This window comes from Siniperca chuatsi, linkage group LG5 (genome assembly GCF_020085105.1).
Source record: "Siniperca chuatsi isolate FFG_IHB_CAS linkage group LG5, ASM2008510v1, whole genome shotgun sequence".
NCBI lineage: Eukaryota > Metazoa > Chordata > Actinopteri > Centrarchiformes > Sinipercidae > Siniperca > Siniperca chuatsi.
This window is the reverse complement of record NC_058046.1, coordinates 11,312,538-11,383,648: the sequence shown is the minus strand read 5'-3', so window position 1 is coordinate 11,383,648 and position 71,111 is coordinate 11,312,538. Positions and strand designations below refer to the sequence as shown.

The 71,111-nt window shown below is 41.3% G+C and overlaps 4 protein-coding genes across 11 annotated transcripts; 2 read left to right on the top strand and 2 right to left on the bottom strand.

The window, feature by feature from the left end:
* Positions 1-10,822: 10,822 nt before the first annotated feature.
* On the top strand, positions 10,823-17,051 carry klhl22 (kelch-like family member 22). Of its 2 annotated transcripts, none has more exons than XM_044196632.1 (7): positions 10,823-11,635; positions 12,846-13,011; positions 13,098-13,409; positions 13,613-14,022; positions 14,478-14,670; positions 14,850-15,083; positions 15,497-17,051. In XM_044196632.1, exons 1-7 carry the CDS (start codon positions 11,388-11,390, stop codon positions 15,836-15,838), a joined length of 1,905 nt encoding a protein of 634 aa, XP_044052567.1. In that variant the 5' UTR covers positions 10,823-11,387; the 3' UTR covers positions 15,839-17,051. The 2 variants fall into 2 exon arrangements, with proteins under 2 accessions (XP_044052567.1, XP_044052565.1); XM_044196630.1 differs by having other exon boundaries at positions 13,098-13,421.
* A 3,624-nt stretch (positions 17,052-20,675) lies between these two features.
* Positions 20,676-23,867, bottom strand: tbx16 (T-box transcription factor 16). Its single transcript, XM_044195662.1, has 9 exons — positions 23,618-23,867; positions 23,320-23,476; positions 23,105-23,207; positions 22,563-22,727; positions 22,232-22,378; positions 22,070-22,140; positions 21,891-21,979; positions 21,587-21,800; positions 20,676-21,499 (listed from the first exon to the last, which is right to left on the bottom strand). The coding sequence occupies exons 1-9, from the start codon at positions 23,631-23,633 to the stop codon at positions 21,079-21,081; spliced, it is 1,383 nt and encodes a 460-aa protein (XP_044051597.1). The 5' UTR covers positions 23,634-23,867; the 3' UTR covers positions 20,676-21,078.
* A 4,587-nt stretch (positions 23,868-28,454) lies between these two features.
* cabin1 (calcineurin binding protein 1) lies at positions 28,455-66,691 on the bottom strand. Of its 6 annotated transcripts, none has more exons than XM_044195654.1 (39): positions 66,489-66,691; positions 65,822-65,871; positions 65,575-65,667; positions 65,352-65,465; positions 64,435-64,569; positions 64,094-64,274; positions 63,856-63,985; positions 63,594-63,743; positions 62,877-63,184; positions 62,530-62,707; positions 62,305-62,438; positions 62,002-62,219; positions 61,495-61,567; positions 60,968-61,155; positions 60,725-60,862; positions 59,837-60,025; positions 59,495-59,737; positions 59,228-59,384; positions 59,015-59,130; positions 58,606-58,767; positions 57,420-57,626; positions 57,127-57,272; positions 56,656-56,917; positions 56,201-56,371; positions 55,145-55,234; positions 54,858-55,018; positions 54,556-54,764; positions 52,287-52,352; positions 51,338-51,517; positions 50,697-51,094; positions 49,243-49,356; positions 40,037-40,200; positions 39,845-39,941; positions 39,054-39,737; positions 36,601-36,675; positions 32,545-32,803; positions 30,661-30,819; positions 30,292-30,494; positions 28,455-30,158 (listed from the first exon to the last, which is right to left on the bottom strand). In XM_044195654.1, the coding sequence occupies exons 2-39, from the start codon at positions 65,822-65,824 to the stop codon at positions 30,012-30,014; spliced, it is 6,702 nt and encodes a 2,233-aa protein (XP_044051589.1). In that variant the 5' UTR covers positions 65,825-65,871; positions 66,489-66,691; the 3' UTR covers positions 28,455-30,011. The 6 variants fall into 6 exon arrangements, with proteins under 6 accessions (XP_044051589.1, XP_044051592.1, XP_044051590.1 ...); XM_044195657.1 differs by having other exon boundaries at positions 54,670-54,764; XM_044195655.1 differs by lacking the exon at positions 66,489-66,691 and adding an exon at positions 66,110-66,251.
* neflb (neurofilament light chain b) lies at positions 65,878-70,706 on the top strand. Of its 2 annotated transcripts, none has more exons than XM_044195661.1 (5): positions 65,878-66,104; positions 67,723-69,057; positions 69,294-69,418; positions 69,536-69,957; positions 70,054-70,706. In XM_044195661.1, the coding sequence occupies exons 2-5, from the start codon at positions 67,915-67,917 to the stop codon at positions 70,248-70,250; spliced, it is 1,887 nt and encodes a 628-aa protein (XP_044051596.1). In that variant the 5' UTR covers positions 65,878-66,104; positions 67,723-67,914; the 3' UTR covers positions 70,251-70,706. The 2 variants fall into 2 exon arrangements, with proteins under 2 accessions (XP_044051596.1, XP_044051595.1); XM_044195660.1 differs by lacking the exon at positions 65,878-66,104 and adding an exon at positions 66,195-66,317.
* The last annotated feature ends 405 nt before the right edge of the window (positions 70,707-71,111 follow it).

Below are 71,111 nucleotides of genomic sequence, written 5' to 3'. Positions count from 1 at the left end.
ACTGAAACTCCCTTGAACAGGGCCCATGAAGTAGCCTCACTAATCATGGAATGAGCCCTCAAACCCTGGGGATGGCTGCAAACCCTTACGTCTATAGGCCAGAGATATAGTCGCCACATTATGGTCTTGCCTTTATGGGGAGTGGCCCAGGACACAAACAGCTGATCGTCTTTCCTGAACCTAGCTGTCCTACTCACATAGATGTGCAAAGCCCGCACTGGGCATAATGTGTTAAGCCTTTGCTCCTCCACTTAGGAGAATGGAGGTCGGTGAACCCCCAGTGCATCACTGGGGGTTCAGCCAGCCCCAGTTTCCCCATCCCGTGGATCTCCAGCTCAGAGTAGGCGTTGGTAGGAAGCTTACTCTTAAATAGACTGATCCAGTACCAGCTAATTTCCTTCATACAAGCGGGCACTGCTGGTAGGAGTTGTTTTGATGGCAGTTGGGCTGGTGGGAGCCTTTTAACTTCATACAGGTCTCTCTCCACCCCCTCAGCGTCCTGGGCTGCTGGCCATTGTATCCCCACTTGGATGCAGCCTGTTTGCAGACCTCATATAAGTTGCTGACCACTGCGAGAACAGCATCAGATGCACTGGGGGTCTGGACTTTTGAACAGGGAAAGTGGAGTAATCCTCCTTTTCTTCCATCTTGTCCATGTCAAGGAGTTCAGAGATGGCATCGCCCTCTGCATCCTCACAGCCTGGTTCCACTTTGAGGTGCTCCTCGAAAAGTGGAGGCATGTCCAGGGACTCAGCACCCATCATGTCCACCCAGCTCAATGTGGCTCGAGGCTGATGGGTGCTGGTTGTGGCCTTTGGGGTGGCTCCTGACAGGCATGGGTCCGGATTATTGGCCACCACCACTCTAAGTTTCTTTTCCAGGATCGTTTCTGGCATTGATGTGCAGCGGGAACATGACTGGGGGTCAGCCATTGACCATGCTTGAGTGTGTTTAGTGCCTAGGATCCTTGCCCGAGATCCCGCACAAGCAGGATGCTGCCTCTTTAATCTTTGGTTCCAACCCTTTGGAAGGGGTAGTGGCCAAAGACATGGCTCACCATAACACGTTAGCCGGAGGGTATAATGTTACACAGTACCAGCCACAGCGGTAACCAAATACAGGGTAGCTGGAGGAACAGCTCCGGATTATCCTGTGTAATGGCAAAGTACACTTCTTGTGAAGGACTTACTCAGCAAATCCAGACTGAAGCTGGGAATTGCGTTTGGTGACGTAGTCCTTAATGGGTCGTCTGTGAACTGTTGAGCAGATAAGCTAGTCTAGGTCGTATAGTCCGATCAGGATCGGGCACAGGAAGGCTGACATGCTGATGTGCTGCGGTAAGTGTATTGTCTTATTTCCAGTCGCTGGTGTGTGTGTGTTACTGGTAGTGTATTTTTGCTGCTCTAGCTCATCCCAATTCATTTTGTTAGATTCTTCATCACATTGGCTAATTATCTGCTATACATTTAAACGTACACTAGTTCTGCTTAAGCACTCATAGCTCACTTGTTCTTTTATTGACTTTCTCGCTAATTACACCAATCTGAGGTCACTAAAATTAATACTGAGTCAGTGAGTATATATGCAAAGACCATGTCGGACTCCATAGTTTACTCTGGGCTACTGCCAAACCTGACCAGTGATGACATGTTTAGCCGCATGTCATCATTCCACCACAGGCTGTTGAGGCGGTGTCCAGTTAATGATGTGGACTATGTAGTAGTGGACTAAAACCATGACAATCCAGAGGTGAGACCAGGAGTCGCAGTCCCACGCGCTTCTCTGTGCTTCCAGAGCAGTAACCCACTCAAAACTCCTTAGTGATTGAGTCTGCCCCCCTGACCACTTAAATTAATACAATCAAAAGTTAACAGAAGAGGAGTTATACATAAAAACTACCACTGCTGAAATAGTAAAAAAAAAAAAGGAGAATTAGTGTGGATTCAGATATTCACCTAAAGCAGTATTAGTGAATGATTTAATATCAGATTATCATATTGACTTATTTTGTCTTAATGAAACCTGGGTGCGGCATCGTGAAGAATATGTTAGCCTAAATTAATCCACTCCCCCTCGTCATATTAATACTCATATTTCTCGGGGTACTGGCTGAGGAGGTGGAGTTGGAGCCATCCTCGACTCAAGCCTATCAATCAATCCTAAACCTAAACTAAATTATAACTCATTCGAAACCTTGTTCTTAATCTTTCACACACAACCTGGAAAACACTACAGCCAATTCTATTTGTTATAGTGTATCGCCCTCCTGGTCCTTATTCTGAATTTTTATCTGAATTCTCTGATTTTTTATCAATTTTAGTCGTTAAAACAGATAAATTAATTATTGTAGGTGATTTTAATATTCATGTGGACGTCAATAATGATAGCCTTTGTACTGCGTTAATCGCTATTAGATTCTATTGACTTCTGTCAGAGTGTACATAAACAACCTACTACTCATCATTAATAGAGGAAAATAAGAACAATTCCAGGTTTCTTTTCATCACTGTAGCCAGACTGACAGAGAGTCACAGCTCCAATGAGCATGTATTCTTATAGCCCTCAGTAGTAACGACTTTATGAGCTTCTTTAATAATATCATTTTAATAATTAGAGACAAAATTCATCATGTTCTGTCCTCAACCGGCAACAATTTATCCTCAAAGACAGGAACCTTAGAAACAACTGTAAAACCTGATATATATTTTGACTGCTTTGCTCCTTTCGACCTTCTTCAGCTAACTTCAATGATTTCTTCATCTAAGCCATCAACCTGTCTCTTAGGCCCCATCCAAACTAAGTTTTACCATTAGTTAGCACTTCTATACTAGATATGATCAATTTGTCATTATTAATCAGCTATCTACCACAGTCTTTTAAAGTAGCTGTAATTAAATCTCTTCTTAAAAAGCCCACTCTTGATCCAGGGGTTTTAGCCAACTATAGACCTATATTTAATCTTCCCTTTCTCTCTTAGATCCTTGAGAAAGCAGTTGCCAGTCGGTTGTGTGACTTTCTAAATAACAATAGTTTATTTGAGGATTTTCAGTCAGGATTTAGAGTGCATCATAGCACAAAGACAGCACTGGTGAAAATTACAAATGACCTTCTAATTGCATCAGACAAAGGACTTGTCTCTGTACTTGTTAGATCTTGTTAAGCTGGGGTAAATCCTATCTATCAGATCGATTTTAGTTTGTACATGTTAATGATGAATCCTCCATGCATGCCAAAGTTAGTCACGAAGTTCCACAAGGTTCTGTGCTTGGACCAATTGTATTCACCTTTTATATGCTTCCTTTAGGCAATATTATTTGGAAAAATTGTTATGTGGATGATACCCAAATATATCTATCGATCAAGCCAGATGAAACCAATCAGTAAGAAAAACTTCAAGCATTCCTTAAGGACATAAAAACCTGTATGACCTGCAATTTTCTGATGTTAAACTCAGACAAAACTGTTATGTTATTGTACTTGGCCCAAAACACCTCAGAAACTCATTATCTAAAGATATAGTTATTCTAGATGTCATTACCCTGGCCTCCAGCACCACCTTAAGGAACCACTTATCTTTGATCAGGATTTATCCTTTAACTCCCACATAAATCAAACTTCAAGGACTGCCTTTTTTCACCTATGTAACATTGAAAAATCAGGCACATTCTGTCTCAAAATGATGCAGAAAAACGAGTCCATACATTTGCTACTTCTAGGCTGGACTATTGCAATTCCTTATTATCAGGCTGTCCGAATAAGTCCCTTAAGACTCTCCACTTGATCCAGAATGCTGCGGCACATCTACTGACAAGAACTAGGAAAAGAGATCATATTTCTTCCTTATTAGCTTCTCTGCACTGGCTCACTGTAAAATCTATAATAGAATTTATAATCCTTCTCCTCACCAACAAAGCTCTTAATGGTCAGGCACTATTGTATCTCTAGAGTCTCCAGAAGAAGAAGAATGGGAGCCAGTGCCTTCGGTTTTCAAGCATCTCTCCTGTGGAATCAGGTCCCAGTTTGGGTTTGGAAGGCAGACACCATCTCCGAGAGTAGGCTTAAGACTTTCCTCTTTGATAAAGCTTATAGTTAGAGCTTGCAAAGGTGAGCCCTGAACCATCCCTTAGTTATGCTGCTATAGGCCTAGACTTCTGGGAGACTTCCCATGATGCCTCTCTCTCCTCCTCCTCTCCCTCTCCATCTGTATGCATTCTTATCCCATTAATGCATGTTACTAACTCTACATCTACTCTCTCCCGTAGTTTTGTGCTTTTTCTCTCTCCTCTCTCCTTCTGTGACTTCTTGCAGGTATTTCTGCCTCCGGAGCTGCAGAGTCTGGATCTATGATTGCAAGCCACCTACTGCCCCCATGTTCCTGCTTGACAACCGCTACTACAAATATTAATATTAGTCATTATTATTCATGTTATTATTATTATCATTATTATTTTATTAATATTAATATTACCACTACCATTACATTAATATTATTTTAAAATTCTATGTGGAATTTGCATTTTGCTACTGTATGCTCTCTTTCCTCCTGCTCTCTCTCTCTCTCTCTCTCTCTCTCTCTCTCTCTCTCTCTCTCTCTCTCTCTCTCTCTCAACCGAACAGGCAGCGGCAGATGGCCACCCACGCTGAGTCTGGTTCTGCTCGAGTTTTTCCTTGCCACTGTCGCCAAGTGCTTGCTCTTGGTGGGAATTGTTGGGTCTTGCTGGGAAATAATATTATAAAGAGTACGGTCTAGACCTGCTCTATAGGAAAAGTGCAATGAGATAACTTCTGTTATGAATTGGTGCAATGTAAATAAAATTAAATTGTAATTAAAGTTGTAATTGTAATTATAGTTTCTTCATGGGAAGAAAGCAAGAATGATTTGAGAGGGGTTGGTCGACTGTGGTAACATGAGGGGGCATGCCACGAGCACAGTTCGACCTGTCTGTCACTGACAGATGTGATGTCATTGGAGCTTCCATAGTTGGTCACGCCGAGGCGATTCCCATAGTGAAACACCAAATGACGTTAGAAAAAGAACCATATTGATCATGTGGCTTGTTTTTTCCTTGGCCTTCTTTTCTCATTGCAAACCTAAATACATAGGCTTGTGTACAGAGAGCTACTCAATGAGCGAAGGACAATCTCCTCTGCAGTATTACTGCTCCTTACAAAAACCAAGCTGAAGTGATCCTTGACACCATCACTGCAACACAGTACTATAAATCCCCTGAGGCTTTTAAATAACCCCAGCCAAGAACAAATGCCACAATGCCTCAGGTTGATGACAAACAACCCCCATCCGTTACATAGATCACATCTGACACAGAAGCTCACCCTGATGCTCTTCTGTTTAAATGTGACTTTTGGGAGCAGCACATATTGGGGAGTGTTAAAGACAAAACACAATTCATGTACTGTAAAACTACTTTCAGCATAGGTAATGTTCCTTCAGTAGTTCATAGTTTCACTTGGACTGTCATATTTTGATCCATTTTAAGTATTTGGAAAGTAATATTAATTAGCTAAAGGCATTGCTCATAGTGACAAACGCACAGAGAATTATCACCCAACTCTGCAGTTCCCCTCTAGTCTACAGAGCTTTTTTATCATCTTTTAGCTCATTGTTTTGTATTTCCGGCCCACAGCTGAACTGTTTTGGTTGAGTCTCACTTCTCTCTTCAACGATCATGTTTGCCTGCAGCAGGCAGCCGTTTTCAGCAATAAAAAAAAGGTCTAAAAACCCACTTTACACTACATGCCCAAACTGTTGTTTGGTGTTGGGCAGTGGGTGAACATAGTGGAGCATTTAGCAGCTAAAGAGCCAGTTATTTCCCTCAGAAATTAGTGGAGACCAACAATGGAGCAAAAGTAGAGTCAATATTGGACTTACATTCAACAGGTGGTAAATACAACTCCAAATAAGTGCTAATGTTGCTCTATATCTTTGTGTAGCTTAATAGGAAACTTTCTGCTAACAAATTTGCCATATCAACTTATGTCAGGGTTTTGTTCACAGCTTGTTTCTGCTGCCCCCAAGTGGTCAAAAATCAATTAATGCAAGGTTTAAAACGTATGTAGTTTATAATTAGAGTTATAGGTATACCGGTAGTTTGACATTTTGGGCAATATGCTTAAGTTATTAATTCACTTTCTTGACGAGTTAGATGAGAAGATTGATGCCACTCTCATTTATGTCCGTTAAATACACAGCCAGGAGATGGTTAGTTAAGCTTAGCTAAAGACGAACTGGACAACGAGATATAATGTGTTAGTTAGCTAATATTGTTACTTTGGCCAGAACAAGGCCAGCTGTTTCCCTATGTTTCCAGTCTTTATGCTAAGCTAAGTTAACTGGCTGCTAGCTTCATATTTACCATACAAAAATGAGAGTGGTATCAATCTTCTCATCTAACTCTTGGCAAGAAAAAAAAAAGCGTATTTCCCTTAATGTCAATCTTTTCCTTTAAACCCAGTATTGACACCAAATGTCTCCACATTCATTCCTAATATGCTTCCAAGTCACTACCAAAAAGGAAATTTAGTCTTCTAGTTTTGGACCATAAAGTCTGTCAGGTATGAAATGAAACAAAGCTAAAAAAAAAAAAAAAGCTCAATTTTGGTACATGCTACAAGAGTTACATTATGTTTAGTGGAATAAACTGATTTGAAGGAGGGAAAAGAGAAGAGAGCAACGGAGAGAAAGAGACGAGAGAGAAATAGACTAGAGAGGAGTCTGAGATTGGAGTTTATTAAAACACAATTGTATTAGCAAACGGAAAGGTAGAATCAATCCAGTGTGCATTAGACCTGCTGACCCTCCTCCTTTGATTCATATAAATGTTATGCATGTCCTTCCTGCTCTCTAAAGCCACATAAGTATTCTACTCATCTCCAGTCACATCTGTGTGCAGCACAGACACTTCTTCTTACTGCCTCACTGTCCCTCTGTGTCAGAATATGATTCAGAATTTACACTAACGTTGTCACAGCGAATAAGACAGTACATGTCACACCCCAAAATAGCCCTCATCCCAGGTGAAAACTGAATTCAGAGGCAGCATAACGTGATAGAAGGAGGACAGCAAGTTGCTATTGATCCGTAGGAGCCTTGTTCAATATGAGTCCAGATCTACTGACACATGGCAGATATCCCAATTAAAATTTGATCCACCATCAGACCCAGTCTAGTTGGCCTTATTGCAAGTGTTGGAGAGGGTGGCAGTTACCAGGGTTACTGTACACTGTTACTGTACATGGCTATGTTTCCGAAAAACACTTACTTCAATAATACTGATCATACTTTAATAAGCATAATGTATATGAATCATTTGATGTCAGTGTAAAACCAGAAACATACACCTATTTTCATCGCCTCTGATATTCCATTAGTAGTGTGGGCAAACTGTACATGACGCAGACCAAACCTCTCCTTTGAGAGCAGCTGTCAAAGCACAGTCCAGCCAAGCTATCTGGCGCTATCAAGTCTCTGCTTGTTGTCTTGTATAATACTTTTCACAGGGAAATGCCAGTTCCTGCCACATGTGGGCCATACGAGAAAAACAAGTGATGATCCACCCTCTGTCTTTTTCTACAAGAAGCCATAAAGTTGATGTCTAGCCATTTGCAATCTTTAAATGAGCAGTGATGGACAAGCATGTGGAACGACTGGACAGTGTGATTTTACTCTGTTTACACTGTTTTCTTCTTTATATCAACACCAACTGACAATCCTTGCATCCTGTAGAGCAGCACACACTGTTGGGATGCTTAAATATTTCAGCAACATTGGTTTGTTTTCTCCAAGTCCCCGGAGAGGCAGGGAAATCTCCCAGCCTTTTCCAAGACTAATGATTCTGACCGCAGAGAGAGACAAACCCAAGGAAGAAAGAGACACTCCTTTAGCTGACTTGGAAATTGCCATTATGGTCAAACAATAAATGTCCATATTTCCCATACAATTATAATTATCCTGAATCCTGACTACAGATTAAAAATAGCATTTTCATCAAACAACCACACAGTGGTGTCCCGTTGAATTTTCTCACAAAATGATTCATAATCACAACAACATATATTGAAGCAGATCTGTCCAAATCTTGTGGCAGTGTAAATGACCAATGTGAAATGTACAAATTAATTGAAGAAAATATTCTGCATAAGGAACGACAGGTCATTAAAATGCCAGCTCTTATATGTCAAGTATATTCTAAATTCAAGTCAAGTGTGCAAGTTACCTTGAGTGACAATTTTTTGTGCCATGTTTTTCCAGTCAAATCTTCTGTGCCACACTAAAAATGGCAGGTAGTTGGCATGGAAACCATCTTAGATGGGGTGCAGGCAGAATGAATGGCACCACTGGAGCTCTGCTGTCCCAAACTAATCAGTTGTATTGTCCTCTGGTCTGCCAGTGGCAAGTGCATTTGCTTTTCTCCAGCAACCTGCTGCACTGCACTATTCCTTGTTAGAGCCCATTGTTCCCATAGTACACATACCTCTCCTTGCTACTCACCCACTCTCCTCATCGTAGGATGGCCAGTAATGCTAAGATGGTGTTCTTCAGTAATTATTTGAATGAAGGTTAAACGTCTTAACAGTTGCAGGATTTGTGTAACAGGGATGCTCATAAAAGCTCAAGGTCATAGACAGTCATGTCTTGGTAACTGCTGTGGCCAACATCCTCCAAGTCTGTTTGTGGTATAGACTGACAGTTAATTCTGTAAATGCAGCCCACTTTGTTTTCATTTCTTTGTCATTTCTTCCTCCAGCCTGTGGCGAGACTGCTGCACAGCTTTTCCTGATGAGAAGAGACGGTCCTCTGCTAATGTACTGGAATGCTCTACTCTCAGTAATGGCAAAACCAGGCTCTCTGTGACCTCCAGGAAGGTCAAACAATAACAAAAACCATGCTTTCAGTCTTTGACATTGGCCAACATCACAACAACAAGAGCACTAACACACTTTATTACTTATCATGTACCTGTGATTATGTCACCCTAATCAGCATGTAATGTGTGAAAATCATTTAAAATTCATGTTGAACAATTAAAAAGTGAAGTGTGTAACTGTGTATGATATCCACTGCTTAGAAAATTTGACACCTTGTTAGTAAAAAAAAGCCTATTACAGTAGCATAATCATTAGAAAATCTCCAATCAACTCTCCAAAACTTAAAGATATTCAGTGGCATAAGACAAAGAAAATTAAATAGAGAATGTCTTGAATTTTCACTTAAAAAATTACTTCATCAAAATAGTTGCAAATAATTTTCTTGATTTTCTTCAATTGATTAATTGAGTAATTGTTTCAAGTCTAGTTGTCGAAGACTTGATATGGTAGCAACAAACTTTGGTGGAGTCACAGTATGTATTCAGTGTACCAGTGGTGTGTGTGTTTGCTGTTCAGGGAGCTGCAATAGGCTCCATTGCTGGCAGGAACTATGGTAGGGCATTTATTCAGCCACATGACAGATACAGCCAATGTGTCAGGTGGGAAAAGTTATGAGTTGCTATTTGAAAAGGGCATTTCTGCACCCAAGACAAAAAGCCAGGGGAGCTTTCCCACTTCAATTCCCCCTGCGCACCCCATTGCAATGTATATTGCACTGGAAAATAAATCAAGTGATGGATTATTTCAACAGTGTTTTTGCAAGTGGAAAAATCTCTACTCTTTGTGTCAGGAAATGATATATGCAAATTGAAACCTCGGCAGAAGATGAATGAGATTGTAAAACCTAAGCAATATGGAAGCCTCAATTTTATAAAAAGAGCATCATGACTGGCTGCCTTAGGAAATCTATCTGGCAGCTCATGCGGTTATCAAACAGTGGAAAATCAATCTGGAAAGCATTTGATCAGATTGAGACCAAATATTGGAGGGACAAAAATTGATAAATACAACAAACAGTTGGCAAGAATGATTGCAGACTTGGCACATCAAAGTTCTTCCTCTAATTATCATATTATTTTATTGTGTTACATAAATGTATTATTTAAAGACAAAGATATTTTGTATATTTCTTGTTTAAATAAACTTTTTCAGTGCCATTTTGTGCTTTGACATGGGTGAAATGTGCCAGTAAGTGGAGGAAGAAAGTAGTAATACCATATTGTACTCCATAACAAGTAAAAGTCCTATTTTTAAGAACAGAAGTATTAACTATCAAATGTATTTCAGCATCTGAAGTAAAAGTACTAATGTAATAAATGTTTAATTATTTATGCAATAATATGTATTATTCTAATGTATCTGGTTCAGGTGGTCTTTAGCCTAAGTACTGTTGTGTAGTTAATCTGTTTGTGTAATAACTAGCAACCGGAGCCACTGAAAAATTGCAATGAAGCAAAAAATGTACATTATTTACCCCTGAAATGCAGTGGAGTAGAGGTGTAATGTTATAGAAAAAAGCAAATAGCAAACTTTACTAAAGTACAGTACAGAGTAAATGTACGTGGGACTACTTTCAACCTAGTGCTGGTATATTTGTATGACATGTAGTGTGAGAGGAGACACAAAGAGACACGTTAGAAGTGGCCTTTGAGACATTTGAGCAGGAAACAGCATCCTCTTGTGTTTAACAGACAGAGTCACAGTTTCTAAACATTTTGTTTAATTAAAGACTTATTTTATCAATATAAATAATCAGAAATTAAACAAGGGATAAAAAGAATATAATGGCACACACTATAAACACATTATTTTAAACTGAAACTGTCATATTATTTGCCTGCAGTGTGATACACGGCTCTGATTGGCTCTTTCTTAGAAACTAGGCGGGACAATGCGACCGCAGCGACCAATAGCGTTTGAGCTCACCGCCTGACACCAAAAAGTAAACAGACTTGTTTTGATCTGTCAAAAAATCAGGCGACTGTGCTAGCTAGTCACTCCACAAAGGATTTTGTGTCATTGTGATCAAACCGCCAATGTAAAACGGTTTGTTTTTGACAGACACGAAGACATTTTTCGTACCTTCATACAGTCGTTTTGTTTCAGTTTTTAGGTGTCTAGCTTGCTATTTTTATCGTACGTTTCATCAGCTAGCAGGCTAATCAGTTGGTAGCTTGCTAGCTGATGTAATTCACCGTTTAAACTAAGTTAACATTAGCTGACGGCTTAGCAACGTAGTGGCAGCTAGCAGTAGATCGACGGTAGGGCGTATGTATGTAAGCTATTGTGTGAATCGTGTGTATAACTTGTCAAAGATCTACAACGTTACAGTGATTATGCAGTGACTTTTCAAGCAACTGTAACCACCTTTCTTTAGCCGCTAGCTGCCCAGCTTATTCCTCCTCTTCCTGTATATTTCTCTACGTGCCGACTTCAGTTTTGGCTTTATTTTATAACAAATATGTAAAGAGAATGATGTTGGTACTAGACAGATAAACGTGATGAAGCCTGAACATCAGTGCACTGCCATGGCTGAGGATGGAGAGCTGAGTCCAATGGGAGGACGCGCTGGCTCATCAGGCCGCCTGGGCCGACAGACCTACAGAAGTTCAGCCCATTTCTGCAGCCTGCTCGACGGCCTGCTGTCTCTCAGACAATGCGGCATCCTGTTTGATGTGGTGCTGCTGGTGGAGGGTCGACCCATCCAAGCCCACCGTATACTTCTGGCAGCCTCTTGCGATTATTTTAGGTAAAACTCACAGCAGGTCTCCTTGTTGCTTTACTTTCACTTTCTTTATTCACTTCCATTTTTCTTTAGTTTCTTTATTTGTGTCGCAGCATCAACAAGATGCAACGCTCACTCTTGTTTCCATCCATGCAGATACCACCTTAAAAACAAATATACAGATAGAGCAGCACTCATTGTACAGGCAGTAGTCCAATGCATACCATTGACCTTGACCAAATGGCCAGAAGCCTCCAGGCTACTAAATGTATCTCCAGTCAAGCTGTTTCACACAACTTGTTATATTTTATTCCTGTCCCCATTGACATACACAATAGCACATTTTAATCCATGTCTGTAGACAGTGTGTCACAAGACACAGCTGAGGCTTGGTGCAGAGTCCAGTTTAAACAAAGTTTCTCCTCTTGTGCACCATCCCCTGCAGCTTATCAACATTGTCATATGATCAGCAGTGGTGTGCACATTTTAGGTTTACTTTGTAGTTTGTGTTTACTTATGCTTTCTTTGTGTTTACTTGTCAGCTTCCATCATGACCTAAATTTGCTTTTGTGGACAAAATGTAGGTCACAGATACAGTCACTGATGTCCACACTCAGCCAGCAGAATATGTGACACAGAGGAGCGATACAGATATGTGTATTGAATGAGAAGTCAAACAATAAAGGAGTCAGTACATCACTTTGTAATTTATATTGGTTTGTAGCTTACCGTGCAGGGGTGGAGGAGCTTCTTTGGTGAATGCATTGTGCCGGTAAACCAGAGCCAAATTGTTGGTAGGTAGCCATGTAATCCCATTATAATGCTAAAAGTAGGTAAAGATAAGGCACTAAAATCCATTTACAGATAAGCATTTACTGTATACTGTTGGGTTGTGCTTTGTACCAACAGTTGAAGGGAAAAACAACTGCGGCTCAGTAGATTCAACAAATATTTGGTTGAAAGCATATGAAAGTTTTGTGATCGGTACAGAAAGAAAGCACTGGGAGCATTAGAATTGCTTTCCTCACTTTTTAGGTGTCTTTATTGGACAGTTCATAGTAAAAAAAATGACAGAAAACCTGCAGAGAAAGAGAAGTGGTTATCATGCAGCAAAAGTACCTGGCAGAATTCAAAGTGGGGTCATAGTGGCTATGTGGTATGCATCTTTTCATCACTCCGCCTCCTGGTTACCCCAGCATAAGCCATTTAACAATGTGTCACCGTTCTCCACTAGGGGAATGTTCGCTGGAGGCCTTCGGGAGACACAGCAAAAAGAGATCCCAATTCATGGAGTATCTTACATGGCCATGAAAAAATTACTTGACTACATCTACACTTCAGAGATTGAGTTAGACCTGGAGTGTGTGCAGGAAGTCCTGATAGCTGCCACGCTAGTACAGGTAAGCTCTTTGTTGTTCTTTTGCTAGATCCTGTTGTTCATTGTTGTATTTCTTTCGGCTAATCTGTGTCCTTTTGTGTTTTAAAGCTTGAGATTGTCATCGGGTTTTGCTGCGATTTCCTTTTCTCCTGGCTGGACGAGAGCAACATTTTAGAGGTGCATAATCTAGCCGATCTCTACGGACTGCAACAACTTAAAGCCAGGGTCCACTCCTACATCCTCAGGAACATCCAGACTTTGTCTCGAACCGACGTGTACCGACAACTCCCCGAAGATGAAGTCTTCAAAGCGCTGAGCAGTGACGAGCTTCAGGTGAACAGTGAAAACGAGGTGTACGAGGCGGCTCTTCACTACCACTATAGTCCTGTGCAGGTGGAAACTGACCAGGTGTACTTGCAGGTCAGTCACAAGGTGTGTCTGCATTTTGTACTCATTTCTCATGCCCCATCAGATACACACTTTATATTGAGCAAGAAAGGAATCACTGTTATTGATTCTATACCTGATTAGTTTTACTGTGCTTTAGTTTTACTCACACTTTGTCGAAGCGTTATTTGCCTGAATATGCAATCAACTCGTTTTTTTTTCTCTCTGACCCAAAGGACAATCTCAAGATGCTTGATGCTGTGCGTTTCTGCCTGATTGAGAAACAAGTGTTGCAGAGGCTGTACAGCAGACTGAACCAGTGTCCACTGAAGGATTCTGTGTCAGCCGCTCTGCGCTACTATGAGCAGGAGATCTGGCAGCCCGTCCTGCAGAGTCCTCTCACCCAGCCACGGTCTACCTTGCACTGTATATTGGGCTTTGGGGGGATGTTCACCTCCAGCTCCCTCACAGACAGCGAGCATTTGTTTCAGGTGTTCTGCCCGAGCTGGGGGGTGTGGAGGACTCTCACTGCAGCTCACGCCCCCCGAATGTCCAACCAGGGAGTCGCTGTGCTCAACAACTTTGTTTATCTTATTGGAGGAGATAAGAACACCAGTGGATTTCGTGCAGAGACCCGCTGCTGGAGGTGAGATCCCATATATTCTGTTTAAAAGAGTGCAGATCTGAACTGTTAAACTGTATTTAAATTGTGTTCTATTTAGGACTGCAACTTACACTTATTTTCTTTATTGATTAATCTGTTGATTATTCTTCTCAATTAGTTGTTTAATGTTTAATAGAGCTGAATAGATTAGTCAAATAATTGATTAGTTGGTCAGCAGAAAATTAATCTGCAACTATTTTGATAATAGAACGTTTGGCATTTTAGCTTGATAAATTATTTAATCAATTATCAAAATTGTTTTGGATTCATTTTTATAACTAATTGATTAATATACTAATTATTTCGGTGCCAGTTCTGTTACCTTTGGAGTGTTTCACAAATGTGATTTGATCTTCACTTTGAACACAGATTTGCTTCCTGCTGATTGAATTTAGAAAGTCATATTTTTTCTTCACTGTTTTTAATACTTTTCCCAGATACGACCCTCGTCACAACAGCTGGTGCTCCATCCAGCCTCTGCAGCAGCAGCATGCTGACCACTGTGTTTGTGTGCTGGGCGGCCATATTTATGCCATTGGAGGAAGGGACTACTGCAATGAACTGGACTCAGTGGAGCGCTATGACCCACACACCAACATGTGGGAATTTGTATCACCCCTAAAGCGGGAGGTATGAGAATAAAGAGTTGAAAGAGAAAAAAACCCAAAGAATATGCATGTAATACCTCTACTATCCATATGATGGTGCTATATACTCACCTGTGTATTGTTAATGGGGCTTTCCTGTTATATACCAGGTATTCCCCTTTCCTTGAATTACTTTTAATACTAGTCTAACCTTCCCTCCAGGTTTACGCCCATGCTGGAGCAGTGTTGGATGGGAAAATGTATATAACATGTGGGCGCAGAGGAATGGCGTACCTCAAAGAGACCTGCTGTTTTGACCCTGTGGCCAATGATTGGACAGCATGTGCTGATGGGCCTGTGGAGCGGGCGTGGCACGGCATGGCTGCTGTTAATGGACGCGTTTATGTTATCGGTGGAAGCAATGATGAGCGTGGATATCGACGTGATGTCCTGAAGGTACAATGTCACAAGTCATCATTGGTGTTTATTGTTGCACAATGAAGGCAGTGTTTACACAGTTTACACAATTTAAAATGTTGCCTGATGTACTTTTTCTGATTTTGTTCATGTATTTATTTTTACATTTTTTCATACATTATGACATATATTTGTTTTTTTGTCTCAAAGTGCCCCAACTTCTTGATCTGTCCTCACTCCTGTCTGTCTTACAAATTTAAATTAGAAAATATTCTATAGTGTATTGAGTCCAACCTTATTTTACATGCTGATGAAGGCCTTTGTGACCTAAAAAGTGATTTTGACTTATTGAATGAATTACAAGCCAGAGCAGTGCCTTTTGACAGAGGTTATTACTGTTTGGACATCACTTTTATGAAATAGAGAGTAATTAATTTCCCCCTTTTTTTCAGGTGGGATGCTTTGACCCTGAAGCCAACTCTTGGTCTTTAATGACCCCCCTCCCCGCTGGACATGGAGAACCCGGCGTAGCTGTGCTGGACAGTCGCATCTACATCCTGGGAGGACGCTCTCACGACAAAGGCAAAAGGATGAGATACGTTCACGTATACAACACTGACGCGGACGAGTGGGAGAATGAGACAGAGTTTAAGGATCGTGTCTCTGGCCTGGCGGCCTGCGTGGTGCTCATGCCCCCTGCTGTGATCGACAATGCCAGGAGCTGGGAACAGCACACCAAGGCTTCGTGGGAAGTTGTGGACATAGACAACTCAGAGGACTCTAGTGAGGACTGAAGCAGCCGTGTTGAACTGGATGTCTGAGCACTGGAGACTGTCATGCACTTTTCTTACACAGCATGTTGAATTTGAAGCACGTTGAGGATATTTTTTTGTGGCAGTGCTTATGGCAGCATCGTGTCCTTCTTGCACGTTGACCACTTTGAGTGCCTCTGAACCAAAGTGTCATTCAGGACCTTTGCACACTTTTTGTTCCTTTTCAAATATCTTCTTAGATAATTGTCCATGAATCCCTGCTTCCTCTAACTCTAATGCTACTGTCGCTGATCCTTCATTATTTCCTCTCACTGTAGCTGCCTCTGCATTGTTAATCAAAGACAGAACCTCTTTATCCTCAAGTAAAAGAAAGCAGTGAAGCCTACTGGTTATGCAATAACATGGTAATATATATATATATACAATTTTTGACGTAGGATCACCGATCCTCTAAAAAGACGTCAGAGATTTACAGGCAGCTGTTACCTTTTGTAATGCCGCACCTTTGTTTTTTTTTATAATTTAGTTCTCTACCCTAGCAGCTGCCTAGCAATTATCTTCACATCCAAACTACTGAGTAATCATAAAGTTGTTCAATTTTAACATTGTGCCTTGTTTTTGTGGTGACATCCTGAACTTGTTGTGTTGTGAAATGTATTTCTATGTTTCAGTGTATTCTGTGGATGGAGATGAGCCTTAGGTATTTTGCCTCTGATATCACAATTTGTTTTAAAAAAACACTGTTGAACTGATTTGTGTTTGTACCCGAATGTTGAGGCGCTGGTGCTCCAGGTTGTAGACCTCAGCTCACAACATGTTGCCACCATGTATGTAAATGACTTATGAACGTCAAGTCTTGATATTTGTGTGAAAACCAAACCACTGTTGTAAAAATGTTTTGTCCTTTCATTGATCTTTCATACTGCATACGTTATTCCATGACTCAATCCAAAGAGCACAATGAAGAGTGGCTTTAGAATATTCCTATCCGCTTTGCTCCTTGCTTCTGCTTGTTGCCTCAGTTCATTGTTATGCTGTTTAACATAGGCATTCAAGAAGTTTAATGACACCTGCTCCACTATGTATCCATTGGAAAACTCTTTTTCATATAATGAGAGTTATGTCCTAAGAAGAAATGCAGTGTACTAGAACACATTGTGACACAAGATATGCAAATTTAGTATCCTAATCATGAGATTCAAGTTTTGAAATTTAATAAAATAGTAATATATCACTTTTGTCTTATGTGTACGTTAGTTGGGGTCAACGGCTGTAGCTACCATTGAGGACGCCAAGGTCATGTCCTCTGTATTTGTTGTGGGAATTTGGGGGTTTTAGCAACCTAGGGGGAGTTATACTATACAACTGAAAAGTAACACATGGTGTGTAATATTTAGTCAGATTCTAGTATTTATTACTTGGTATATTTAAATTTGACTACTTTAAGTTCAACAAAATAAGGACTCTTATTTCTCCATCAGAATGTTATTCTTAGCAGTGTAGATAGGGCTTTGAGACACAATTTAGGCTCCATGTTGGGAAATAAAATGGTAATGCTTAATTTTACAGGTGTAATTCCCTAATACACCTAGCTAATAATAATAACCGTTTAGGAACGGTTAATAATAAACTGTTCCTAAACTAAAATAGAAACAAAGTTCATAGAGTTTCATTTGCTGTGTTGAGTTTATAAGCAGTTGTTGAATTCCAGAGGAATTTCCTTGAAAGAACTGCTCCATTTAAATAAAACTTGCAGGAAGTATAATTAGACAGCTAACCAAATAAATAAATAAGTACAATTTTAGAGACTGTTTTCAGCGTTGGGGTTTAGAACTTGTGTCTTCAGCCTTAAAGAAAGTTCACGTTGTGTAATTCAACACAGTTTCATAAATGTAATAGCAAATCTCCCTTGATGAATGTCTTCCTTGTTTGAACTACTGTCTGTGGTGGTCGCTGCCTCGGCCCTTTATTCCGCCCAGTCTCTACTAGTTCCTCTCCATTTGGCCCTTTACTCCATCAGCTTCATGAAGGCTGACTGCTGCTTTCCTCTCCGAGGCTGTTTCATCTACATCTGTTACCCCCCGCCAGCCCTAAGTGAGTGCCCCCCACCCCCCTTGTTTCACACTGTTGTGCCAGTTGTCTGGTGGGATCTGCTGACACCAGCACTGGACAAACCAGGATCAACAATCTGCTGCTTTTATGCGTCAGTCTTTTCATTCTAAAGCTATAGTACCACCTGGGGGATACTTAGACATATGTCATGCACTTAACCACGTCAGCGGCCTTTACAGGCATCTGAGTGCAGGTCGATCTGGTGCTCTTTGCTGGACCATTATCGCAGCAATTAAAAGGCCCAAATTACCCATTGATGTAGAGCTATGCAGATTAATCCCAGTGGAGTTGTGGATTTGTGTGTCAAGGGAATTGTACTAAATGCTCACTTTCATTCTCGTTTCTCCTGCTGTGTAGGAGAGGAGGAGGTCCTCAGCCAGCTTGTCTGGTGATAAGTCAACAGACAACAAAGAAAGTGATCTGTGGATGGAGATCTGACTCAGAAAGGCCCTTTTTCACTATAAGACAGAGAATATTCTCCTCCCGGACTTCTATGAAGCAGGCTGGCTGTGACACACAGTAACGTTGTCTTTAAATTACATCACATTTTAGGCATCTACTGAAGGCCCTAACCAACATGACATGTACAGTGAGCGCAACACGTTTGGCATCAGTATATATTATGATAACACTTTACTTGGATAGTCCGCCTACAAATAGGTTATAGAGTATTTGTAACATTTCAGCTTTTTTGCTGTTGTCTGTAGATGTTTAACAGTTTATGAATAAAGTATATGTGACAATTCATGAACATACCCTATCCAAGATGTAATGTTGTAAGTGTTACAAATACTCTATCTTGTATTATAATCTACAATCTGTAGGCGGACTATCCAACTAAAGTGTAACCGACAAAAATAGTCATGGTTTACTGAACAAATTTAGACTGATAATCAGACTAAATTCATCCATTCATTCATATTTGAACGCTGAACACATCTGAGATGATGATTGAGGGGTCTAGAACCTAGCTATGGCAAATTCCTTCTGAAAGAATAAGGTTGACAAAGGATTCACATTGTTTTTTGCATCTTTAAACCACAATTCTACCTCAGACATTTCTGCAGCTTCTACCACCAGCCTTTTTTAATTAAACATTTCACATTGCATTGAACTATTATGCAACTTCAGAAGTTCAGGGGGCACAACACACACAACAGACAAGCACTATTAGCAATATTATGACAGTATATTACAAACACAATACAGACCAAAGGAGCACAATAAATATCCATTAATACAAAGGTTGTGAATAAAACCACCGTTTTTAATATATCTGGAAAATGTAATCATATAATCATGTAAAAATATGAAATGAATATAATAAAAAAAAATTATCTGAGAAAGCGGTCTCAACTGATATCACATTTCAACCCAAAATCTGGAAATTAAGAGTAATTAATTATAAATACATGGACTTTTCTCACCTTATTTGTTGAAGTATTTAAAGGGCAAGATCCAAACTTTTTTCCAAGGTATATTTTCAGATATATCGGCCCACTAGGACAGTACATTAGGTGCAGTGACAATATCTTGTTGAAAAATTCTACCAAAAGCTTTAGCACCTACATATTCTTGTGACGTCACTGGCTTTAAGCAATGTCAGTATGTCTGTATGTCTGTAAATACAGATTATATGCATAAAGGGTGTATTATCATGTATGATCCCAAACAATATCCTGAGGCAAAAGCACTTTAATTTCTTGACCAGGATTTTATTTTCCCAATTACTTCCAATATGATTTTATCTTTACTGGGTTTAATTAAAAACATGGCTTCTGGGAGATGTAATCTCATAATATCTCAGAATTTGGACTTCATCACACTGACCTTCTCGCCCTGCCACAGTACAGATTCCTGTTAAGCTCTCTCTCTTTTCTTATCCTCATTAAATTGAGTAAATGAATTGTGTGCAACATACAGCTGGGGATGTCTGAGGGTGGACATACTGGTTCAAGAAGCCTCCAAGATAATGAATTGCACTGAATAAAATCCACACCACACCACACCAGAATTGTTCCTGAAGGATGGCCTCCCCTTCCTCCTCCTCCCTGCTCCTCCCCCCGGGACTTCACAACAGTCATTAGCAGCTCATATCCACCCAGGGTGTAGGCGATGTGTTTTTCAGTTGTGAAAAGGAGCCAACAGCCCCCCATTTTCATGCTTTTCAAGGCTCATTGAGATGGAGAACGAGGGTCGCGCAATGCTTTATGATGTCAGTGGGTAAATCTCAGCAGGTGAACAGGAGTCACAATAATACAACGTCTTTAATGCATGCTGGGCCTGCAGAAACTACAGAGTGGCCCTCATTAGATGAACAAAGAGTAAATACAAACAAACACCACCAAAGGATGTGCTGCTTATCAGCGCTGGCAGGGTACAAAGCATGCAGATGTGCACCCGCAAACAAAGACACTTAACGATACACTCATTCATTCAATGAACTTGCTGTGTCCAGAACATGGGTTGGATGAAAACAAAAATGGCGGGCAATTTGCAACTTCATGCAGTATGAGATATAAAGGCCTGGGTAGGAATCGGAGGGTTGTAATGATAACTGTTTTGTTTGAATGTAAGTATTTGTAAGGGGGTATTATTTACACCATCCATCTATGTTTAACTACATTTTGTTATAACAGTAGGATAAGCTAAAAGTTATATGTAAACTAGGTGTCTTCTTAAAGAATGTTCTACCTTTGTCTAAGTAATAGATAGGAAAGTATATATATATAAACAAGACATAAAATCTTTCTACTTTTAGGTTTTTATTTTCAGAGCACATCAATTTGAAGACAGACATACATTGCACACTTATGTTTTATTCCTTTTTTTCTTAAAAAAATAATATGTACACTTGGAGATGGGATGAAATACAAAATAAATAGACAATTCAACCATAAAACAATCAACCAGCATGGAGCAGCCACTTTAGTTTCAGTCAGCATAACTGGAGTCTGAATCCTGCCAGTCTGAACAGAAGGCAGCGGCAGGCGGCTCCTTATACTTCTTTTCATCTTTCAGTTTTTCTACTGTTGTCGCAGGCCTCTGGCCCTTAGCCGTGTCTGGGCATGCATTCTCATAGCTGTGAGCTCTGGATCAGCTGCAGCATCCGTAAAGTCATTCTCAGTCAGTTAACATTAAAGATCCCTTCACCAGCAGGAATAAGAGAACAGCGGGTACTGGCTCCACTCTGCCACGTTGCCATGGTGATAGCCGTGGTGCACAGCTTGCGTGGTGTAGTCAGCGGTCAGGTGGTGAGGAGGGGGGTATTGGGCGGGCCCGGGGCCACTCCACTGGCCCAGAGGCTGCTCTGCGCCATATGGGCTGTAGATGTGGTGGCCGATCACCCCCGGCTTGCCGGTCTGGGCCATGGTCATGTTAAGGACCCCGGTATAGTCCTGGGGGCCGCAAGTGGAAGGGCCAATCTCATGTGTACGGGGCTTTGAAGAGTCATGATCTGGGACGGTGGCGACATCAGGGACTCTGGACTCAAAGCTGCTGCGTCCTGATCCACTGTTGCTGCTGTCGATGCTGGAGGAGGGAGAGGGAGACTTTCCATACTCATGGAACCTGAAGAGTAAAAAGAAGGTGGTCAGTGTTCTGCTTATCATGACAACATTATCCTCTTATTTGTTGCATCACTTTATCAGTATTCACCTGTATGGCTGGTAGGAAGCTGGAGCAGGAACAAGCTGCTCTGTGTTGTACATGTCCCTGGGTTCTGCCCCAGCGGGGGATTCAGTCCTCACACTGGGCTCCCTCTCAGCAGCCCATGGGGAGTAACGCTCCTCTTTGACGGCATCACCCTCTTTCCTTTTGGGCAGGTCTACTTCCTCTCCGCTGTAACCCTCATATGATGACCGGCAGAAATCTGAGAAGACAGGAATCATCAGATCAAATTAGGAGTACAGGACAAGAGATTAAAAATATCAACTGGAGGAAGAGAGTCTTAAAATGGTACCTGGTGGACTGTCCGCCTCAGAGTCCCTGTTCAAGCTGTCTGACATCTTGGCTCGTTTCTCAAGGCAAGCTGGGTTCTTGTTTGCACGCCTGCAGAGGAAGATCAGGTTCATTAAAACAAATCTATATAGATTACTTTCAATACAATATGCTGCAACTAGTGAGTAGTGTGATACCCACCTTTTTTTATTAATGCCTTCATCCCGGAAACCTTTTGCAAATGGGTTGTGATCGATCTTCAGCTTTGTAATCTGTCGGTGGGGAAACCAAATCAGTTATAATCTCAATAATATGTAAAGTCCTACCAGCAGTTTGCATTGGTTAGATGTGACAGAAACTGACCTTGGTGTTCTGGTAGGCTGTTACTGCTGTGAAAGAAGTCTCGGGGAAGGTGAAGGTCTGGAAAACACTCCAGCGGACACTGAACAGGTCATCTGCCTGGACGATGTGGAAGCGTGGGTGGTAGCGATGCATGGAGTGCAAAATAATCTGCAGATAGGAAGAGTGATTAACTTTTTCTGTTTTTAAGCACTTTCACGTTGTACAAGTATCTACTTTGTCGCTGCCAAAGCATCCAGTCTGTAAGTGTTACCAGTTTGTCCCCCGAAGGACTTCAATTATCCAACATCCTTCGTAAAAAGTAGTGCACTCCATTTCGAGTGCTCTTACTTACATGGCCGTGCTGGTCGAGTGTATTGTTGGTGAGCTTGAGCTTGAGGAAGGAGATGGACTGCTTCATCCAGTGGCTCCCCGGGGCTGGAGAGTCGGGGTGGAGGTAGGTCCTGCAGGGAGGCTGGGGCTCCGCTTTTCCTGCCACCTCCCATTTCTCTTTATTCCACTGTAGGAAGGAGACAGATAGTCAGTCAATCTGTCATAGAGAAAGGTGATTTACACAAGGAGCTTAATCTTCTTCCCTTCCCCACAGTGTGAGAGGAGGACAGTGGAGTGGAGAATGACTGCTGGTCAGCACCACCCACGGAGATAGGGGGTAGTACAGTGGGCTCCCAGCAGGGGATAGAAAAACAGGAAGAGATAGCACCCCTTTGATGTACAATGTCGGGGGGGGGAGATGACTTGTCTGGAGATACTGGTAACCACTGAGGGATATATCCAGCCAAAGCCATGGCTGATAAGTCAAGGCTACTTTTTATTGTTGGAAATTTGTATCAAAATGAGGCTCATTCATAAGTGAAGGAAAAATAACTGCTGTCTTACCTTATACCTGAAACCATCCTCAGGGACCATGTCAACCAGTAAGATGTACTTGGCGCATGGAATAAGGCCGGATAGATTCACTTTACAGTGTGGAAACATCCTCCTGGAAAACATAGAAGGGAACACGTGAGTGGGCTAGAAAAACGAGCAAACACAGCAACAGAGGACACTCCTTTCCAAACATTTTGCATGAAATGTTTTTTCCGTCGTCTTACCTGCCGGGCTTAGTGATGATCATTTCTGTTCCTATTCCATGGAAGGTCTTCCAGAGTTCAGGGTCCTCCAAAGTCATCCTGATGTTGCCCTGGAGATAGGCATCAGGGCCAGCAGCCATGGAAGAGGGAGGAGGGCCGCTGAAGTTGGGCTTCAAGTCTAGAAGTAAATAAGATTCATTACAGCCATGTATCACTAAAGAAGTCATGATCAAGACAGGTATTCTTGGGTAAAGACAAAAAAACTAAAACTGGTTGGGAAAGCACAGCGTAAATCCAGTGAAAGTCAGGCAACACTCACCATGGATGGACTGCATTCTTCAGGTTCAGTAGTAGCACAGCTTGAAAAGGTTCATGCACTGAGGGTCAGTAAGCAATCCAAGTCTCAGTGATATCCAAGTGTTTCTTCAGCTCTGCTCTCGATCCTTGGTCTCCTGCCTCATGTGTAAAAAAGAAAAGAGAAAGAAATCCAGCAGCTCAGGCGGTCAGAAGGTTATTCAGTCTTGTTGCAGCAGATATTTCAAAGCTGTTGAGTCCTGTAGAAAGAGGTGACCATGACTTTTAAGGGGAGCCACAGAGTGGGTGGGGTCAAGAGAGCCATTCCCAGGCTTTGAAGTGGCACAATGATGAGTCAGTGCCCCGCTGTGATTGGAGGGTGCTGGAAATCAAAGAGACTTAACAGAGCCTTGATACCGTCCCCACAGGAAGGGGGACGGAGGAAATGCATCTTTATTAACTGCTAAGAGACTTTAAAACAAATATGGACTTCCATGCTGCAGATCGGGACTCACAGTGGCACCAGAATCTGTGTAAATATCATTCACACAGACATCACCACTCACCAAAATGGCATTTAGTGTGTTAGTGCAATGTGGTAAATACCCAATATAATACATTCAACACAACTGAATGCAGGGTACATTTAGATAATCCTGTGTGTTTTGTGTGCACACTGGGGAAGTCATTATTCTCTTTAAAATAGCAGCATTTTCAAGAGCTTTCTCAAAGCAGAACCATTATTCTAACACTAATTATTGCACTCGTCCTTTATATTGATCTGAAATGAGATAAAAAATAAAAGACAATTGAAATTTTCTGGCATCAAATATATGATCACCTTTACACTCTTCTACATGCTCAGCTTTCTCCATCAGAGAAATCACACAGTGGGTGGGAAACTTTGTGTAAACCCATAATGGTGTAATGACAACATGCACTCTTTCTGCAGGTAACTTTCACCTGGGGGCATCCTCTGAAGGCTGCAGGACTGTAGGCAGTGGTGGTGGTGGGAGGGGGGGTTGTGTATTGGGGTGTCTAGACAGGCCCATGCTCTGATAGATAATCTCATTAGGCTAGTTTCCCTTGAAGGAGCTAGTTTCTGCATGTGGAGAAAGCCCTGTGTATAGGCAGGCAATTAACAGCCAGTTAGCACCACAAGCCCAAGTCGGCCTTGAATGGGACAGGAGGGGTCTGACAATAAAGACCTGCCACAACAACCCGGCCGTCCTCTCACCATCCACATCCAGGCAAAATCCACGGGTGTCATTCATAGGCCTGTCTCCGCCTGTATCGTACCATGTTACCACAGGCAAAACAAATGCTAAACAGCGTAGGCATTAGCAAAGAGGAACAAAATTAAACCACAGTCTCCCTCTTGCTTCCACTGACATGAACATTTGAATTGAGGCGACTTTCACATCTCATTCAACCTCTTTTCTAGCATGGGCACACCACTTCCACTTACATTTCTCATTGTATTCTCATGTCTGCATACAATGTCTTCTGTAAGCTCAGCTGTCTGACACCCATGCACAATGGGTTTGCTTTTGTGTAACTGTATGGATAACAGGTTAGATACCAAACCCATGTGTAATGTATGATTAAAGATTTTTAAAAGCAACGTGTGCAGCATTGAAATGGTCCCACAGTTTTAAAGGTAGCACAGCACTCTGTAGAATCAGCAAAGTGTGCATAAAGAGATGTTTACTGCTAGAAAGTCTTCCCTGTGAAAATATTGATTAGCTTCTCTAAGGTCGATGCAGAATAAAAAGGATAATAACATTCAGCTTGTAATGGTGCACTTAAAGATGCAGAGATCTCTGCACGATCATTTACTCATGTTAAATGCCCTGATGCAGGACTCTCCCATTACGCACTGGATCCGGAGGTGACAGATGTGACTGGTAAAGGCCTCAGGACATGGCCTGGGGACAAAAGTCAGGGACAGCGAGGGATGACAGGGAGCCCTGCCTTATGCAACAGCCAGCCTGGGGGCGATTTGGACTGGATGACACATCAGGGAGGTCATCTGGAGAAGACTGATAGTCCTATCAGTGCTGACCAAAAACATTTTGTGAAAGGCCCTGAATATTCTGTATGAATGTAGCTAGAAGAGTAAATAATAAGGGATGACAGGAGTAATCTGATCATAGATATCTTCACACCTCCTGTTCAAATTAAACCCCCCATGTCTCATGCCTAATTCCACCATGGCTCTCCTCCTTGAATCTACTCCTGGATCACCTTCAGCAGTGATGTTCCACCTCCCAGGTGTCAGTCTTTAGCCATTTGCTTTAACTGCACAGATCCCCTTGCGCTCAACAGTTAACAGCTGCCAATATACAGCCAGGGCCCGGGGATCAGACGGCTCTCTTGCAGCCCAATAAAGAACCCCTAGAGTGGACTGACGAGAAATCTCACACCTTTCGCTCACATTAGCCATGCAGCATGCCCTTTTGATGCTTAATTGGCCACTTTGAGGGGTTTGTAGAGATAGCAGCCCCACGGCTGGAAACAACATGATGTCACAGGAGGCCGAACAATCTCACATGGCAGGAGAAATGCCTTCACCTGACAACAGGTCAATTATAATTAGACTTTATCTGCCTTGAGATGATGTGCTCTGATTAGAGAGGATTCATACCATCATGTCCAATTTATGGCACAGCAGAGAACTTTCATCTAAAGGTCTGCATACAAATAACGTGCACCCAAGCATATACTCTATTTTCTCAACAAGAAAACATAACTATTGTGTCAGATGTTATACCTTGCAGAGATTCTAAAAAAACCTCGTCTGTGAAAAAAAGAGAAATAAATCTGTTACAATATACTGTCTGGCATCCCTGTCCTAACTGCAGAGTGACCGTGATCTCACATGCACCGACTAGGGGCCGGGCGAGCTCACATTTGGTCCACCACATAAGAAAACAAACCTGCCTGGCATAGGGAGCAAATGACAACTTCACAGCACTTCATAAGAAACTCCTGGAAGTTGCTAATGAAGACTAATGACTTCCCTCGTGTCAGAGACTTCACACCAGAGTGTACAAGCCCTTTGACCACAAAGTCAATGTGGTCAGCGGGGTGGTCCGCCAGCCACAGGAGTCACAGCACCTCTGGAAGTATGGTGACTGGAAGAAGATACTTTTTCATGATATTTACTTTAGATTTCAAAATGATATAAAAGCTAAATAGATTACACAAATGAATCAATTTTCTGGGGGAGTTTTTCTTTATCTGACTTGAGGGACTAAGGATGGAGGGTGTCGTATGCTGTCCAGATTGTAAAGCCCTTTGAGGCAAATTTGTGATTTGCGATTTTGGGCTATATAAATAAAATTGACTTGACTATCCTGCAATAAAACATCTGTCAGCTGGTTTTGAAATTAGCCTGCAGGATTTTATAATTTGCAGTTTTAAGAGTTCTTTAATCATGACAGAAAACGTTTTTATGCGTTTTATTAGCAGCCAAAAGGGATCAAAAATTGAAAAAAAATGTGTTACTGATAAAATTGAAATCCCGTGTTTTCAGTCTCACACACACACACACACACTCTGAAAATAAACTTGACTGTCTCACCATTACTGTTTAAATGTTGAGTGGCCATGGCTGGTGACAAACATGTCTGCTGTGTGTTTTAGTGAGCAACCATCACCTTCCTCTTCACAGAATATCTGATGGACATCTTCTGACTGGTGTCAGTCCTGGAAGCCCATGGATGTCCCAGCTCGTCAACGATTCACCTGATGACTTCATAGAAATTAATATAAAACAACAAACAAAATGAATGTTGCAACTAAACCTCATCAGGCAGGTTTAAGCCTTGTCATTTTAAAAACTAAGTTGCTCAATTTAAAATTGTTTTTTGACAGGAAGTGAAGTTTATGCATCTTAACTGAATAGTCTTTATACTCTTTTGTGATGTGACAGTTGTCCCAGCCTGTTTATGTTGAACAGGAAAATTAAATGAAATAAATTTAGAGTGCATATATACTTACATACAGATACAGGAGTATTGTCACACTAAAGTAGTGAAGGGGAAATGCTCTCATCACATTATGAGTAAAAACTTAACATTTATATTCCTGGTTCATATTAAGCCTAGAATATATTCATTTAATCAAGTAGTGTGGATAAAGCCATAATTTTCCTGTTAATCTTCCTTTTTTAATTCTTATAACCACATGTGGATTAAATTATAGGTTTTAAATCATTCATAATACTTTTTAAACAATATTTAGTGTCTGCTTATGCATTCTATCCACTTTCATAAAACATTAAAAATGTAACAACTTAGCATCCTATGAATGTTTGATTAGCATTTGCCTGACATGAATCACAAAGACTCGTATTTCAATTAGGCACCTTATGCTCCACACATGCAACAAAGTATTATGAATGCTCACGACATATGAAAAACTTAAAGAATGATGCATTATTACTGTACTCACTGGAGGAAGTGATATGTTGAGTGTCAAGAATGGAAAAAATGTAATATCATAAGCAATCAGGTGTTGTCAGGCAACTGCGTAAAAGTACTTATACGTTATGTTGTAGGAGGCTTGTACTTGTGTTTTACAGATACAGATAATTGTTGAGAATGTTGATTTCATCTGTATGCATTATGCGTCTATTGTCTTATAATTAACTGTGGTTACAGCAGTCATAGATGGTGTTACCAAAGTGGGCCCTAAGGTAACTTAGTTTTTCTCAGAAAGCCCAGGAGATCAGGGATCTCTGCTGACAGTTCATACAGACTACAAACAAAACCACTTTCTTATCTGATGCAAGGGCCCCTGTGGATAACATTTTATGCAGATCTGGATGGTATTTTAAGTAGCACACAGAACACATATGTATTTCTCAAATATATTTTTGGTTTGACATCTATAATGCATTCAGTCCAAACATAGAGAACAGTTCCCCTCCAGCAGCCTGAGCCAGGGGGGCCGGGCTGAGATAAAGCCTTCCTCTCAGTCACCTCTTTAGCCGTGGTACATTCCCAGAAGCTCTGTAGAACAATAGAAAACTATCTTACACCTAAATAATAATAATGATAATGGAAAAAAAATATAAAAACAGCTGTATTTTTATCAAGGGTGATAGTTTACAATTATTAATTTGTGTCATTTTTAAAAATTCTTTTTAGACAGCTTTCAAGAAACAAATCATTAAATTAGCTTTCTTTTTATAGAAAACAATCTGTAAAAAAAACATTCTGTTGTCTTCCTCTGAGTTAAGCTAGAATTGTGACAAATTTACCAAAATGGTTTCAATGGAAAGGCATCTGTATTAGAAAGTGTTCCTCAGCATGCATTTCAATTCCACTGAAATCAGGAAAGATCTCGTAAAGCGTCTGTTAACGGTGAGTCGTTTCCTGAGTTGATTGAAATTGAAGTGACCCTCACCTTAATGTTTACACATGCACACACTTCTCCAGGTTAATACTCAACACATTAAAGCCAAACACATTGGAAAGATATTTGGATTATGACATGTACAAAAGCTAATTTATAATAACTGAAAACCCCTTTCCATATCATTCAGATCAGTGCTGGTGACAGGACGTCTTCCTGGTAAGAACTGTTCCTCTTAGCTACAAATGCAAACCAAAGAAATGAAAAATATATAGGACAAAATATTACAGTGAGTACAAAAATAGCACAGAGTTAAGTGCTAACTGAAAAACATCCCAAATGTTAAGTGTAAACATTTCCAATCTGCTACAGGTTGTGAGGCTGTGTGGCCCGCTAGCTCCACAGATGAACCTCGAATGCAGCCGATTGTCCTTATTTCACCCTTGTGTTCATTGAAATATATCATGTGCCTATGCAATGTGTCTTGCAGACGAAATTCTCATGCCAAAGTAAATGATCAAAGTGGAGGACAGCAAGTACATGCTGCTGAGCATCAGTCCAGTCTGAGGCACCTCACATTGGCGATTGGTTCTTGGACGAGGATTTAGCTGCAGCTTGGAGGTACAGTTAGCATAAAACATCCAAAAAAAGATGCATAAACACGGGACTGGCTGGCTTTAAAGGCTAAAAGTCTTTCTCGCCAGATCCAGTGTGGAGTTGGGTGCAGGAGAGCTCGATAAGCTGATGTGTGATATGCATAAATGGCACATTACAGACATGCTGTCATATACACCATCACTGCTGACAAGCAGAGCAACACAGTGCACAGTGACATGACAGCAGATGAGAGTACTGCATTTTTTTAGTTTGGGAGTGCTTTTTTGTAATGCACGTGAGGGAACAATAGCATCAACAAAGACAGCTGCAGTGACATGTACCATTTCTTTTTTTTTTTCTTTTTTTTAAAAAGACAGGGGCACAGGGTTTGGCAGAGTGAGGCCAAGCTGCCACAAATGTCTGTTCAGTCTCAGCGTGCACACAAGGCCCTCAGAGGCTCAGATGTCCATGTAATCGTCCTCCTCCTCATCGGACTCGCTCTCCAGAGACGACTCCTGGCTGGATGTCTCCTGCACCTCCAGTGCCGGCTGGCTCAGAGTGTCCTTTTTGACTGTGGCCGCAGACTGAGATGACAGTATGACGTTCTGTACAGGAGTAGACAGCAGGGGTCACTGTTGAGTGTTAGACTAGACTACAGTTTAAACAGCTGCATGTATGGTTATGTACACTTGCAGGGACACACTCACAGAACCGCATATTTAGAGGCAAGATGCATACCTTAAGTCTTTGTTTGGTTTCCTCTGAGATGCTGCCTTTGGGGGAGAGAAGTGTGGGTGTCGGAGGTGTTACTGTGATTTCTGGCGGGAACTTAGTAACGGTGGAGGGGATGAAAAGCTTTGGCATGTTGGGTGGGACACGGGAGCGGATTCGGTTGGGGTCTGGAAGCTTTGACTGCTCATTGCTGGCATACTGCTGCTGGTCTGAGAGAGAAAAATAAGAGGACATTTCTAAATTTTAGAACAATTACAAGGCATATGAAGTCAACGAAAGTTCTGTTAGGTACAGCTTATATTGGAATATCATTAATTCAATCCACGTATCCTGCTGTGACCTTTTCTGTCACACCTCTGATTCAAAAGTTCTGACCTGGGCAAGGCTGTGCGGTGCTACATGTGGCAGTTTCTTCCTGGAACCAGCCTGCTGCTGACTCTTGTCCTTGGGATACAGTGGCGAGTTTCATCTGTTGACAAAGGTGTGACTCCTGCTGTCGATACGAAAGTCCCTCTGAGGGCTCCTCCCGCTCCTCTGTGGGCAAAAACAATACACCAACAAAATACATGTTCAAACTATACTATCAGCACCGGACCAAGTATTTCCAAGTATTTGGCAGTTTTACAGATTCTTTACAAAAACACATACTTGATGGAATCGGATCCCTTGCCAACAAAGACAATCGCAGCAACTTTAACATTGCTAGTTGAGTTTGATGTTAGCTTTGTTGTTATTAGTCATGGAAAAACACTAAGAAACCTTGGAATCTACTTTACTTTGTCTGTTAGAACTGATTAACAACAAGAATTTGAGGCTTAATTCCCAGTATTGTTGACCCCCATAAAACAGTATTTACACAACATCTGACTTGTGAAGTGTTTTCGACTGAATCGAGATGTTGAGGCTATACATCCAAATGTGTTGATAGATGACACCGCTTGTGTAGATAAAAGTGGTTTTATTTGATGGAAAAGGCAGGACTACTGAAAAAAAAAAAAAAAAATAAAAAAATAAATAAAATAATCTGTTGACTTTATTGACCGGACTTTCTATGCAAGTCATTAAGTACACTGTGACATAAGACATCACCAATAACTGTGGATTGACTGTTTCTAGGACATAGAGTAAAGATTACAGTATTTTGACATAAAAATACAATAAAAACCATTCTGTACATTTCATTGTCAGACAATTAATCGCCAAGTTTACTTGCAATTTTCCATTTGATGTGGACTTTAAAGTTCCCTTCATTAGACAGCTATATGAAATGAGTACATGTGAACAAAATTTCCCCCCTGCAGAAACAAATGAAAAATAAAATGATCTAATACTCTTTCAGGCTTCTCCACTAATGTTGCCTAGGAAACCATTACATAATACACAGCGCTGCAGTGTTGCTTGATGCTAACCTGTGTGTGAGTGTGTGTGTGTGTGTGCGTGCGTGCAAATATATGTGTCTGCCTTCACTTTTGCATGTGTCTGCAACACCTTCAAAGGTCATCCAACTTTAATAACTTGAGGAAATTTGAATGGTTCCACATAAACTGCTAATATGCAGCTACTGGTTACAGACACTCCCAGTAAACAAAAAACTAATCAAATTTATTAACTAGAAAGAAGGAGTTCAAATATTAAGAAGAATACATAGCAAAATACTACATATGTAAGATTTCATTATATATTTTTCCATTTCATGCCAATTAGAATAATCAGGGGAAATGAGGCTGATGACACTGGGTGTAGGAATTGCATCTTTAGATATGAAGCATGAGATAAACATCTTTAGATATTAAACATGAAGTAAACAGCAAATGTATCTGCCAGAATATTTATTATGAGGATTAGCAATGATTATGCCAAACCCCTCTAGAAGCTCATGCAGGCAGAAAAAGAGTTACAATCTGGAGGACACTGATTTCTAAAACTCTTGTTGGGGGACTGACAAAACCCAAAAGGCAAAATATAACCAGGCCCCAGCCTGCTGTTATGTAAGAGATCTGTGGAAGTCCACAGGTGCCCCCTGCTGGTCACATGGACTAAGCACTTTAGGATCTTAAAAAAACTGAACTGACTGCAAAGCAATGGTACTAGACTACACCTGCATTATTACCAATTTCAACTAAAACAACATTTTATCTCTAAAATCTTCATAGCATCAGAAAGTGCAATAACCTGTTAAGATGTGTGCACATCACATTGTGGCAAAAACACTATACAACCATATAGAGGTGAGATGTGTAGGAGAAGAGGCCACTGTACCTGTGTGTGGTAGGAAGGCCATGGCTGCAGCAGGGTGGCTAGCTGCTCTCCTGTGCTGTGGCTGATCGTGGAAGCCCGAGGCTTGAGGTCTGGACAACTTGCTCAGGGGCTCGTACACCGATTTGGCTTGGCCGTCCGGGGCAGACAGCGGGTGGCAGGCGGTGTGGCTGAGCAGGACAGGAGTAGGCAGGGAGGCGGGGAAGAAGAGGTCTCGGTGCTCCTTGGTGTACTTGGGTGTGGTCGGGGCATCGCCTGCAGACTATTGGAGACAGAAGAAGAGCAGTGGTCGTGAGGAGGTGTGACTGACCTTGGGGATCCATCTGCAGCGATAACCTTCCTCTGCTCAGGTAGATTTCTGAGAACTGTACATCCTCTTCCCTGGAGACAGAATCTGGTGAGAGACTCAGTGCCAGAGAAACACTGTACTTTTCAAACAACACATATCAGGAATATTAGTCTTCGCTCTTTCACATAAGAAGTAATGAAATCCTTTGCAGAGTTGCGATGTTGTCCCCCAGGGGTTCAGAGGCTTACTTGTGTGCGGGTTTCTGTTGGGTGCTGGCGAGGAGCACAGCTATACACACTACATCCCTCTGAGCCACTTTCCTGTGTGTCCTTTTGAGGACCACTTAGAAACACAAGAGCTGCACAAACAACCTGTGACAACAGCCGCCCTGCTCTCACAGCCGCTGTCATGGCAACACAGAGGACCAGAGTTAAAAGAAATTAATACACCGTCTCTAGTTTTCAATTTAAAATGGATGAAAAGTTGGATGAAAACTAGCCTTTATAAGCCTGTAAATCCAGCTCTTCAATCTTATATATGAACTGTGGCAAATTTTAATAAGGTGAAGAAATAATGAATTTTTCATCCAGTGGAGGGCTAAACAGAATTGTACTGCATTATTTATGCAGATATGTTAAAAACAATTATATGACTTCATATTTGCCAGAGAGGTAAATTTGACTATTTAATGTATTACAGTTTTGTTAAGATTTCAAAAGCCTAGCGGCAACATTCAGGGCCACATTACACTACTGTCATGGTGAGCAGGCTTTGACAGATACAATATGTTAGCACAAAACAATTTGGCAATAACAGAGCTCTCATACCAGAGCTCCCAGGCTCTCTGCTGGGAGTTGAAGTCAAATTGTGCTCTGAATCAGAGCTGTGTATGATGAAGCTCCCTACGGGATTCACACAGTAGAGCATAGGCAAATCAAACAGAGTAGCCTTCCAAAAGCTTCAACAGCAACATACAGTGGCACAGCAGCTCCGAAGCCAGCTTTGATGATTCATATCTCATGAATTAAACATCGGTAACAAAGACACCAACAAGTCAGCTGGACCGTGTGGATTAGAAAAACACTGTACCTGGGAAAATTGCAGCACATAGCATGCAGCCGGTCTGTAGGCTCCTCCAGTGTTTTCTGTGTGGTAAGAGTGGGCTGCTGGCAGCCAAACTGAGGTCCCACAATGTGAATTGAAAGATGGTTCTTTGCAATTATCGAGATTGGGCTTTAAATCAGATTAGAGCAGCTGTAGATGTCGTGTACAGGTTTGGTCATCTTTCCAACACAATTAAGAGACCGGCTGACCGAACATTTTAATTAAATTGCCTGCCCAAATGGGAGTGACACGGGTGCTCCTTTGTGAAGCAAATATTCATATTCCTTGATGAGGAAAATCTCAACATTCTTCCAAGTCTGCTGATATACAGAGAGTGAGACTGCAGAGTTTTAATGAAGTACCTCCATCGAGTCTCTCAAAAAGCTACACCATCTCCCCAAGTAGAGGAGAGTTAAAACCAAAGAGATTATGAAAATATAAATATTTGAGTGACAGCAACAAAGAGCGCAGGTCATTTAGTCTCGACATGCTTTCCTTCTGAACAATACACAAAGCACAACACAGCCAATTTTCCAGTTCGGCACTATACGGACAGATCTCGCTCTGCACTTGTGGGGGCTTGAAGGAATGTGTGAATCTGTAAGAAGCAGGCAAGAATTCTTCATGTCCTCGAGCTGCCAAGGTGCCTACTCACATTTCCCACTACATACAAGTGCAACCAAATGCAAACCACGAGCTGGTGGCACAATAATTACACATAAACAGCAGTTAGATTAGACTGCAGAACAAGCTAGTATGCAGAAGCACCCTATCTTATCATCATGGGAAAACGAGAATGCAAACCACAACATGCACGCTAATTATCATAATATCGAACAGGTCAACAATCATGCCATGTATACCTGACAACTACAACAGCACTCACGTTTACCTGACAGTTGTCAGAGGATTAGATATTGTCTGGTTAAGATTTTACATATGGGATTTTAACTGTTAGTCACCAATTAAACAACAAATGGTGATAATAAAATAAAAACAAATATTCAAATTTAGACCATTTTGATTTGATGAGTTTGAAGTGGGTATGTTGCTATTATAACTTAACTGATAATTTCTTTCATTGCCTCTTATTTCTATTTAGTTGTTTCACATTTTTAGGCTGCAAAGAGTAACAGTTTAAAGTAAAAAGTAAAGCATAACTGCATGGAAGTTGAATACAGTTTAACTTAATAAAATAAGATAACAATTTTAATACCTTTGGTGCAGACATGAAATGCATCAAGATATTTTGGAGATTTATACATGTAAATTAACAAAAGCTGGAAACTGATTTTAAAACTGTCCACGCTGCTGTTTTAGTAAAATAAGATTCTAATTCCAACCAGTTTTTACACATCGGAGAAAAGTGGCTTGTCGCTCTGCACCATCATCTCTATGCTGAGTGTTTATGCGTGAAAATTAGACAAACGAATGCACAGACAAAACGAACAAAGATAACAAAAAGAATCATGCAGAAAATAAGATGATAGGATCAGTGAACTAGGAAAACAGATTTATTTTGCCCACAGCTACTTCTCATGAGCCTGAGGTTCGGGAAACATCACCGTGACAACAGGATGTGGGCAGAGAGACCCGTGTTGACTGTGTGGGCAGGAGGAGGGATGTGAGGAAGGGGGAGTCACCGACACAGGATGAGGCAGAGCAACTAATGACTCGATGAGGAATATGAGAACTGAAGACAAAGCTCAGTTAATAGTTGGTTTAGCTAGCTGAACCCATTAGATTTACTACAATTAGACATACTTATTTAATGTATTTAGACACTTCTGTCATCTTGCCTTTTAAATCATATGCACATTGTGCAAATAAGCAACATGCAAACCAAAGCTCAGTTGAAACTGATGTACTGAGTGAGGCTGAAGGGACAACAGGGAGCATTCACACCATGCTTGGGGCTATATTTAGTACTGGTAGGCTGGAGCAGGACAGATAGAAGGAACATGCAGCATCTGTAGTAAAATGTGCTAAACTGATAAGTAACCTGGTAATTCCCAGACTTATTCATCAGTTTAGCACATTTTATTACAGATGCTGCATGTTACTCCCCCACATATTACAGAACAACAAAACATCTATCCTTAAACTTGCTATCATGATCTAAATAGCAGACAAGTAAAATTAGCATTTAACCTACTTGGACTGGGTGGGGTGTACATCATCAGGACAACTCAAATAGATAATTTTAGCTTTGCTGGTAAAGCATACGTTTGCCATGCTGGAGAGACCAGACTTTAACTAATCCTTTAACTAATGGTTGCAGCTTATCAGAAATCATCTGCCTAGTTAAACGTTTACCTGCTGTAATCAAAAACATAATGTTGTGATAATATAATGACTGGATCTTTTGCCATTAGTTTAAAGACTATGTAAAACAGTGTTCATAAAATCACTAAAATACTGCTTTTATATTATAAACTTGTTTTGAGTAAAGCCTCAAATCATCAAAGCTTTACTATACAAATCCAATCCCATTACATGAGGGAAAAGTATTTGGCATCAACTTGGATAAAACAGGGATAGATAGATTGTTCATTTAGCTCTCTGTATAAATGTAAACTACAGTATGAGCTATGATGCGCAGGGGAGAGAAAGTGTAGAGGCAGCAGAAAGATGGCAGATGAGCATGCTGAGTTAAACTGTTTTACCTGTCTTTGGGCAGAAGTGGCCAACTGTATCTGGCAGAACTTTACAGCTTGGTCCAGAGCTACATCCTCATCAACCTGAGACAGGAGAACAGGCAGAACAAGGACATTAGGGCAGAGCAACATATCTTCATATGCTTGTGGTTGTATTCCACAGTGTCAAATATTTTCACACATCCTTCTATTCAGTAAAATGGATACAACACTGGATTAGTGACTATCACTGCAAATTCATCATATATTCACATATATTTCCAAGGTGACCTGTCCTGGTTGTATACCATGTTAATTACTCACTATGTCTGTCTCCACACTAATGCCAAACCAACAACAAATTCTTCTGATTCTGTATCAGAGCCAGCAGGATTTCTTCTGTGCTTCTGCCTCTGATCATAGCACCAGTAAAAAAAGGCTCACATTAAGGCCCAGTACAGCTAGTGAATGTGTGGGAGTTGGCGAGCTTAGCTACAGCCCAACATCGTACACTTAGCAGTAATCTTGTTCACACAGCTGTTATGTTCCCTCAAGCAGCCTGTTGTATGCAGCGGTTCAGGGACCCCCTGAGGGAGGGATTTTTACAGCAGCCTCATTCTAGTTTTCAAATGATGACAAATATTAAATGGACTGAGTCAAGCTTCAGTGCATCACAGAGGACAGCCCTCTGCTTTCAATTCATGTGTGGCTCACTGCAAACCTTCCTTGTCAAACCACATGCAGTTGCCAGTGGTGATTTATCAATATCACATCACGATTGCTATTAGAATGAGGCAAATTTCAACCAGACATCTCTATCACATCAATAAAACCGTTCACTTAATGCGACAGGACATACTGCATTCTGATGGCAGGAAATGCTCTGTCTGTCTAGAACCCACGATTTAGCAGCCGTGGATTTAATTTTAAATTTACCACCTTTAGAGTGAGCAGAAAGAAAGACAAATATCTGACTGAAATATGTAGAAGTAAAAACATAAACAAGAATGAAAACGATGCAAGGTACAGATATAAACTATATCTACATGCAGCTGTACAATGCAGCAGACCATAAAACCACAAAGCGTCTGCAGTTTGTGCACAAGTTGCAAGTTGGTGCACAATCAAAAGATGCTTCTGGAAAATGTCCAGGCATATTAATTGCATAACTCATTTGGTGACAGGAAACAGGTCATGGCTGGTTCTGGCTACTCTCTCTTATGGGTGTGTCTGAGAAAATATTCTCTTTGCAGTCTCTTAAAGAGCACACGAAAACATCTTAGCTGCAACCCAAGCACCTAAAAAAAACAAAACAACAAAAGCTGCTGGAGCTGGCCTATCTCCTCCGATTTCTTCGTTCTCCTCTTTAGCCACTCCAGCTACAGCTCTCTGGCATTACACAGCCAATGACATGGCAACTTCTGTAAGGCCAGCATTGATCCTCAGCTCAATATTGCTGTATAAGAGGATGTGGGCTGTTCTGCAACTACATCATCTCTGCCATAGAAAGCACTGAAGTTGGACTAACTTTCAACAACGGAGGTACATTTGCTCTAGAGAGAGAAAGAAACTTCTCTCTTCTTTGACGGTTCCTATGCAGGAGAAGGTTAACAATGATTTGAAACTTTCACATAACTAGCATAGTTATACATATGGCAGACCTTTCCCTGTTTCTAACATGAACTACAGGAAGTCATAGATTACTATAAATTAACAATTATTAACAATACATATTGCTTAATAGACAAAACTCCTAAAATACTGCAATAATCTTACAATACAGACAGACGTTTGTCTGTGTGATGGCACTATGCCAATACACATTTTTACTTTTTGGCACCAGTTCTACAGCCATTAAATACAAGTCTTTCTCCATGGTCTTTGTATGGGAGCAAAAACTGGCTAACACAGACAACAGAAAATGATTCAGCACTTCTGTTCAAAAATGTAATTCATAAATTGTCGGAATGCAGTGATGAGATGCATCAGTTTGACAAGTTCAATGGGGGGGGAGGGTTAAAAAAATGCCAATCAACAATGATCCACCGCAGCTTGCGACCTACATGTAAAAAAAATTTACAAAAAAAAAAAAAAAAAAAATCTCAATTTCTCCTCAAAATACCCATAAGGGCCACATTTAGAGTCAATTTCTGTTACTGTTTCAGAAGTGACAGCAGAAAGACCAGAGTCAAAGAGGTTGAATTTGGGTTACTGAGCACAACCACGCTTTATGAGGTAGATTTGTCACAGTGTTTGAAAACTGAAAGAGGGAAAGTCCCTATTCTACAGTGGGTGTTGTGTTACTAATTCAGTTAAAAGAGGGGTTTCCCAAGCTCAATTTATTTTAGGAGGGCTCATATCAAGTATGCATGACTTTGCAAAATAACAAAAAATTAAAGCAGCACATATCCTCACAACACTAATGTTATCTGAGTGTATGCACAGCAGTGGTATCTGGTGTGGTACATCTTGAAGAGGTTTACCTGTTTTATGAGCATATAAGTCTCTGACATGATCTTCTCAATGCGTCCCAGGTCATAGGTCATGACTTTCTGGCCTTGCTGCCACACCCTGTAGGCATCAAGCAGTAAGGTTTTTCCGGACTCCACATCCTCAAGAAGCTTCCTTTTCCTGTTTGGCCTTCGTAGTGACCCCAGATCAGTCCCACTGGCTGCCACAGTGACCTTGGGTGCTGAGGCTTGGAGCTGCTGCTGCCTGGAACTGATACTTAGTTCCTCTAGAGACAGCTCTGGTGTCCGGCTGCTGTCAGTCACTTTCTGCTGGGGCTCCACAGCACTCAGGGAGGTCTCAGCCTCCGTTTGGTTGCCCTGAGAATCTGTGGTAGTAGAGGGCCTCCTCCAGTTGCCAGTGTCCAGCTCCATGGGTTCCTCTGGCCCTGCTTTGTGCCCCTCACTCCCAGCAGTCTCCACCTTCCCAGGGTAGCTCTCCTGAACCTTACTCCCTTTATCGATGGATGGCAGTGGTGGGGTGAGTTGTGCCTGGGAGGCTTCCCTGGGCCCTGTGTCAGTGACACAGGCTCCCTCTGTGAGCCCAGGCTTCTTAGGCAGTGCATGCTTACTGTCCTCTGAACTGGGCCTGTTGGATGCATCCGTTGTGGTCATCTCCCCCATGGAGGGCGCAGGCGCTTTGTGAAGCTGTTCAGACACCTGAAAGAGAGCAGAACCTGTCAAAACATGAAGTGGGTGTATGCCAGACGTCTAAAACACTGAGGGGCTCTTAGTGTGTGCGTGTATAGTGATTTGCACTTCCTTACCCCTGTGAGACTGTTCAGATTGTCCTCCAGGACTTTTACAGTTAGGAAAAATGCTCTCTTGGCCAAAACCTGGCGATCAACATCCCGTAAATACTTCCTTCATGGAAGAGAAAGATGCAAGGGGAGAGATGTCATGGAACAAATACATCATACATAACAGAAACAGCAGTATCATACAAAGTTGGTCCTTACTTTCCCTGGTCAGGGGTTCTCTGCAGCATGAAAGAGACTTTTAGCAAAGTATCGTGATCCTTAAGCTGAGACAGCACCTCCAGCAAGAGGACAATGGATCGGTTCATATGAGATGCAAAACTTCCTGGGCGATCAATCTCATCTACTGGAATACGCCAGATGCCCTGGAGGGGGCGAGGAGAGAGAAAAAAAAAAAAAAAAAGAAGCAGGATCTGGAGTTGAGTTTGACTGTGCTACAAACAATGAACAAAAATATTATGTTTCCACCAAACTGCTAATGACACATGGCATAGACAGACTTGTTGGTGTGGCCTTGACTTTTAGTTCAGTTACAAAACATTGGGGAAGGAGGCCAAATAGTGTCTAGGAGGAGCTGCCTACATATAACTGGTTTCACATTTGACTGGACAATAAGCCAACAGGTTAATTTGTGAAATTCTGAAAGTTTAAGTTTTTATGACTGCTCTCTGCTGCTACTCCAGGTTTTCAAAGCCCTATGGAGTGTATGACACACAGAAACAATAAACAGGGAGACATGGAAAAACTGAAAGGAAAGAAAGTAGAGCAGAAAGCAAGATAAATTAGTGGGAGTTAAAAACAAGGCATTCAAAGAAGAAAGCCCTAATGAGGAGAAGGAAAGACTGCAGGAGAGATCTTGCGGACTGGCTGGCCATGTGGGAGGTGGGGAGGGACGGATGGGGGGCTTTTTTCTCTGGGCACAAATGATAGGCAGCCTCATTAGTGCTCAGCTCTGTCCAAGCAATGCAACAGACCAGCAGACTGGCTGCCAACAAACACAGTGCTTCTTTGCAGAAAGCGTGATCAGGTGTTTTTTGATGGACGAGTCCACCTTTTCAATGAGCACATGTCCTCTCAGCAGGTGAAGCGAGGCGAGGTTCTGCACTCTGAAGCTACTGATGCGATTGCAGGTGGTGGCCTAGGCTGTGTACAGACATGCACATGGCACAGAGTACAGCTTCTGGCCTCAGAAAATGTGTGCGAGACAAAACAAAGATGACCATATCAGGACGGAACAAAACAAATGAGATGGCTCTATCAGCTGCTGAAGGCACCAGGCAGCGTGGCGCTCCTCCTCACAGACAGCCTCAGATTGTCAGATGGCATTTTCAAAGCCACTGGAGAGGGACAAGGCAGGAAATAGAGGCAAAATAAACCTATCAAAACAAATCACATTCCTGAGGACAGACTTACAGCCTGTTCAGTGAAAAATTGTCAAATCTGGCCATCTAAAATGTAATAGAAACTTATCCCAGAGAACCCATGCCTCTTGTGTTTAATTCCAAGCCTTCCTTTGAAAAAATTTTCATTTTTAGTTCATGGGGGCTATTGCATTTTTATTTGAACATCTGTTAAAATAAATTTAGAAATAAATCTCTTCTGCTCAGATTGTTCATTAATTATTTTGATTATGGTGTTACAGGATCCAATTCAAACTGGTGAATTGATACTAATTTAGATCTACTGGTCAACAAAACACAGTGAGGAATAAGGGTATGGCTAGAATATTTATTATTATATGATGTAATCAGGCAGGGGCTGGAAAGGTGTTAACCTTTCAATGCATGTATTACCAAAAGTCTCCAACAGGAGTGGGACAAGTATGAAGAGGGGGTGGGCTACACTCACAAAAACATCTCTAATGGAGGAGAGTTGTTCTTCATCAGAGAACCATCCAACCACAGCAAATCTGTTTAGGGAAAGCAGAGCCATGGCTTTACACAGATTATGCTGTAGCACAACAGCTAAAGCAGATTTGTAAGACTTTAACTGCAGTGACTTTTGCCAGTTTTTTTTGGTGAGAGAAAATATGACCACTGCTTGATATCTGGAACGACAGCTTTGGCACAGATGTGGCCAATATATCACACAAAAATCAGACAGAGATTAAGATGCATAGCAGACAAGGGATAAATACATGACAAGGGAGTACTTTTCTACAAATGGAATCTGATATTTCTTCAGGGTTTGGTTGGATGAGGAGAAAAATTGGACAGTGGACACATCACGTCATAAAGTAATCCTAATTAGTCAGTTATTCATGTATTACAAACAGCAACATAAAGGAGTACTGTTGCAGCTTAACAAAAAAAAAGGACAAATAGAGTATGAAGAGCAGGGACTATGTACTGATAGTTTCCCTACTTCCTTGTATGATAGCCTAAGCAAAAACAAAATGCTGACAAGGCACGGGACGATATGAAAATTTCATGTCACGATTATCCTGGCCAAAATTATTGTGATTCACGATATTATCACAATATAATCATCAAAATATGCTTAAAACCCTTAAAATAACACTAAAACATACTGGAATCACTTCACCTTACATTTAGTTAAAAAAACAAATATTTTTATTGCATCACAGATAGGACATATTTCTAGTGAACATCCTTTTTAGTGAAAAACAAACAAACAACCCTAAATAATATATAATATAAATAATAAATAAAGGATATATAAATAATTAAAACAACACATGGAGGAAAACCCTCAACCTGTTGTCTACTTCATCTTCTCTTAACATACCATCAGTTACAAGAAAGGCACAGACCCAAAATATGACCCATGGTAAAACTTATTAACTTCAGGGAAGTTGCAAAAACTGAGTGTTAATGTGTCTTGTAGCAACCAGCACTAGTGAAGCTTACTGGTAACAACAATTTCACTATTTTACCAGCCAACTACAACTTATACGATTTTTAAAAAATCCAAAAAGGCTGATTACCTGCTAATGCTACCAGCATTTGGCAGGTGGGTGGTGTAATCTTACATGACTCTACATTCGTCTCTACATTCTCTACATCTGACATGCAGAAATCAGAACAATTAAGAACCTCAGGACGAGTACTTAAGGCATTTTCTTTTGCAGTTCTGTGCCATTGTAGAAGAGTACCACTGGATAAACACCACACTAAGTATAACACAAACTCTCATGTATGACACAGGAGCTCTACTCACACAAAAATTGACACAAGCTTGATTTTGTAAAAGTCAGAGGGAAACAGAGAACGCGACTCACCATCACCAAAGAAAGCTACTCCACGGTGCCTGTGTCAGTATTCTTTTGGATAGTTTCCTGCTGGTAGTAGCAGCACCAGCTGCCCTGGTAGCGCCTCCACCCTGAAAGAGGCTCACGCTCTGAGAGCAAGGGGTGGGCTGCATTTGGGTGCTAGGGCAGCGAGAGCTGCAGGAGAGGAGAAGAGGGAAGCACAGCTGCACACGGCAGAACAGGAACAGAAGAAGAAGAGAATGGCAGCTACCTTGGCAAGAGGAGAAACAGAGCTGGAGTCAGGGCCTATAAGCTCAGTATGCCACTGACAGACAAGCTGACTAGTTCCTCTCCTGTTTTCAAACCCTGCCATCTCAAAACAAAAACACCCACGCACTCTATCTCCGCTCTCCCCTGACCCCAGCCTGCTGGAGTTCTTTTCCCCCCTCCTCCCTTCCTTTCTCTCACACTATACACAGCATACAGCCAATCCTCGTAGGCCTTTGCCAGCCAATCGGAGGCAAGTGGAGAAACTCCCGCCCATTAGTGCACACCCACACAATACACACACAAACAGAGGAGTGAGAGAGAGAGAGAGTAATGAGGAAACAGAACGAGTGCAACAGAGAGAGGAGATGAGTAGAGCAAATAAGAGCAAGGGGGAGGGGTAGAGCGTGATCACCCTGAAGACGGAGCAACAGGAAAAGAACAAGAGAACATAAACTGACTGAAAAATGAACTCAGTGCTACCACATCAATGTAGTGGGAGGCATCAAGAGGGTGGCACACCAATAGTGAAAAAGAACCAAAAAAACTGGAGTGAAAAAAGGACAGGTTTGTGTAAGTAAAGCCCTCATTAACTACAGAAAACACAAGCTGAAGAACAGTGCTGCCTAAACAGATAAGATTGTGTTGCATACACAGAGTATTTTCTCAGCCAACAGTATAGTGACAACAGCCCTCACCTTCTTCCTTTCCTCTCTTTCAACTCTGGTTGTGTGTCTCCAGCTGGCCACCATAAACATGCTAAGCAAACACACCTTGTTTTTCCTGCTTCCTGTTGTGTGAGTGAGGGAAAAAAAAACCTGCTGAAAAAATGTCAAGCTCAACTAAACACAGAGCAGAAGAAGGCAATGGAAAATACACTGGCAGCCAGACTTAACCTTCCAACATGCAAATCAAAATATCAACTTCTACAAAATGTATTCATTGGGCCAATACTCCTCCCCTAAGAAAAGAAAGGAAAAAAAGTTCTCCTGAGTGGAGCTCCACCTACAGCACATTGCACAGCTGAACACACAAATGTTTGGTCATACATCAAACTGAGGCAAGTAATGCAAGTGTAACTGTTCCCCAGAAGACATAGGGGCCTACCTATAAGCAAAGTTACATTCAAGCAGTCAAATCAAACATGAATGCTCGTTCAGAAAAGACAGTATCAGTTCAAAATGTGTTCTCTGAAAAGACCAGGATGGATTACGTTTTTTTTTTTTTTTTTTTTTTAAATGTAGCAACAAGGACAGCCATTTTCTCTGGAGCTTCGTAGAGAGCGAATTTGTGAGTGGGTGGAAGAATATGTAAGCAAGAATATGTGTGTGGCAAGTCGGGTTGGGGGGGGGGGGAGGAGGTAACACCGTGCCTGAGTGAACACACAGGGACTCCTCACGATCACTCAACAGTAGTCCTGAGCAGCCAGAGGGCCTGTCATTACAGCAGCATTATAACCAATTTCATTAGATTCAGCCTTGATATTCTGCTACAAGGGCTAGGAATAATTGTATTACAGTATTCCATTACAATAATTTGCCAACAATGATAACACAAGGAGATGGCAATTTGCAATAGGTTGCAAGGTTTATGTTACATCACAATATCTGTGTAATTTAACAGATATACCCCTAAAATAGCCAATTCATTGCTTAAAAAGCAGATTTATTTACTGCAGCTTTATTACAAGCTGCTGAAATGAAGTAGTGAGTAGTGAGAGCCTGAGCCTTCTTAACATGTACACTGGATCATAAACATTCAGAGCTCGACATTAACGCTTGCCCACGGCAGGTAAACTCTGTGTTCGAGCAAATGGAATGCCTCATGCAGTTGTCCAATAGGGCAAGTGAAACATAAATGTGATGATCCATTTTTCGTGTTGAAAACAGTTGTTGTTGTTAGCTGTCCATGATGCCTTGGTGGCAAGCTCTGATCGCAAACACACTGCGCAATGGAGGTGACCGTCTAGTTGGACCGTTTTTTGGGGCAATTTTTGTCATTTTATATTGCTAATTTTCTGCCTCCAAAGAACGAGTGAGAGCCTCTGCTTCAGCGAGCTAACCCAGTAGCACAAAAAGGCCAGCAACGGCAGAGAGGAAAAACAGCACGTAGAGCCAGAATATTTTCATCTAACTCTGTGAATTAAGGGTTTATTTTGGCCAAACCAGAGTTTATGATTTTGGAACAGTGAAAAGACTAACAAAGATGGTTTTAAGTTTTATGTTGTTTCTGTCGAGTTTTAATAAAGTGTCTTTTGATGAGTTAACAAGGAAACTAAGCTTAGTCTTAGTTTGGTGAAAGAGAGAAACTTGAATTCAGAAGGTGTATGGTTGATTTTTCTGTTTAATAAGGAAAATGGATGCAAGAATTTAAATGCTTTAATGTACAAAAAACACATTATTTTTCTCATACTATACATTGCTGCAGTACCTCTATCCACCCTCTGTCTGAAACGCTCTGTTTTAGCTCTCTAAAAAGTCTGCTCTGATTGGTCAGCTGGCCCACTCTGTTCAGTCGCTAGGCAGTTGCTAGGCAGGCATTTACATTTACATACACAAAAAAGCTATATAACACACTAAAGGAAAGGGGAAAATCCAAAAAGCATAATACTTTAACATAAACAAAACGTAGCAAACTGCTCGCACACATCTCCCAGCTGAAACGGAGGATGCACGCACACACCGGCGCAAATATATCAGCAGTTGCCGGATGTTGAGCTGACAGTGGACAGTTGGAAAATTTTAACATATCGCCCAACCCAAACATGAAGTCACTTACCTGTCAGTGTTACATGTCTTAGCTAGTTAACATTACAGGCTGGCTAGCTAGTTACAGCAACCTCATAAATTGATACTTGTCTTTTATTAGTCATAAAGTGGTAAAAAAAATCAAAAACAAAAAACAGCCCCTCATTTCAAATCCCTGTTGATATATTTATTTATTATTTTATAATAGCCAAATGTACTTGTCCGAAATGGAAAATGTAGGCCTATCAGGCAAGTAAAACACATCAGCCACACACCCAAATGGCAAGTAGCTGAAAAAGTGTAATGTCAAGCCCATATGCCATTATTTAAAACGTGCGGTGGAAACTCTGATGACATTGCCTCCGAACCTTTGATTTCAACCACAAATGTCTAACAGCCATTAAGTAGCAAGGCAAATGTCTACAGTAAAAGGAAGAAACACCAAGTATCACAATGCAATGTATCAATAATGTATCGCCATAGACTATACCATGACATATTACCAAATTAATTATTTGTCACAAGTCCGTGACTCTGGAAATATTAACCTAATCTACATTTTAAATGAATAACAACTACATTACTATTATTAGTTTATTATTGGTTTAAAAGTGAGCTGGCCTTCCTAGAAAGCATTCATGCTGACAACCACAGCAATAAATTATGCAACACAACCTCATCTGGATCATTTCTAAACAGCATTATATAGGTTACTTTATCCAGGCCCCAGTTAATGTAACATAGCCAAAGCAAGAGAGAAAAGTAGGGCATCATGACCTACATTAGGGAACTCAGTATTCACCAACAGGCTCATTGAGGTGCGTACTCAGCTGAGAGTCAAGTCTCCTTGACATCAAGGTGCCATATGTTTGATGTGATCAACACTCTTTGTCAATTTGTGGCAGCTCTCATGCTGGCCATTCTGTCACTGCAGAGATGACTCAAACACATACAACATATTTATCAAACACGGACAGTGAGTGATTAGTCAGGCTCAAACGCAGCTGTCGGATGTCAGCTGAGATTGACTTGCCTCAAGTATACAGGTTAGAAAAGCTGGCTTGAAGGGTTCTGGTTCAAAATCCACTTCTACCTGGTAAAAACTGTGTGCTGAACAATGCCTTTCTGTCCATCTACATTTACAAAGAAACCATGAGGAAAGCTCTTATCCATTTTTGCTCTCATGAAGCTGACAAAATGAAGGGTGAAAATACAGGCTATATAATGTGTTTCAGCAACTTTTTTGTTAATATACTAACTGCCCAGATCTCACAGACTGAATGAAAACAGGCATATTTGATTCATATTTAGAAAGGTTTGCATCGTCCTATGATAGAGAGAGGGCTTCGTTTGAAGGGAACAGTAAAGCTTAAACAGTCGGTATGCCAGGGTGGCAGGTTTGCCTCCAGAAGGGGCTCTGTGAGAACCCAGTGGGAGCCAGAGCATTGCAGAGCTCTCCTCCAGCTCAGACCTGGCCCACATCGCTTATATAGTCTGTTATCAGAAGCCCTCTGGAGTCTGCATTTGACTCTACAGCCACCAAATCACCTATGTCAGAAATAATGTGCACTGCCACAATATGCCATGACAACTGACTGATTTGAGGTGCTGACACGATGTGATTCTGCTTGTATTATCTGCTCTACAACAAAATGAGAGCATTTAGGCTTTGACAAAAATCACACGAGGAACAAATGAAAAAGTAAGCCAATTTCTAACCACATTGAAGAGACATAATATCAGCTTCAAGTGAAAAGAGGTAAATAAAGTGACATGCAGAACAGATGACTCCTCCACTGGAACCCAACATAGGCGTTGTAATTCAGAGAGGCAGACAATCTTGCACTGTGTAACTCCATTTATAACAGCGCTAGTATCTCGTTATCCATATTTAGGGCAGATTTTTGTGCATTCAATTGAATTATGAGAACAATATGTGTAAAAAGGGTAAACCTAACTGTATTACACCAATCATTTGCTCACAACAAACAAGCAGAAAGCTCATTAGTCACAAACGTGAGGACACAGGTTCTTCCTCTGGGAGTCTCCATTAGCTACTACCGTGCAGTTATGTACTTCGATAAAACAAAACTTTAGAGTAAGAAGACCATGCACACATAAGTATTTCATAGTCAGGCACATTATTGCATGAACAGTGCTGTGTATGTAAAACAGGTATTTTGTATGTTTGCAGTAGGAATAAAATAATTCCAAACCCTCCACTACTTGTGAAATGCTTCTACATGTGTGCATTGATAGGCAGTCAGAGGTAATATAAATAATTGAAAAATAACTAGTAGACCTATAAGAGAATTACTTCAGTGTCAACATATTTACCCAGCAACCTTAGCTTAGCCTAGCCTAGCCTGGAGTAACTTGCAAACGTATATACTGACATGACATCAGTGCACAGCAAACAGACTGTGTTATGCAGGTCACTGGCCAATGTACCCTATAGCCACGGTACTTTCTTTTCTGTTTAACAAAAGAATACTTATGGTACCATTTCTGATAAGAATATCCCAGCCTTCTAATAGCTACTGTTCAGCCCATCAGGTAACCTTACAACAGACCTGACCCAGCATCACTCTGCCTTTTTAAGTTGATGTTCAAATATTTTCTAAAGGCAAACAAAGAAGCCCAATGTATTCTCAGACACATGGGTGCTACAGCCTGAATCAGCCAGTCTATCTTTCTGAACTCAGCTATCTGATTCTACAGACCTGAGATTAAAGTGAATAAATTATAAGTTATTTATAGCTGTAGAGTTTTTATCTGTAGTTGCCAATACCCTGAAAGGTACTGTGCTGTTATTCCAATTTTGAGGGTTGATAAAAATAATGCATTCATTTATTAGATTACAAGTAGGAATTTCCACTACACTCATTTAGATATGCCTAAATTTTCATCACCAAGCCAATTCTTTCACACAATACTGGCCTTAAAAGTCACTTTGAGAAACTCTGTTTATGTCTAAAGTCCATCAAGTGAAATGTTTTCTGTTACTTCTACCTTATGCAAAAAAAAATGTTAATGAGATTTAAAAAATGTTTTGGTGTTACTATAATGGAATGCCAATATATCCAGTGATGACAGGTGTCTCCAAATGTACTAAGCAATGTGTGGTGACATAATGACAGAGAGGAGGAAAAAATATGCAGGTATGGTGAACTCTGACTTACATTGAACAGGTTTGTCTTGTTTCTTTCACAGAAAAGTCCTTGTGCTGGCATGTGCTTCAGCTGTTGCCATGGGACACTGCTTCCTAGCAACACATCGCGGGCCCACTGTAGGTTCTGTGGCAGGGAATAAATGAAAAAAAACCCCACATACATTTGAATGTACACTTTTAAACATACACAACAGAATTCCTAATGAGAAAACCAAGGGGATACCCCTCCATCAGTATAGATTGACAGAAGTGATAAACAAACATGTATCTTAGCATGCAGTATTTAATATCTGCTAAAAAGAAAAAGGGGAAAATGATGCTCATTTGCAATCAGGAAAATGCAGACCTCTTTTCACAATGTGATGACTCACAAATCAGTGTCTACACCAGTGCTCTGTTTAAAAAGATAGCAAGCTAACGCCACCTCATGTTATCTTTCACAAACCCAGTAGCCTATAGCATGAAACTACAGACTCCCTCTTCTTCCATCTTTGGAATGAGGATAAAGCTGGCCAGTCAGTCAATGTGAGTGAAGCAGTTTTCCTGAGAACAAAAAGAGGCACAGAGGCTTTTAACACTGGATGTGTCAGGTTGTGAGGGAAGCTAAGCAACCTGTGTCAACAGCATTGACTGTCATGTAGTCACTGCCAGGGTGCATTTGCTTTCATCCAGGCTGCTGATAACTCCACTGGAGGGAAAAACCGACAGAAACCTTACCACCTGTGTAAGCCTCAATCAAAAGTCATTGTACATTTAACTGAGCCTCAAGGAAGTCAGCTTTATTGACCTTATTAATTTTAGTGGTTGTGACTGAATAATAAAATAAAGAAAAAAAATTTAAGATTTCTTCAGTCTTGTAGCAAATTAGGAAGACACTACCGCTGGGAGCCATAAAACCCATGATGCTGCGCATACAGTAATCTGACGTGAAATGAGCATATTACAAAATATAAAAGAGAAAGGGACCTTTCCATGCCCAATTCACACTTATTGAGTAGGAACAAATTCTGTATTAAAAAGGTTCGACAAACGGAGTGCTGACAGACGGATGCCACCACAGTGAAGCTCAACACAACCGCCCTGTGCCAAACTGGCTGAGAGAGCACTGCGCTACCACCCACGCACACCTCTGCCCACAGAGCCTTATAGCCAACACAGGCTGTTTCAGCAACTCGTGTATCACTGCCGAACTCACAGACCCACAAGAAAATCTGAGGGAAAAAAACAAAAACAAACAGCCATCGCAGCTCTGATATAATTGTCACCGAAATAAGCAATGCAAGAGGTCCATGTGACTTTTGAGGGAATTGTAGGAATTCTTATCAAGCTCCATCTTCTGTAAATGTCACCATTAATGGCAGGAGATACTGATTATAGGTGTAAGGCTTAGCTTTAATGGATGACTTGGCCTTTGAAAGGCAATGAGAATAGACTAGTGCCATCAGTTAACAGGGGCGGACTGACCTGATGGGTCTTGCTGTTGGTGTAGAAGAAGGCCAGGCGGTAGAGGCTCTTGTAGTGCTGAGGGAAGCGACCGAGACAGAGGAAGAGAGCACGGACGCACATTTCCACCAACATTCGTCTCTGGTCGGCACGTTCTGTAGGCAGGGCCTTGGGCACTTCGATCACCTCAGCGGGGGGCTCTGGCTTCCGCTTTCCCTCACTGGCTGGTGTTTGAGGAGTGGCCTGTTGAAAGGGGGCTGGCTTTGGAGGAGTGGCTGGGACAGGCAGAGGATGAGGACAAGGGTCCGCAGAGACCCTGGGGGCTGAAGCCTCAGGGAGTGTCACCACCACAGCTTCTACTACTTCCTGGATAACTTTTTCTTCTGTCTGGATGCCAGAATGTTCTCCATGTGATGCTACTGTAGGATTCAAATCAAAGACTTCAGAACAAAGACTTGAACTCAAAGTTTTCCATGTTAGATCAGTTTTTCTGATTGCTTAATGTGGAGCATGTACAAGACCCCACATCTGACTATAGTTTTTATGCAAATTTAAATACTTTGGTGCATATTGTCATATGAATTGATATCATTTAGCTGAAACAATGTAATGGTACAGATAAACGCAGCCAGAAAAGATCTGTAATTTCAATCTGAGAGTACCTGTGTCCTCAGATGCGGACTGCCCGTCCTTCACAGGGGTTGTACTTTCTGATGACGATGAACTGGCTTTCCCAGAAGCAGGTTTGTGGCTGCTGTCTTGTGAGCTGGTGGGATCTGTGAAGGCATCCTGGGTGGAGTTGGAGTCAGAGAGCATCACCACCTCACTGTCCTGACTGCGCTCTGCCAAAACAAAAAACATTATGGGTCATGCCACCAGTTGCATGGACCCAGATCAAGACAAATGACTTCAGCCTTTGGTGATCTCATGGATCAATACACACACATATAAATACGATTGTCCAAAAAGTGGGGTTTACATACTTGTTTTAAAAAATTGATTATACTGTAATTTCAGGTGGGGCAATCTTTCATTGGTCCATAAATTGAGATAACTGTATTATATACATTTTAACAAATTATCCAAAATATGTAATACTTTAACAGCATGCTGTGTAGGCCTTTTTCAAGCTGTTGGTTGATGACTTGTTTTTAAATGCCAAATATTCCCTCTTGTAATGTGGGGGGAAGAAGAAATAAGTACAATTATGAAACAAAAATAGGTCATGAGCCACAAATCCTTATTAGTGCATCCCTAATGACACACGTTATAAAGGAGAGATGGTTTGTTTTTGTAAGTGGTCCAAAACCAAAATGCCAGCATTCCTCTTAATTGCAATGTTGTGCAGCCTCAGCAAAAGAAAAAAGGTCCTTGGCAGGGAACTGTAAATAACAGAATCAGAAGGGCAACAAGCATTTGCTATTTCAGAGAATAATGCACACAAGGGACTTTTCAAAAGAGTCACAGTCATGAGTTAACAGCAAAGTTACTATGGTACTGTAAGATTTGTGTAAACTGACAACAGTGTATTCAGTGCTTCTTACAAGAATGCACTCCATTTTGGATTAAAAACATATCCTCTTAGAGTTTGGTGGGTTTGAAGAGCAGTACCATTCAGGGAAGCCAGCCACATTGGAGACCTGGGCAGGCAGTAATCATGGTCAAACTCTGGTGAGGCTGTTGAAGATATGGGGAGCTGGTTTTAAAATATAATCAAGAAAAGCTGTATCTCTGAATTATTATTATTATTTTAAACCTGCAATTTCCCTCTAAAATCAACCATTTACCTTTCTTGACAACTGAGGACAGATTTAATGCCACTCCCTTTGAAAATGTAGAACCTGATTCAGACACAAATATCTATGAACCTAATAAAATAAGGCCTGTGATATAATCAATGGATAAAAACCTAGAGCTGCCTCTTCAGCAGTGCAGTTAAGACACATAACTGATCTCCTATTTTACTGTCAATAGAGCAGCAACATAAAGAAAACACATGGTAAAAATCCAGAAAGACTAGATTACGATGAATGGGAGATCATAAAAGGAGCATTTTCCCAGATAATGATTAAAGGCATGTCTGAATCAGGCCCTACACTCTTGTCACTTTGATGTGCAGGACTCAAGCCAGAACAACTGGACACCTACAAGCAAACATGTGCATGGTGGGGTATTTTCTGACTTCAGTCTCAGAGTTGTGTGCCAATAACAGGCCAGCCACATTCTTTCTGACTTGGCATTTACACACTAATTGGCCATAATTGGAAATTATATCCAATTAGTGGAAAATAGCAAATACATGACTCACGCGAGATTGTCAAATATCTCCAGGGAGTTTAACTTTCTGTCAAATTAAGCCCACACCAAACTCAAATAAAATGTGACCACATGATACACCAGACAATTTAGTGAAATTGAGATAAAGGACTGACTTTGTCCATTCACCCCATTAGAACTACATGCATATAAATGGCAAAGCAGGTGGTAAAAGCAAGCAGGCAAAGAGGTAGCAGGCAGGTAGGTAGGTAGGTAGGAAGGAATCTGGAAAGGGTGACAAAACTGGCAACATGGGCAATATGGCTGCGTTATTTGCACATTCAAGCTAAACATGACACATGGGGTGGGCAAATGGATGTCACAGTTTTTGTCATATGGAACAAATGGCTGTCACGGTTTTCTCCAAACAGCATTTCAGCTTCTGTTTCACAATACCCTGCGCAGAGTTACAACTAATGAAAATACTGACTCCAATTCCTGAAATTGAAATCCAGGCTGCTTTAATTCTAAAGCATGTGTAAATATACTGCTGTTTTCTGTTTATCTTGGTGACACTTTCTCAGGCATATTTAAAGTGTCTTCTCTGAAATTCAAACAAGGGCAATTATGACTGCAACACCGCAATCACAAGGGCTTACATAAAAATGGTTAATGTGCATGAATCAAAAAGGTCAGTTATAACCTTCATTGTACATACACTGTACTAGATGTACATTACTGAAAGCAATAATGTACATCTAACACATTATTGCACGCAACTATCAAGTCTGTTTTTCAAAAACAGAAAACAAAAAAATTTCATATCCAGCCTCATGAGAAAAATATATATTATACCCTCATTATTATTATTATTATTATTATTATAACCTTTACTCAATCAGGGTTTTTTTTGTAGGAGACCCCTGAGTACAGCAGAAGAAAGGAGAACAGAGATAACACACACACACACACACACACACACACACACACACAACAGTTTATAATTGATACCCAATGGGTAAATACTGAACTTGGGAAGACTACCTTTCACACTGTAACACACAGTAAAGCAACAATCAGGATCATTGAGAATTTGCAGCTTTTGTGGTGTGGTACCAGTCCACAGCAGCTGACTGAGGCTAAAAAATACACAAGCCTGCAATATTGAACAGAGGTCTCCATGATGAGGACGTTACAACAAAGCAACAACTGTAAAATATTAGGAGATGCAAAATGATTGGTAAGAAAAGAAAATAAGACCAGCAATTAAGCAGCGAATAGAAATGGATGTTATTATTCCAGCACACACACACATACGTACACATACACACACACACACACACACACACAGGCCTTAATGCCCTCTGCAAAACTCAATCTTTAAATCTATTTTTTTCAACACTGCTGCTTTGTCAGGCATAGCAAATTAGTCAAATAATCAGTAGCCATATTGCCCATTTCACCACATCCCAATCACCCAGTGCATGGGGATCATTGTAACTGAAACCAAAGCCATTAAGCATGGTGATTAGCAATCTGAGCACTCCCCAGTGGGCTTCCTGTCCCAGTGCAGAAGGGGCAAAGAGCCCAACCCCAGAGACAGTGTCTAGGACTGGGACTGTACCATCAGCCCGCTGCTCCTCATGCCGCTGCTGCTGCCACTGTTGCCGTCGGAGTGTTTTGCGTTTGGCGTAATCGTGGTCAAACGGCGTGGCCACGTAAGGAGGGGAAGTCAGACCTGGGGTGGCAGCTGATGGAAGGGAGGAGCTGTGGGTGTTCCCTATGCAAACTGACGAGCAATTAAAGTCTTCATCCATGGAGGGGGGTTTCTCCCTGCAATGAATCAAGAACAATGTTAAGAATGAATGTTTCATAAGATTGAATAGTTTTTCGTAATTCCTGCTAGGTTATATTTGTGTAGCTTACTTTTCATGGGACCTAGGCATGCTTGGCATACTCTTCTCTTCCCCCCTGGCAAATGGCCCGGTAGCGGCCTCAACCAGCAAACTGAACAAGAGCTCATGTTCCAGATCAGGCTCATTAGCCTCTAGTAGCTTTAGGATGGTGGCACTGAGACGGAAATGCAGCTAGAGGAAACAAGTTGGAAAAAGAAGTTCAATGTCTTTAAACATAAATGCTTTCAGACAGTTATCTTACACAATTAATGTAACACAACTAGAAACTTTTTGAGCCACTAGCCACAGGTAGTTTACCTCCAGGGCCTCCATGGCCAGGTCAGGAGGATTATGATAATGGATTTTCCGGGGGTACCTGGCAGCTTCTTCATGCAAATAGTGTGCTGCCTATAAATATAAAGATGAGAGAGTCACCAAGCAAACAGAATAATCTGGCAATATAAATTAACAGGTAAAAATGGAGGGAAGGACTGCAAGGAGTAGAAGACTATGTGTGCTGACATCAGGGTTCACTGCGTTAACACTGCCCCCCTCATCCTCTGCTGACCTCCATGACACTGTGTTTCATTCAGGTTCATCTGCCTCCACCGATCTAATCAGAACAACAGAGCTATGACTAACTCCATACATTGTTCCCTCTAGGAAAAAAAGAAATCTTGCAAGGGTGGAAGGGCAGCGATCTTTGTTTCTGTAGGCGGATTATGAAACAACTCCAGGGAGAGCAAGCAAAATATCTGCAATCAACTTAGTACCAAAGGACTATTCCAATTACTTTCAACTAAGGTTTTTATTTCCCTGGTTTTTACCGTCTAACTAAATTAAAAATTTCCCAACTTACTTCACTGACTTCTATTCATTTTTAGACTTCAGAAATGTTATATTAGGGAAAACATTCTGATAATTAAAAAATATGGTGTTCTTTAATCAAGACTTCAAGACTTAATCAAGACTTCAACCTTCAGGAAACTGCATTTTGCTGCCTTGTACTTGTACATGTGTAATGACAATAAAGTTGAATCTAATCTGAAAATCACTTAACCTGTAAATCCACTTATTACATTACAATTATTTTAGCTTTTATACTTTATATCCACTTTGTACTTAATTTATCTTAGCTGTATTGCAGTGTATTATACGTTGATTTGTTTAGTACTTCTATTCCTGTGTGCATTGATGTGATAGTGAGCAGCTGTAACGAAAGACTTTCCCCTCGGGGATCAATAAAGTATTTCTGATTCTGATAAATGAACACCTCAACAACAGGGTTCATTATTAAATATAAATTACTGACCGAATTCCTTGGCTAATTAACAGGTAAAACTCGAATCTAGTCTACAACCTGAAGTTGTTTACCTTTTTGTAAAACTGCAGATATTCCACTGGACTCTGTTTACGTTTCTCTGCTATCTTCCCCAGCATGTAGTGAATGAGCCACTCTTCTTCATCACTGTCACACTCACAACGGGAAGCACCCCGGAAACACTGGAACGCCGTCTGCAACATAGAGTCTCTCCTTTCTTCCATCTGAAATCACAGACAGACAGACAGACAGACAGACAGACAGACAGACAGACAGAGAGAGAGAGAGAGAGAGAGAGAGAGAGTGTGAGTGGCGCCTTCTTGAGTAATTTAGCTCAAGGAGACAGATCAATTTACTCCACAACAAATTGAAATTGAAAAAGTGACAGGATGTGACATCTGTTTAGTTCACACATGGAAAACCTGACATAAAAGCAGACTTAACATAAACTGACAGGGAATACAGATGAGCAACAAGATAATTCTGTTCATGTTAACATGTGCCTCACCTGTTTAACAACCTCTGGGGGGAGCTTGTTGCGCCACTGCTTGAGCTGCCGCGAAGCAAACGAATGCAGCGCATATGATATGGTACCATACTCAATCCACAGAGACAGGTTGGAGCTGTCTGTCTCCAGGGCCCTCTTAAAGCAGTTCAGCACTGCCTGGGAGTGTTTCCATATAGGAACATCACTTTTCAGCTCATTGGAGTTTAGCTTTTCCTGGATACGGCTGGCCCTAGCTAAAGCCATACCTGCCCAGGAGTCAAACCTGAGGAAAGAGACATGTTTCTAGTAAAGTCACTGCACTTGATGGATTATTGTAAAATACAAGAAAACAAACCCTACACATTCACATTTAATTGCTAATATTCATGACACAAATAGAGTAAAATTTACCATAAATAAATTCGGGAAAAAAATTGGATTATGTTTTGTAATGTGCAGTAGCATTGACACTAGTGTAGAGAAAAGAGCTACCTGTTGGGACACACGCATATGTCATGCATATAGAACTTGATGGCTTTGGACTGCTCCTTGTTCTTGAAATGGTAATCAGCCAGTAGGTAGTAGATCTCATTAATGATTGGAGGTGCAGGAGCACTACCCTCAGGAAGGCATGGGGCCTTAAAGACATCAAAATACAACATTCCTTTAATAATCATGATTCTCAGTGACAAACCTGTAAATGAAGTTAAGAGAGTGACATAAAAGGCAGAGCAAGACTTAAAACTGTTTAGTATGTCTGACTCACTGGCTACCCACCGACTGACCTTTTCTGTCGTGCCCTCAATGTAGGCTGCCACTTCATCCATGGTGAGGATGGGGGTGTCACTTGGGGGGGCGATGCCAGCAAACCTCCTCAGCAGATTCGCCAATTCTGCAGACACTGTGCTTGTCTTATAGCTGTCAAACTCAGGCAGTGACTTTGGTTTAAAATACTGGAACATGAAGAGGGTATCGCACCACAACAGCTCAACCTGCAAAACACAGATTCATTCCACAGGAAACATTAGTGTCACAGTCCATTGTATTAGAGTGTAACACACAGCGCCAGAGAGCGGCATCAAGGTCTCCTGGGGACTCTCTCGCATTGTGGTATTGTATAATTACAGTCAGAATGCCAGTCATCTAAATGCACAGCTGTGGGAATGACACCCACCTGGTGTCTGGACACATGTATTACAAAAATACAAGAGACCATGGGCTGTATCCACAAAGCTTCTCTGTGCCATGAGTCACTCGGTTAAATCCTCACAATATTAGAGGGTAGATATTATCTCTGAGTTTCATTTTTTAAATTCAGATCAAATCTAGCTATTCTCAAAGAATCCTTGCTGTCAGAAGAGGGCACACAATGCTAAACAACAAGTGCTGCAGATCTGATTGAGCAGGGATGTTGTTTATGGTTGATCTAAATGTGTTCACATTTCTCACTCAGTGAATCAATGCTATTATGCCATTAATGCTATTTCAAGGCCTCAATTTATTTCAGTCACACCAAAAATGTGTACCTTGCAAGCCAACAAAACAACATTAATGGATAAAGCAGACTTCCTCTGTGTTGTCAGGGTCAATGAGGGCACATGTTTGCGTCATTGGCAGTCTGCTCCTGTTCAAACACTCTGTTTATGTAAATTTGCCAATACAGGTGAGAAATCATACCAATTAGTCAAAGCCTTGAGCCATTTTCACCGCCTCTTCAACACCATTTGGCTGTTATCTAAATACCAGCTCAGCCACATTCGGAGTTTTTTTGTTTTACATTTTCAATTACATAATATACTGGTTAAAAATAGGCCAAGCAATTTTACCTGAGATTGACTTTTGTACTATGTAATTAAATTGATTAACTTCAGATTAGCAGAGTCACTTCAAATTCCTGCAACCAATTACAATAAAGTATACTTAATCAAAGGCAAGACCAAAGAGACTTTTAGAAGCGTTCGAGTGAATGACCTGTGGAGATGAGTGGTCCTCGAGGTAGCGGGTCTTGCTCTTCTTACTGGGGTAGGCATATAGGCAGAAAAAGCACTGTTCCAAGGCCATGTCCAACTCCTCTTTGTAGGGATGAGAGTCTTTGTTGGAAGAGGCTGCAAGCTCTTTTTCCAAAACTTGAACCTAAACAAAACATAAAAATAAAGCTCTGTCAAACTGTTTAAATGGTCCATACCAATTAATTTAGTCACACTAACACAGCGAAACATATGTCTGGTCTACAGTTGCTTTATGTAAATATTTAATAGCAGGAATGCACAGCAGAATTTCAATTAAAGTTTTTTTCACATTAAAAGGCATATATGCAAGCTGTACATATCACCTTGATCAGAATACAGAATTTTAGAGAGAAGTGTACAAACAAACTTACATAGAACTTGAGGAGTGCACCATCTGAGTTGCAGCACAAGGAGCGACGGCCAAGATACTCATGGGCTGTGTTCAGAAGCATCAGGGATGAGGGCAGCATGGGAGTGTCTGAGTCATCTGAAAATGAGACTTGACAGGGTCACTAAGTGTAACAGCTACCATGGCATAAACACCTAGGGAAAACTGAAGACATGAAAACAAGAAGTCAACAAACCTTCATCATCATCCCCTACAGACATATGCTGTCGAAGCATACAGTCAAAAGCAGCCTCCTCATGTTTGATAATGCGATACAGGATAATCCAAGGCAGAACTGAGAAGAAATACGGCTCCTTGGGATCATCGGAAATGTTCATGCTAAGATCAATCAGCTGAAAACACAACAGCAACCGCCCAATACATTAAAAATCAGTTTCTTATTATAGTATCAGTTTAACTGTTTCTTTAGGAAAACCAGTGTTGTCTTTAGCTCCCTTCTAACCTGAATTAGGTTGTTTGCCAATCGAGCCATACTAGAGAATTGGGGGACATTGTTTAGAAGCTGTGAATCTTTGGTGAGGCAGACCTCGATCCCATCCAGCAACTTTCCAATGGTGCTGACCCATTCCTCCTTACTAGGGGGAGAGCTGTTTGGAGCAGAGTTGAGCTGCTGCAGGGCTTCATTCAGAGCCAGCTCGCTGTACTCCAAACACTGCTGGTAGTCCTGCAGCTTCAACTGCGAGTTCTAGGCCAGAGAGTTAAAATTCAGAGAAATAGAAGTGTCAACCATCACACATTTCAAAAGATATATAGATTAAATAGATATTGTTGTAGCATATCTAACCTGCAGTAGCATCAACTGAGCAGGCCGCTCTGGTGCTGAGCTCACAAATTCCATAGGTTTACTCCTGCTGCCATAATTAAGACTGGGCTGCAGCAGGCGCACAACAGACTCAAAGTCTGCAGACTCAAAGAGACGCTGGATCTCCTCCAAAGACTGACAACGCTCCAGAGACTTCAGCCTCTTGTCAATCTGTCCATGGGGATAGAGGAAACCCAAAGAAACCCACAGTCAAAACAGCTAGAAGCTCTTTGAGGGCCTTGCTAATAGCAAATTATAAAAAAAACTATTATAAAAACGAAAAAAGTAAAATTCAAGAGAATAACTGTGATATTCACTGAATTATTTTTCATACATCAAACATTCTTTAATGGTATCTCAAAGTATGAACTGACAACATTTTCTTTTTGTAACTCATGAAAACATTAAGGAAATTACTCCTAAAAAATTCAGGTCCAGTGTGTGTGATTTAGTGGCATCTAGCGATGAAACAGCAGTCTGCAACCATTTGAATACCACTCACATCACCAAGCGTGTAGGATAAACTACGCTGGCTGCGAAACTCGCGAAAAACTATAACAGCCTATCTAGAGCCAGTGTTTGGTTTGTCCGTTTTGGGCTACTGTAGAAACACGACGGTGCAACATGGCGGCCTCCGTCGAAGGGGACCTGCTGCCTATGAAGATAGAAACAGCTTATTCTAAGGTAAAGAAAACACAATGATTCTTATTATCAGGTGATTATACACTAATCAAAACAATGTTACATTCCATTTCTGCCATTAGCTCCTCCTAAATGTTACACGCCGGACCTTTAACTATAATAATACTGTATGTTGGAAATAATGGCTATATTGATAAAAGTAAATGTTTTATCAGCCAGTGCACTGACCTCCTCCACAGAGATTGCTGAATCTACACGTAGGTTAGGCAGGTTGATGGTGTAATGTTTCCCTTCGGGGGTCTTTGGTTTGCTCTGTAACAGGCCTACACAGACATCATAGCTCTCCAGGGCCAACTCCATGTCTCCCTGACAAGAGACAAGAAAGACAGACTTATAAGTCACATCTGGCTGAGCTCAGTGGAAAGGACACATAATCAAAAGCAAAAACAAACAACAAAATATAGACTTTACCTGCAGGGTCAAGAATCGTGCCTTGAGCCAGTAGACACGCACCATGACATCCTGCCAGTCATCCTCAAACAGGTCTCTTTGGGATGAACCTAAGGCCAGGAGTAACAAATCACCTTGGAAGTGCTGCCCAGGGAATTCTGAGTCAGCTGCATCATTGCTGGGACCAATGCTGCTTCTTCTTGGAGACACTAGACAAGGAAAAAGTGTATGCCTGTTGTTCCCCACAAATTACTTAATGACTTAAATAAATCCTGTATGTCATCATGTTTAGAACTGTAATCGCAGTGCCTCCTTTAGGCCAATCAGTCATCTTTTTAAAATGCAAAAAGCAACAATGACATTTAGGTTTGGTCAACATTTTATTAGTAGAGCTTGAAATATGATATTTGACACATGGACAAACTAATAGACATTGTAGCACCCCTCTGGGCTGCATAATGCAGCTTCAAAATACTGTAATGCATCACTCAATCAAGGTTTGTCAAAATCCAATCAGAAATGATGAGGGTTAGCTCATTGTTACTTACCAGTCTTTCCTTTGTTGTGTAACCATTGCTCCAACTGCAACTCCATACACGCTAAGCTCATTGCCAACATTTCCTGTAGCAGATACAAATACTTATCAAAAGTCATCGTGGGTGCATATTATGAGGCCAATTCTGATGAAAAACTATAGTTATGTCCCTGGTTCCAATTTAAGAAAATTTAAACCTCTATAGACCCTGGAGTCTGCAGGCCTTTCCAAAATTGGAACCATAGTGAGTCTCGAAATATCAGAAGTATCTGGGACAACACCAATGTTTTAATTTTAAGACAAACCAAAAAAGTACAACAAAGATTTGCTGTTTCATATCACACCAAAGTAAATCTATTGAAATAATAGTTAAGGAGTGTTTCATTAAATTACATATTGCATGGAGTGATATTTTTTGTCCAGCGAGTCTTCGGCTTACAGGAAATCTAAAACAATTAATATCTGCAATCTAATTCAACTTTAAGTAATCAAGAAAATAACCACTTTTCTTGTCATTTACCCGGATGTGTTGGTTGCTGCAGTCCCGAAGCAGAGGGTTAGGAAGACCACTGCTGTGCTTCCTCCAGGTCTGATAGACCTCCAGTACCACAGCAGTCAGCCCCCGAGGCCACTGCTCCAGGAACTTCCGACCCACTGCTTTCAGATAGCGCATCATTAGGTCCAGTATACCACCATTGGTCATATTATTGAGCAGGAAGTTGTGAACATCCTGTTGTTCTACAGAAGGGAAGGGAATGTTAATATGACAAAAGACATGGCACAACAGTGTATTGTAAATACATAGCCACGATGCACTACATACCAGATTCCATGTATTCCACTGAGTCAACAGGCAAGCAACTCCCATGTAGAGGCTGTATGTCCTCCTTCCCATCACACTGCGTCTCAAGATTACTCAGACTCTCATCATCATTATCAGGATCAAACTTCTTTAGCCTAAGACAAACCAGCAAAATAGTGTTTAATCAACAGAACTATAACGAGCTATGTTTTTATTGTATTTTATATTAGATTTAGTGTAAGCTACCTGGAAGGTAGGTATTTAAAAAGCAGTTCCTGAAAATCAATCTTCTCTTCCTTCTTGCATTTTGTATTTCGAACACGTGCAGAGCGTCGCTTGGCTGTCTCCCCACTATCTTCCATCACACGTTTCCTTTTGGGAGCTTTCTTCGCTTTATCTGTCAGTGAAATTTCCATTGCTGTAGCTGTGAAAGTACAGTAAGAGAGATAAGAAAATAAGAAAAAGAAAAAAAAATTAAATCTTACAGGATATTAGTTTTACAGCTGTATTTACAGTTGCTAAAAAAAGTAAATAATTATTTATTATCATATGTAGGCAGGCAAAAGAGAAACTTCTCTTCATAAACAACTAACCAACAGGGGGAGCAGAAGTGGTGACCTCCACAGTGGTCTGGCTGGGGGTAATCTGAGGTTGAGTGCTGGGTTGAGGCAGCACTGCTGGCTCAGGGAGGGCCATTGGTGGCAGGGATGAGCTGGGGCTGCTGCTCAGCACGGTGGTCTGGCCCATACTGACAGGGCTGCTGGGTTGGGGGAGGTTCTGGTGGAAGTTTGGGTCACGGTACTCTGACAAGTCAATTCTGCGGCCAAGACTCGGGCATGGTGGCTCACATGTGGTCTGATGTCTGTACATTGCAAGAAGGCTTTCGCCCACATGCTTCCATCTTAGATACAAAAACAACAATTCATTAATATTAGCTCAAATTGTCCTAAAAAGGAGATGTCACTGATTCAGTGCAAAAGACTATGGATAAAACCAGATATTACAACTCTCAGGGGTAAAGGTTAACAAAAAAGTTCACAGAATTGAGCCCAGAAAACAATAACGTCAATGTCAGTGGAGCTAAACCAAGAATTTCAGTACAGTATATCCTGTTTCTGCATTTCCTAGCTTTGCAAGAAAGCTTTGCACAAGTATAAATTGGTCTATCCTCAGAAATACAAATAACATATGCTAACATCTTGACTGTTATTCTCATTTGAATTATATTCAAGAAAGTGTCGAGCAATTTTCAAACCACGTAGACAGGAAAAATAAAACAAGTCACAGAGACGCAACAGCACCGCACTCACGAGAGGCAGCGGATGGGCTGAATCAGGACAAGGTCAGGTTTTGGTTCACAGTGAGAGAGAGCCTGTCTGCGCTTCCGTATCTCCAGTGCCTCTTCCACAATGGATTGGCACTCCTCTTTCTCCACTTCCACATAATGAATAGACATATCACTGCAAATGACCCACACCACAGCAGAGATATTTGTCAGTGATGTGAAAGTACAAAGCTGCAACTAGAGCACATTCTAAACAAATGGAGGAATAAAAACTGAGCTGACTTCACCATTTCATGAACATCTGCATTGTGTCCCTTTTCAGACAGGGCTGCTCCTCAAAGATTTTCTCCTTCAACACCAGGCCTTTAGTGTAACAATGATCCTTCTCTAGGGCTTTAGCGATAAAGTACAAACAGCCTGGAAAAATGTATGTAGATGAAGTTACTTTTCTTTCTATACTTGAGCTCTTGCACTGGTAATGAGAGAGGATGCAGAGCAAAAAGCTTATGATGATGTATTACATACACGTGTAGTCACTGAGTGTGTAGAGAATAGTTATGAGGTTGTCCAGGCAGGGCCAGTGGTCTGGGTTACAGTGCAATCCCTCCTCAAAGGCATGTCGTGCCAGAGGAATGCGCACCAGTCGCACAGCCACCTGACCAATTTTGTACCACATGTTCACGTCAGTGGAATCCAACATAACTGCCTAAGAAAAGAACAGAGCAGAAAATATGGTATGAACACTCACCACAGTGTTATGCATGTGCATTAAAAAGATGCATTTAGCTGCACAAAGTGGTGCAATGCCAAGAATGAAAAAAACAAAACAAAAAAAACATTAAACTGGCACTGTTTTATCATTTTACCTCCAAATAAAACTCCATAGCAGTGTCCAGGTCATCCCGCAATGCAGCCATACTAGCCAAGTTTTTAAAAGTAGAATATTTCAACATTAGTCCGGGATGCTTGAGACCCACTCTCTGATCATCCGAGGGCATGGCCTAAAATATTAGAGGATACATCAAATTTGGCACCAAACACAGTGTAATGCAGATTCATCTTAAGGCCATCAAGAAGTATGAATTATTACACAGCTCTGTTACATTGGCAGGGTTTGTGCTACCACAAAGCTACATTTTAAGTGCATATTGTAAATTTTATTTAATCAGTGAAACAAAAATGTTGGCACTTTAATCTGAATTTTTAGACAAGAATGTTGGCACAGCATTGTAAAGAAAAAAAGAGAAATATTTGGCACAAGTAGACCTTCACAAATTTGCACAAAAAGACAGTTAACAGGATATTTTCTTAACAATACTAAGAAAATCATAAAGAATGAACACCTCTAACAGTCTCACCAAGAATCAAACAAGTGACTTCACAAGTAAAGACTATTTGAGTACCAATTCCTGAAATGTATACGTGTTCAGTGGACTTAAAAACCAAAAGACGGCTGCACTGTGTGTGAAATATCTTAATCATGCACACTGATCAGTATTGTAATGGCTCTGGATAAGAGTTGTCTGCCAAATGTTACAAATGTGAATTTTGTTTCACATCATAAAGGCTGGCCATGTCTGGATATCATGCAGAATTAGGTCTGTACCAAAACAAGTGACAGTCCTTGCTGACTAAAAGAGGTGTATTGCAGTGATTACGTGAGAGCATTGCGCTGGTCTCAATTACATCCCAGATACACAGTATTTTGGGTGTTCTGTGCAACCATATTAACAAATAGTTTTGACAACCTTGACAGGACTGTATATGCTGTGTGATATTTTACCTCTTTGAGCAGTGGAGTTTTGAGAAGCTCATGATAGGCCTTGGCAGACTCCTCAAACTTGTCATGCTTTTGCAGATCTAAAGCTTTGTGATATAAAGCAAATGCCTCAGCTTCCTGTGGGCATAAATAAAAGAAAAATCAGACAACTTATTTAGATCTACAGAGGAAAATCTCTGCATCAGCGCATAAACTGATTGCTGATTCATCTGCAAATAGTCTGTACCTGAGCCTCTTTTGTCTGACTCTTGTTACTTCTTAAGGGGTCTTGAGACTCATCTGCAGCTGTCGAAGCAGCATTCAGTGCTGCTATGCGAATCTGTAAAGAACACAGAAAAAGAGGCAAACCCCTTTGGCAAGCAGATATACAACTCAGGAGAGGGATATAGTAAGAGCAGAAAAAGCTGCACAATTACAAGGTGTATTGATACAAAACAGCTACCGAGGATGCACTCAATAATTAAAAGCCTTACCATTTTAATGTGGAAAGCAGACCTTCACGGTGTACAGCCTTTGATTGGATCTATAGAAATGTACGGAAACCGAGCAAAGCCAGACTTACGTGAAAAAGCATATATATTAGAGAAAACCATGTTGTATGTCCCATCACCAGACAATCACCGACAAAGGCTCGCTCTGCTAAGACCGCATACTCATCAAAAGCCACTCTATTATTCATTCAGTTTGTGTAATATTGAGTGTATCCGAGAGCTTCTAGGGATAAATAAACCCTAACTCGACAGAGAGAAGAGGAAGGTAACCTGGTGTAATCAGATGTTATGACTTGATACAATTGCTAATCGAGAAGGGCTTGGGACTGACTAGCTAACGTTACCCTTAACTTAGCAAAAATGTCACACAAAACTTAGCCTGGTTAGCTTAGCCCTGCGGTGGGGCATTCTTGCAGTTTGTCCTGAGCAAGTGCATAGCTTCACTGTTGAATAACACAACCAGAACTCCGGACAGCAGGTGGTAAATATATCTTCCTGACGTGCTAGAAAACTCAACTAGCTAAAAGCTCACGTTATTGCCTCTGCTAACGCTAGCTGATATTAGCAGACACATTAGCTAGCGTTATATGAGCTAATGTTAGCTAGTGTTTCACCGGGTTACCATCACTTGCACAGCTGGGCGACTTACCGTTCATTACCGTTTTAACTGCATTTGTAACGTTGCTATTACTATAGCAAGACCGCGAATTCTAAAAAGCAATGCGGTCATGAGTGGGCATGAGACACAAAGCAAGTTTAAAACTTCATTTATTTATCATCCTTTGTTGTTGTTAACGTTAGGAGCGTTTGCGTCACAGCCACCCGCCAATTAGTAAAGTCGTCACTCATTGGTCGATACACTGTGGTGTATTCATGGGACCAATCATATATTATGATGTTGGGTAAAACCACACTATCAACACACACAGCACTGAAATGTCACCTACCACAAGAGTAATATGCTTTTAAGTTAGTAATTGCAAAATGAAACAAAAACACCAAAGTGTGCATTTGGCAATACTGAAACGAAGTTTTCAAACCTGTCAAAACTGTGTTATAGCTTAGTAAAGAAATGATAGCAGCCTATTTAATTGTGGATATACTTTTAAATTATGAAAAGCCACCTCACCACATAATGTTACAGTTATTAAATTACCAAGGTGATCAAATCGGCAGCCTGTATAGTCAATGTAGGAAAAAGTTTTCACTGTTCAAGGGTGTTTTCTGCAGCCCTGTTCTGTCTGTTCTGAAAGGTAGAACGTTCTCCTCTGATAAACTAAACCTGTAAACAATTAAATTTTTTTTCTTTCAATTTTCACCCATGGAACAACATATCCTATAGCCTACACTATTCCCACCGCAGGGCACAACCTTACACAAGTTTATGTAGGCTAAATCAGGGAATAACAGGGAAGGGTACATGTAAATAATTTCTAATACATCAGCGTTCTCTGTCTTATACATTAGTCAGCATTTGTAATGTGTAGCCTGCATGGTAAACAGACAACCACTAGAGGGCAAACTTTTATTTTATAATTGTGAAAATGTTTGAGATTGAGGTGGCAATGTTTTTTTAATCACAGGATTTTCTAAACTGTTTGATCTTCAGCTGATTTGCTTTGCATTGGCTTACTGTGACATTTAATTGTGATACTTAGATCATGATAACATTGTCATTAAAATTCCTTACACAGCAGACAGATGATGCAAAACGGTGCAAAGCAGTGTCATCTTTTACAAAAGGTGGTTTTCCTCCCCTCATCCATCAGGCAGTTTGTACAGTTACATGACAGATACATTATGTCTTTGTCAGGATTTATGATGGCAAATTGTAACAACTTCTGCAGTTTTTAGGAGTAACAGTATACTGTTTTTGTCCTCAGTGACCCTGTCTGTTGCAGTCCCTTGTTGCTCTACCGCTTATCCCCGCCTCTTCCACCCCCCACACTCATCCTCACCCCACCTCATCGCTCCCTTGGCTGAGACTGGCTGGCTGGCAGCATTATCAATTCCTTCTGTCAGCATGCCTGCAAAAAATAGCTTACGTCACAGTCATTACTGGCTCTATAAAAGCCATGGTAATGCAGATTCACAGTGCAGTCAACCCAGCTACATTCCTAGACATAGAGCAGCCCTTCTCTCAAGTCATGACTTCCATCGGCTTTGACCCTTTCTTCCCTTCTACTTACAAGAAGAGAGTAGTTGTGCGCAGTGCAGGATACGGAGCTGGTGGAGGAATAGGATCTAGGTATGCCTACTCCAGCCACTCTGCCCCAATAACTTCCTATGCAGCTTCACGCAGAAGTTATCCAACACACACCCGAGCTATTTCCAGCTACTCCTCTGTGTTTTCTGCTCCAGTGTCTGCAGCTGCTACTGAGCTACGCCTTGACCAAGCAGCCCAGGTCAGCTCTGAGTTCAAATCAATAAGGACCCAGGAGAAGGCTGAGCTGCAGGACCTGAATGACCGCTTCGCAAGCTTCATTGAGAGGGTCCATGAACTGGAGCAGCAGAACAAGTTGCTGGATACTGAACTCCTGCTGCTCAGGCAGAGGCAGACAGAGCCATCCAACCTTCGGGCCCTGTATGAGCATGAGATCCGCCAGCTCCATGCTGCTGTAGAAGAGGCCCGCCATGAGAAGCAAGCAGCCCAGAACCACAGGGATGAGATGGAGGACGTGTTGAGGAACCTGCAAAAGCGCTATGAGGATGAAGTGCTCGGCAGAGAGGAAGCAGAGGGCAGGCTCATGGATGCCAGGAAGGGAGCAGATGAAGCTGCACTGGGCCAGGCTGAGCTCGAGAAAAGAGTTGGGACCCTGCTGGATGAGATGGCCTTCCTGAAGCGCCTCTGTACGAGTGAGATTGCAGAGCTGCAGGCCCAAATACAGTACAGCGCAGAGGTGTCGGTGGAGATGGAGGTGGCCAAACCCGACCTATCCGCTGCTCTCCGCGACATCCGAGTCCAGTATGAGAAGCTGGCGCAACACAACCTTCAATCAGCTGAAGAATGGTTCTGCAACAAGATGAATGTGATGACAGTAGGCACTGCTCGCAACACAGAGAGTGCACGTAATGCCAAAGATGAGGCTGGAGAATACCGCCGGCTCCTCAAAGCCAAGATGCTGGAGACTGATGCCTGCCGTGAGATGAATCAAGCTCTGGAAAACCAACTACAGGAAGTGGAGGAGAAACAGAGTGCTGAGATCGCTGCACTGCAGGTGAGGAACAGAAATAGGCTACAATAAAGGAACAGGGCTGCAAATATCTCTGTCCTTTCTACACTAAAAGTAATTTGAATATCACTAAAAATGATTCAGGCAATTGAGATCAGTCTGACTGCCAGTGTGGCAGTTATCGAGCAATGATATCCCAAAGATTAACTGAGATGCAATTTGCATCCAGCCCATAATGTGCCACTAACATTGCGTCACTTTTCTATACCTTTTCTATAAAGGATACAATAAGTCAACTGGAGGAAGAGTTGAGGGCAAACAAGAATGACATGGCTCGCTACTTGAAAGATTATCAAGAACTCCTGAATGTGAAGATGGCCTTGGATATTGAAATTGCAGCCTACAGGTGAGTGTCTTATACAGCGTTTTGTATATTGTGTTGTAATTGTAGGATTTAAATGAATGCCACCAACACCAATCATTTGGCATCCCATTACTTTTGATGTGTGTCTTATTCTGTTAGGAAGCTCCTTGAAGGTGAAGAGAACCGTTTTAGTGTGGCGAGACCGGGGTCTGTCACCGCTTACTCCCAGGCCATGTACGCTGCTCCATCCTACGGAAGAACACAGTTCTCCGTGCAGTCTCAGCTGAGCTCTGCAGCTCCATATCTGCTGAGCTCCCGCTTGTATACGTCATCACACTCCACAGAGGAGACAATATCCGCAAGCAAAGCACAGCAGGCAGAGGCCAGCCCTCCTCAAGAGGAGGAGGAAGAGCAGGTGGAGGAGGAAGAGAAGGAGGAAGAAGAGGAGCAGCAGGGAGAAGAGAAGGAGGGGGAGGCAGAGGAAGATCAGGGAGAAGAGGGGGAGGAAGAGGAGCAGGCGGAAGTGGAAGAAAAGGAGGAGGAAGAACAAGAAAAGGGAGAGGAAGAAGCTGATGGAGAAGGTTAGTGTGGTAATTTTGTTTAAATTATATGTGCATGTGTGTAGTAGTAAATGAATTCTAACTTTTATCCCTCCTCACATGATTCTGGAAATGAAGAGGGTGAGGCAGATGATGGAGAAAAAGAAGATGAGGAGGAAGGAGGAAAGGAGAGCCAACCTCAAGAAGAGGAGGTCGCTGAGCAGAAAGAGGAAGAGGGTGATGATGCAGGTGAGAAGGGGGAGGAAGAAACTGATAAACAAGAAGAGGTGGAGTCTGAAGAGAAAAATGGAAAAACAACAGATATAAAAGTGTAATTTTAAATGCTTTAAAAATACCTGCTAGCATTGTAGCTGAAGAATGTCTTCTCCGGTGCTCTACATGTACAGAGATACAGCTCTAATTCAGATAAAATGGAAATCTCTTGAAATCAGAAGACAACACGTTGGTGAACAAATTCTCTGTAGGATCAACTTGAGTGACTTGCAGCATGTATACGCACACTGTACCAGCAAAGAAATTAAACAATATAAAAGCTAATCAATATATTGATGAAGACAGGATGTGACAAGTGTCATGGAGTAGAAATTCTGCTTTGTGGAGATTTGTTTGCAAACACCTGTGTGCTTTACTCTCACCAATACATGCCTGTACAACTGTCTGTATGTGCAATACCCAGTTTGAAATGCCTTACTTCAAGTCCTCACTGAGTGCTTTAAATCCATGATGTGCTGCACTGAACTCCAATAAAGCCTTGAAGCCTTGTCAACCTAGAGCTGGCCCCATGGTTTTCATATGTACTTAAAAAAGGAACAGTTGCAATGAAGTGTCAAATCAAATAACATTAAACACATTAGAAGACAATCATACTCCATGCCGAAGCTCTGTGACTCACTATCACAAGCAAGGATAGATAGTTTTACTTGCTAATTAGCCCAGGGCTCCTTTTTCATTCTCATCTGAATGTTAATGAAGGTTAATGGAAATTGTACATAGATGGCAGCCAAAGAGCCCTTGGTTCAATCCATATTGATAAGTCAGTCCACAATTGACTGGAAGGGAGGGCTGTAGCAAACCGGCAAAGTCAGCAAGTCTGAGTTGTTTTAGGTTCTTTCAGCAAAAGACACCAAGCCAACATCTGAAATGAAAATTCATGAGAAAAAAAAGTTAAAAAGTTA

Excerpts from the sequence above, each read along its gene's own strand:
- neflb (XM_044195661.1), top strand. The coding sequence starts at position 67,915 with ATGGTAATGCAGATTCACAGTGCAGTCAACCCAGCTACATTCCTAGAC. Across the intron at positions 69,058-69,293 it reads CTGAGATCGCTGCACTGCAG|GATACAATAAGTCAACTGGA; the intron begins GTGAGGAACAGA and ends TTTTCTATAAAG. Across the intron at positions 69,958-70,053 it reads GGAAGAAGCTGATGGAGAAG|AGGGTGAGGCAGATGATGGA; the intron begins GTTAGTGTGGTA and ends CTGGAAATGAAG.
- cabin1 (XM_044195654.1), bottom strand. Across the intron at positions 63,744-63,855 it reads ATGCAGATGTTCATGAAATG|TGATATGTCTATTCATTATG; the intron begins GTGAAGTCAGCT and ends GGTCATTTGCAG. Across the intron at positions 36,676-39,053 it reads CTTATATGCTCATAAAACAG|GTTGATGAGGATGTAGCTCT; the intron begins GTAAACCTCTTC and ends CTCCTGTCTCAG.
- tbx16 (XM_044195662.1), bottom strand. Across the intron at positions 21,980-22,069 it reads GAAGGCATTAATAAAAAAAG|GCGTGCAAACAAGAACCCAG; the intron begins GTGGGTATCACA and ends CTTCCTCTGCAG. Across the intron at positions 21,801-21,890 it reads TGAGGCGGACAGTCCACCAG|ATTTCTGCCGGTCATCATAT; the intron begins GTACCATTTTAA and ends CTGTCTTCTCAG.
- klhl22 (XM_044196630.1), top strand. The coding sequence starts at position 11,388 with ATGAAGCCTGAACATCAGTGCACTGCCATGGCTGAGGATGGAGAGCTG. Across the intron at positions 11,636-12,845 it reads GCCTCTTGCGATTATTTTAG|GGGAATGTTCGCTGGAGGCC; the intron begins GTAAAACTCACA and ends GTTCTCCACTAG. Across the intron at positions 14,023-14,477 it reads GCAGAGACCCGCTGCTGGAG|ATACGACCCTCGTCACAACA; the intron begins GTGAGATCCCAT and ends TACTTTTCCCAG.